This window comes from Amphiprion ocellaris, chromosome 2 (assembly GCF_022539595.1).
Source record: "Amphiprion ocellaris isolate individual 3 ecotype Okinawa chromosome 2, ASM2253959v1, whole genome shotgun sequence".
NCBI classification, from domain to species: Eukaryota; Metazoa; Chordata; class Actinopteri; family Pomacentridae; genus Amphiprion; species Amphiprion ocellaris.
Window position 1 is genome coordinate 13,268,949 of NC_072767.1, and position 72,089 is coordinate 13,341,037.

The 72,089-nt window shown below is 39.4% G+C and overlaps 3 protein-coding genes and 1 non-coding gene across 6 annotated transcripts in view; all 4 read left to right on the forward strand.

Annotated features, from left to right (window-relative positions):
* Nucleotides 1–30,307: 30,307 nt before the first annotated feature.
* Nucleotides 30,308–37,777, forward strand: LOC111581178 (antihemorrhagic factor cHLP-B-like). The gene is made up of 7 exons (XM_023289225.3): nt 30,308–30,581; nt 31,774–31,887; nt 32,235–32,322; nt 32,949–33,115; nt 33,380–33,487; nt 35,424–35,510; nt 36,691–37,777. The coding sequence occupies exons 1-7, from the start codon at nt 30,372–30,374 to the stop codon at nt 37,435–37,437; spliced, it is 1,521 nt and encodes a 506-aa protein (XP_023144993.2). The 5' UTR covers nt 30,308–30,371; the 3' UTR covers nt 37,438–37,777.
* Nucleotides 37,778–40,522: 2,745 nt separating this feature from the next.
* On the forward strand, nt 40,523–48,057 carry LOC111581182 (fetuin-B-like). Its single transcript, XM_023289232.3, has 8 exons — nt 40,523–40,659; nt 40,846–41,046; nt 41,296–41,409; nt 42,772–42,850; nt 43,951–44,117; nt 46,293–46,406; nt 46,833–46,967; nt 47,613–48,057. Exons 2-8 carry the CDS (start codon nt 40,849–40,851, stop codon nt 47,868–47,870), a joined length of 1,065 nt encoding a protein of 354 aa, XP_023145000.2. The 5' UTR covers nt 40,523–40,659; nt 40,846–40,848; the 3' UTR covers nt 47,871–48,057.
* Nucleotides 48,058–51,471: 3,414 nt separating this feature from the next.
* trnah-gug (transfer RNA histidin (anticodon GUG)) lies at nt 51,472–51,543 on the forward strand. Its single transcript has one exon. It is a non-coding gene; the product is annotated as a tRNA-His (tRNA).
* Nucleotides 51,544–59,268: 7,725 nt separating this feature from the next.
* Nucleotides 59,269–72,089, forward strand: part of nos1apa (nitric oxide synthase 1 (neuronal) adaptor protein a) — a 216,954-nt gene continuing 204,133 nt past the window's right edge. Inside the window, exons 1-2 of one of the 3 annotated variants that reach the window (XM_023289231.3) lie at nt 59,269–59,775; nt 60,144–60,215. In XM_023289231.3, the coding sequence (XP_023144999.2) occupies nt 59,671–59,775; nt 60,144–60,215 (177 nt within the window). In that variant the 5' untranslated portion in view covers nt 59,269–59,670. The remainder of the gene's footprint in view (nt 59,776–60,143; nt 60,216–72,089) is intronic. The other 2 variants (XM_055016632.1, XM_055016633.1) reach the window with 2 other exon arrangements.

The following is a 72,089-nucleotide window of genomic DNA, read 5'->3' on the forward strand; positions in this document are numbered from 1 at the left end:
TATTTTTCTCTATTTTTATTCTTATTTGCACTGCTGCTAATTGTCGTTCTTTCAGGCAAATTTCGTTGTACTTCAGCACAATGACAATAAAGTCTCTTTATCTTTATTATCACTAGAAACCTTTGGATAGCTCACATATAGCGGACTTAAAGCATAATAATATGCTTGAGATTGTATGTCATTAAAACTGAAAACGTTCTGGTCTGTCAGCAGCAGTTTCTGTTCTAGTGTTGTAAAACTCAAGATCAATCTTGGTCTCTAGATTGGTTGACTCAGTCTCAGAGTACTCATGAATCTATTTCAAGATCTGTTAAGACTGCAGAAATATTACTATATTGCCTGCACATTTCTTCATTTACTTTTAAACATCAATATTGCCCTTAGATTTAAAACTTTGCGGCACAGTGGTGCTCCGACTTCCTCCCACAGTCCAAAGACACACTGAGGTTAAAACGTGATTCTTGGCTTTCTGTCCTTATGTAGCCATGTGATAGGGAGGTGATCTGTCCATGCCTTCACCTTAAATCAGCTGGAACAGACTCACCCTGCGACCCCACAGAAGATAAAGCAGTGTACAGATAATGGAAGGATGGATTGATTTAAAACTTATCTCAAATAGTACAACGTTCAGCGCTCATCTGTCACGCAATGTTTCAAGAATCAATTCAAGGAAACACAGCAGTATGTGAACTCTGCAATGCAATGCTGTTTGAGGTGGTTGGCATCACATGAAACTTTTAGCTGCTTATGAACTGCATGTTTCAAGGTGCTAATTTACTGGTGCAATGCAGTGACTTGCATGTTCCACATTGTATCGTACGTGCATCATGGGTGAGATTCACACTGGGCTGGTCTTGGTCATGTGTCAGTCTCAACCTGTCAAAGTTTAGGTCTTTTCTTGGTACACAATTGTCTTGGTCCTGACTTGGTCTTGGTTTCGGTGGTATTGCTTATAACTTTACTGTTCCTATCCCTATCTTGATAGTGCTGTGTCAGTGCTGGAGAATGGTCTGATTGCACCTCATAATCATTTTCCTGTAGGGGGTGAATACACTTGACTTGACATCTTGTTTGTCTGTCTTTAAACCCATCACAGGAATCTTTGGGCCAGTTTATACGACAACTGTTTTAGGATGAAACGCAAAGGTATCGTTGCGTTGCGGCCTCCCGTTCACACAGAAACTGCATTTTAGACGACCTAAAGCAGAAACTTTTGAATATGGCCTCCAGAGGGGAATTTTTCTCAATGCAACAGTCGCCATGTGAACGAGTTTTCATGGAGAACGCTGACGCCACACTCTGCTTTGTGCATGCACATTACACGTTCATTCTGGTTACTATGCGTGAACCGGACGACAACAGTAACAATGATGGACTACCATGTTGAGCTTGTGCTGATGAATCGACTGAATTTATTGAGTCTCCTTTAGCAAAATGTGCATTTGTCACAGCATTACTGCAATCAGTGAAGACACAGTCAATATATACATAAGATAATCAGCCCACCTCTACACCAGCAGTAGTGGTCATGTGGGGTGTGCCTCTACAAAGTTACATCATCCACTACCAGCCTGGCATGTATACTATAGCATTTTCAATCCTTCCAGCATTCCAGTGTAAACGCAGATCTTTTTTTCATTCCATTTTCGTGTAAACCCAACAAGGCAAACAAAATACGTTTGTGTTTTCAAGTGAAACAATGTCGTGTAAACAGAGCCTTAGGAATGCTAAACCTAGAATGCAGCCGTGATGCCTCCGCAAAAGAGCAACAAAGGAAACTGTCTTGGTGGAACATTTGCATGCAGGGAGTCTGGCAAATTCATTGAAAATAAGATAAGCAGGCATACTTTATTGCCTAAACTCAGCCCTCAGCAAAACTTGATATGTTTACCATGTAGATTGCTGCTCAGTTGTTGTTTCCTGTAGCAATCGAGATTTTGTCACAATGATGTCAGTAGAGAAGGAGGAAGATTGAGCGGAAATGGCTGGATTTTACCTGAAGTTTCAATTTGGTGGGTCAGACTATGTAGACAGCTCATGAAATACTCATAGATCATTTTTTAACAAACCCCAACAAACAATTTTGTCCCAACACGGGGGACAGAAATGCTCATTTGGGCCTTAGCTCCTGTATGACGCAAGTGCTGTAAAACAGTATCACCACAAATCACATTGCCGCCATAGTTTATGATTTATTTGTATTGCTGCACACTTAACTGCAATGTTTTCACTTTCCACTTTTCACAGTTTGCACCTGGTGCAGCTTTATGAATAGCAACACTGTTGGGAGAATAAATAACCAGCAGGGAAGCAGATGTCAGACCATGATTTTAAAGGCTCTTTCTCTTTGCCTGTTTTTCCTTTCATTATGGATTTATTACTAAATAAATAATTAAAAATTAAACTTCAGATAAAGTATGAATCCTTTTAAATAAATGGGAACTTGAGATGTATGATGCCTTTGTAATTTAACATATTACTCTTTGTCCCCTCTTTGTAAAGTGTTGAGGGACGATGAAGCCTCTGAGGAACAATGTGCTGGAAAGATTGCTTTGATCAGCTCATTTATCTCGACCTGAAAGGTAAAACTGATTCAGCATCTGCAGCTTCTCTCCCAGATAATAAATAAATGAGATTTAGCGATAAGCGAGCAGATGTAGGTTCAAAGTCTGTAGAATAACCATCACAATAAACATCATCTCCTTTCTCTCCCTCTGTCTCCTGGCACCCATTTTACACATGACCTCACATCTTAATCTTCAGCCCTGCACTATTTTCCCTTTTATCTGATGCTTAAAAGCAGCTTGGATTCTTGTCGGTAAATGATCTAAGAGCAGCTCAAGCAGAAATGCACCTTTTTGATTTGTAGCCAACATTTGTAGGCATTTAAAACATGGAGAACTGCCAATGGTTCCTTTTAAAGAAGAGATGATTTCAAACAGTGCAGTGGCCTTTCCTTCCTTTTTTTCTTTTTTGCTATAGAGAAAAGGAGTAATGGTTGTTTGTGCATTTGACAAGCATTTTTCCACAGTTTGTGCTTCCATCTTATAAACACATCTTATACAGTATAACAACTCTATCTACTACAGATTAAAGTCGCAGGAAAGTGTTGGGAAACACGGTGCTTCTTCGGATAACATTTGCTTTTTATTGTTCAGATCAGAAAAACGGTTCATACATATCATATCTGGAAATTCATTTCACTGTTCTAGCACAATTCAAATTATGTAGCTGTGGTTGAAAAAATGGTAAATAGGCATAACATCAACACTACCTGCTGTCTGAGAGACTAAAACCTAAAGCAAATCCAGTTTAAAAATTCCAACTATGGTCTTTTGCACTTTTTGGACATTTCTTCCATGATGTCACTAAATGATTTTATTTTTTTTGGAATATTAGTTAACCTTATGAACACCAAGCAGTTTTGGGGATTTCTCTTTTTTCTCTTGACACATTTAATTGTACTGTAGACTCATTTTTCACTGTAATGTAATGTCTTACAACCACAGCTAGTGATTTTGATGGAATATCATATTTTTAAGCTCAGATTTGGATAATTACAATGTTGCATCACAGATGATTAATTCATGGACCATCTGAAAGTTCAACATTCAAAAATGCTTTCTATATTTTTCAGTTTCTAGCTTTTACAAATGTCATTTTAGCACTTTTTTTGTCTGGGTTTGGTCTTCAGAGAGTTGATACACAAGTGGACAAAATTGTTGGTGCCCCTCGGTTAATGAAAGAAAAATCCACAATGGTCACAGAAATAATTTGAATCTGACAAAAACAATAATAAATAAAAATTCTATGAAACTTAACCAATGAAAATCAGACATTGCTTTTGAAACAGGCCTGGACAAAAATGATGGTACCCCTAGAAAAGACTGAAGATAATGTGACCATAGGGACATGTTCAATCAATGTGTGTCCTCTAATTAGCATCACAGGTGTCTACAAACTTGTAATCAGTCAGTCGGCCTATTTATAGGGTTACATGTAGTCACTGTGCTGTTTGGTGACATGGTGTGTACCACATTAAACATGGACCAGAGGAAGCCAAGGAGAGAGTTGTCTCAGGAGATTAGAAAGAAAATTATAGACAAGCATGTTAAAGGTAAAGGCTATAAGACCATCTCCAAGCAGCTTGATGTTCCTGTGACTACAGTTGCACATATTATTCAGAAATTTAAGATCCATGGGACTGTAGCCAACCTCCCTGGATGTGGCTGCAGGAGGAAAATTGATGAAAAATCAAAGAGACGGCTAATACGAATGGTAACAAAAGAGGCCAAAACAACCTCTAAAGACATTAAAGGTGAGCCAAAGTGGACTTCATGGGAGAAAACCAAGGAGGACACCATTGTTGAAAAGAAATCATAAAAAAGCCAGACTGGAATTTGCCAAACTGCATGTTGACAAGCCACAAAGCTTCTGGGAGAATGTTCTATGGACAGATAAACAGACAAAACTGGAACTTTTTGGCAAGGCACATCAGCTCTATGTTCACAGATGCAAAAATGAAGCATATGAAGAAAAGAACACTGTCCCTACTGTGAAACATGGAGGAGGCTCTGTTATGTTCTGGGGCTGCTTTGCTGCATCTGGTACAGGGTGTCTTGTATCTGTGCAGGTACAATGAAATCTCATGACTATCAAGGTATTCTAGAGAGAAATGTGCTGCCCAGTGTCAGAAAGCTTGGTCTCAGTTGCAGGTCATGGGTCTTGCAACAGGATAATGACCCAAAACACAGCTAAAAATAGCCAAGAATGGCTAAGAGGAAAACACTGGACTATTCTGAAGTGACCTTCTATGAGCCCTGATCTAAATCCTATTGAACATCTGTGGAAGGAGCTGAAACATGTCGTCTGGAGAAGGAACCTTCAAACCTGAGACAACTGGAGCAGTCTGCTCATGAGGAGTGGACCAGAATACCTGCTGAGAGGTGCAGAAGTCTCACTGACAGTTACAGAAATGGTTTGATTGCAGTGATTGCCTCAAAAGGTTGTGCAACAAAATATTAAGTTAAGGGTACCATCATTTTTGTCCAGGCCTGTTTCATGAGTTTATTTTTTTAAATAATTCTGTTAAACCACGGTTCAAAAGCAATGTCTGATTTTCATTGGTTAATTTTCATAGAATTTTTATTTATTATTACTTTTGTCAGATTGAAATTATTTCTGTGACCATTGTGGGTTTTTCTTTCATTAACCGAGGAGTACCAACTATTTTGTCCATTTGTGTAGATCATCTCAGCATCCTTGTCACAACCAGCAGAGTAGAAGATATTTACAGTGTAATCAGTCTAATTATATCTCCATAATCTCGCGTACATCTAGCTGCTCGGTTGCAGAGACACAACTAGCAAAAGTGCTGAGTGATGAAGCATAAATTAGGTTTTACAAACTTATAGATTGCTAAAATCAGTGGATCTGGATTTCGTATTTTGTTTCTCTTCACAGTTTGATTTTCAACACCGTGACGGTCGGTGAGACACAATAGGTCTGTTTGGTTACCGTCAATGTGGAGCTGATTATGTATTTTGCAGTGTAATCTCCTTTTGTTAACCTGCACACATCCAGACAGCAGGATGTGATTAGAGCAGCGGAGGTCAGGCTTACACAGCAGCAAGGTGATGATGGCTCCGTGTGCTACTCCCACATAGGCAGCTAAACACTGACATGCAGCTGCTTGGGGATTATGGAGACAGTCAAAGTCAGTCCAACAATATTTTTAAATGTTGCTTTGGACCAAAGTGTTGATGTTTATTGTGATGAACAGTAACTGTGTATTAGGTTTCCTACAAAATATAATTACTCATGTAAAAAGAAAAAAGTTTGTCCTGCTCTAAGTTCACACCTGTCAAACCTGCACACAGGGTGACTGTTCTTGGCCAAATGGAATCAAACAACATGACACCTCTGTGGTGCACTGACACAGCGGCAGACTGGAAACAAAAGGCATGCTGGGAATTAGTCGATCAACACATCCTTAATTACAAAACCTGCAATCTGTTCATTTATGCTGTTTGTGTTCAGGCAAAATGTAAAATTATTAAAACAGTTTTTCCCAGAATTTCCTCCTAATGTTTGTGTGCACTGGAAGCAGAAAATCAAAGCTGAATTAATGTAATATTGATTAGAAACCTAGTTTGACTTAATCGTGGCTTTTGTTGGCTGAAATATTTAAAAATTGTGTGGCATACTTAACATTCATTCTGTTTATTATAACACAACAAAGATCAATGATGCATTATGCTCTAATGTCCTTCACAGTTGCCCAATAACATTCAACAGCACACCTCTAATTGGATCTATGCTGGTTCCTGCTTCTTCCTTATCTTTTCTCTTCCTTATTCAGAGTCATATTCACCTGTTTGTTTAGATGGTTGAATATTTTAAAAATATTTTTTACTGCTCGAATGGCCATCAAATATTAGATGCCTTATAGAATCAATGATTTTCCTGGAAGAAAATGATCAGATGTCCTTGTTCTTTTTAACCATTTGCAGTCGAAGACATTTTAAATGTTTGTGCACTAAGTTTGGCAGATAAACACTAGAAATGATCAAATCTGCAGCAGGACTCCAACGCTGAAAACTCAAAGTTAACACAAACATTTAGTTAGTTCATTTAGCTGGTTCAGAAAACCAAATAGTAAGCGTGATAAAACAGCTGCTGCCTGCTACTCTGATGTTTCTGCCTCTTCATCATCGTTCTCATTATACCTGTACACTACCTGAATAAATCGGTTATATCTTAGCTTTTTCTACACTGCCAGCTGCAGATTATCTGTCTCGATCCATGCCTCGGAAATGAGTGCTCAGTATAACTGTCTGTGTGAGTGCTATAGGTAAATTCAGTTGCAAAGGAAACTGCTACCTGCCAGTTTGTGTTTCACCAGATGTGTAGTGGCAGCTAAGAGGAGCAATGCAATGTAAGTATGGAGGAAGTATGGAAGTGTATTGGTGGCTGGTATAGAAAGATTAGGAAAATATCTGTCCTAACATAATGGGTCCACTGGGGAAATCCATCCATCCATCCATTATCTATACACCGCTTAATCCTCACTAGGGTCGCAGGGGGGGGGCTGGAGCCTATCCCAGCTGACTCGGGCGAAGGCAGGGGACACCCTAGACAGGTCGCCAGTCTGTCGCAGGGCCACATACAAAGACAAACAAGCACTCTCACATTCACACCTACGGGCAATTTAGAATGATCAATTAACCTCAGCATATTTTTGGACTGTGGGAGGAAGCCGGAGTACCCGGAGAGAACCCACGCATGCACAGGGAGAACATGCAAACTCCATGCAGAAGGATCCCGGGAAAGCCGGGACACGAACCAGGGACCTTCTAGCTGCAAGGCGAAAGTGCTAACCACTACACCACTGTGCAGCCCCACTGGGGAAATCACAAACTTCTAATCGTCTGTTTTATTCAATTTCAATTCAATTCAATTTTATTCATATAGTGCCAATTACAGGTCAAATTGTCTGAAGATGCTTTACAGAACCCATATGCCTGAACTCCCAGAGCAGCCCTAAGGTGACAGTGGCAAAAAAAAAAACCTCCCTCTTAACGGGAAGAAATCTTGAGCAGAACCCGACTCTGTATATGGGGGGACCCATCTGCTGCTGGCCGGCTGGGTTGAGAGGGACAGAAGAGGTAGAGAGTTAGAGGGATGGAGAGATGAAGGGGGAGCAGGAGGGACGGGAGAAGAGGAGGGTGGGGAACAAGGAACACATAACACACAATTGGATACATGCATGATAAGCTAGATGATACATATAAAGTACAAGCCAACAAAGAAACATGCATAAGTTTACTGCTATAGTGTACGGCTCTGACATTAAATATACTACATGTATAGCTGGTAGGAAGATTCAAACAGTGTGTAGATGAGCATATCAAGTATAGTGAGGGCGATGCAGAGTAGATTGGTGGAAATGGGCAGCTGGAAGCAGTGGGCTGGAGGAAGGTCAGCAGCAGCATCCCACAGATGGAGACTAGGCCAGTTGGTGGGAGAACAACCACAGATCTGAAGCGTCCAGCTCTGGGACCAGGGAAACTCGGAGAAACAGAGTGAATGTAATGCAATAACAGGATATATAGTAAATACATAGGTAGTTAGAGAAGGGCTCAGTGCATCAAGAGAGGTTCCCCAGCAGTCTAGGCCTATAGCAGCATAACTAGGGGCAAACTAAAGGGACGTCAAGAGGGGAAGTCAGTTGTGCAAATGAAAACACCAGCTCACCCCGTCAGGGTCACCCAGTCAGCCTTAACTGTAAGATTTATCAAAAAGGAAGGTTTTAAGTCTAGTCTTGACAATTGAGAGGGCGTCCACCTGTCAAACCCAAGATGGGAGCTGAGGTCTGAGCTTTATCTGAGGTTATATAAATACCGACTGATACAGGCACAGTCACTTAATGCGTTATCAATTATCTTTGTTTTTTTGCTTTAATTATTACATTTCACTCCCTTGTAATCTCTTTGAATGAAATTTAATACTCCCTCCTCCTGGCCTACTCCCGTATGTCCACATAGCGCTGGATTTACCTCGAGTGTGTTGAAAATATTAAACATTTGTGGTGTATTATGTAGAAACTGAACTGTGTACCATTGAAAATGGTGTAATTGTGTAATTACAATGAAACTCATGCTAGATTGCACACAGACCGTAATGGTTCACACATTATGTGACAAAACACGTCACAAAACAAGCTATACATGTGGCAGCATAACCTCTTCCCTTATTTTTCCTTTTTTATTGTATTTATACATTTATTTAATAGGGACAGAACAAGAAGCATTTGAGCTTATGTATTATTGGTCCTGTTGTATTAGCAGTAATGCTTCATGCACATATTCCATGAAACTGGAAACTTATCAGACTCTATTCCATGCTGCAGTGAAATTACAAATCCACAATTAAATGAATGAAATACATTGAACAACAGGGTGTACAATCTGTACAATACACAGTTTTACGTACAACAAGCACAACTATGTTCAAAGCAAGCATTGGCCATAACCTTATTGAACCATTTCCACAACCAAGCCGAAAGAAAGCTTCACTGTTCATATGCTGTTCATATGCAGTCCCATGAAATGGCATTAGTTGCTCCCAAAACAATCTGTACCTGCCCAGACTCACTTATGCAAAATGGATTTACATGGGAATTTGTGATTTATTATGATTAAATTTGAAAGCTAAACTTAGGAATGAACAGGTAAGAGAAAAAAAAACAGCAACATTGTGTAGAGCGAGAAAACCTGCCCACAGCTCTGAAGGTCCTGAGGCATCCTCTAGTCATCAAACATATAAAAGGAGTTGATGTCAGAGCTGGATGCATCAGCAAGACAAAAACAACATGACAAGAAAAAAATAATGAATGTTGGAACTTAAGACTCGTTTCTTGTGATTTTGAAACCAAGAAACATGTTTGTGTTGGCTTCTTTAAAAGCCAACATATCAACAGTTAAGCTTAAGCTACTGCCTACTTTACCTACTTTAAACTACCTACCAAACTAAACCATCTAAACAGACCAACACACAACTGCCTTACCTTCATTTGACATCACTGATCATCATTAACATGGATTCTGGACTGTATTAAACTGGAGTTAGTTTAATAAGCACATTTTATCTCACGTATGGAGCCCTTTGGGAAGCAGTGGCTCACGTAGAAGAACAGGTTGTTCACTTATGACTCCGCCAAGGAATGCAGCGGAGTTATGTGACCATCGGCGTCTGTCTGTCTGTCTGTCTGTCTGTCTGTCTGTCTGTCTGTCTGTCTGTCTGTCTGTCTGTCTGTCTGTCTGTCTGTCTGTCTGTCTGTCTGTCTGTCTGTCTGTCTGTCTGTCTGTCTGTCTGTCTGTCTGTCTGTTAGCAACATTACTCAAAAACAAATTTGGATCAAATTTTCAGGGAAGGTCAGAAATGACACAAGGACCATGTGATTAGTTTTTGGCAGTGATGCGGCTTATAGTCTGAATCCATGGATTTCCATATCATTGTGAGATAGCGTCACAGCGTCACTGTAACTATGACAACAAGTGAACACTATGTCAGCTGCCTGCTGACATGACTGCAATCCTACTACAAATTGACCGTTACAGACTTATCAGGACTTATCAATCGGAAATAACACAAGGAACAATTGATTGAATTGTGGTGGTGTTTGAGTCCCATCAATTTGCGCCACCTGCTACATATTTAGGTCACGTGATTCAGTATTCATACATAACATACACATGTATAACACACGCCTGTGTTGAGCACGAGGTCATTTTGTTTGTGGGTACATCTATATTAAACGGACACATTCTATGTTGCCGTGATTTCTGCCTCAAATTTTTTCAAGATTTCAGCCGTCAGAAATGATACAACAACTGAACAGCCTTGGCAGAGTACTGCGCTCTCTGAGTGCTTTTCTTGTTACAAGGTCGGTGGTTTGATCCAGGGCTCCTCCACATATGAAGGTGCTTATTATGTTTGTCTGTCTGTCGAGAGATTTTGTTTGCAGTCACAAACTGTATATCTGAGATCAAAATGAAGGTCAGGTTAAAAGACACTTGTGGCCATGAGTACTGAGAACTCACTTAATAATTTTGCTGCACACATTCTGTCAGAACACCAATATGTTCATAGACATCAATGCATCACAGGAGGTCTAGTTGAGTCAGAGCTCAGTTCCACATCATCTGAGGCAGTGTTTGCACAACAACTCCTGTGTAGCTTTAAATGTTCAAGGAGATTGAAATAGCTTGTTGGCAGAAGACAAGGTGTGGTGTGTTAAGTTGGTGCCCACAGAAGACTTATTATTGCCATGACCACAGAGGTCACCTGACAGAAAAATGTATACACTGTGTACAACAGATGGACATAGCAGCCATGACATTACCTATTAGTTTATGGACTGCTGTTTTGAAGCCTTGAGTTTGGCATTTGATCATCATCATCTGGCTCTTTTGAATACAGATGTAGCAGCCTGTCAATCACAGGTGGTCCCGCCCTAAGAAGTACCCTGCTTTATCATCCATTTAACTCATCTTAGTTAAATGTAATCATTTTAGCATTTGATGGCGCTACCTAAGTCTGAGAAAATAACTGAGTCAACATTAACAATTAACCATTCCAGCTACTCTCGCTATTTATATCACTTTCTATGTTTTACATGCATTTCACTTTTGTCAAACCATCCCTCAAAAAATATCCATATAGTGAAAATAAAACTTAAAACTAGTAAAGGTAAAGATTAAAAATAGTGTCATTGTTTGGTTTAAGACGCTCCTCTCAAATGAACATTGCTGTAATTTCATTTTAAGGAAAATCAACTGGAAATTTCCAGTTTTTCCAAATTAAATCATTGTTTAACCCTAAACCTAACATGATTTCCTCATTAGACTTATCATTCTTTTGTTATGTTTACTCCTCAGTTCTACTTAAAGGAGACAGCAGTTGAGTTGCAGGAAAAAACTGAAGAAACATGGAAGTCAAATACACAATGTTAAAGCAGAAATTCAAGCAGATGTACTCCTGCAACTTTCACACTTAGTTAAAATTTTAAATTTAAAGGCACAAAGTTCAATTCCAAGCTGATAGAATCCACAAAAGTCACAGAGGCAGAAAAATATGAGATTTATTTAAAACAGTACTTCAACCAACAGCTCAGATACACTTTTTACAATGTAATTTGTTGTACTAACTATAAATTTACTCAGATTACCCCTGTCTGTAGGTCATGTCAGGTTAATAAATTATGCATTTTACAGTGTTTGTATAGAGTCACAGTTCTGTTTTGCAGTGGCTGTTTTCAGCAGGTCGTGTTGCCAAAATAAAAAGGTCACAGCAGATGTACTCCTGCAGCTTTTGTTTTGACCCAAACATGTGAACTGACTGACATTCACAGCTCTACAAGTTATTTTAGGCAACAAGCTGATAGGATGACAGCCATTAGTGTTCAAAAGTTACATGTTTAATGTGTCAGGGTGTGGGACACCTCGTATTTATAATTCTATTAATGGATCCTAAGGTCAAGAACACTCAAGAGAGCATCACAGTGCTAAATATAGACTCTCATAAACCACATCAGGTGACAGAGAATAGCCTTGATAATGTGGCTAACCCTTAATAAATAATCCCACTCAGGCCAATCCTCAACACTCCTGATCTGACAACCCCTCAGAGGAGCCATGACTGAGCCCTTCATTACCTGTTAACTTCGATCCCATCAGTTTGGTAGAGGACAGTTACCGGAGGATAATTGCTTCTCTCGTGTTGTCAAGAGCTGCACCTGTCATCTGGGGAGATATTCAATGTGATGGGTGAATCTAATGTGGAAATGAAAGGAGCACAGCTGGCAGTACCAGTCTGACATCATTAGTCCATTTAGACTTGGGTTGTTTACTGTCCTCCATTTACAAAAAGCTATTAAGAAAACTGAAAGTAGTGACTGGAAATGTATTCCAGTTCACATTTGAGGGGACATTTAAAGATTCAAAACACGCTGAAATTAGAGCATGGTTATATGAACAGTATATGTAGAGGTTGATAACTTCAGCTGATACTGGTGATGGTGAGATCATTTTCAACTCAGCTGCCCCCCCATTATGACTCAGTATATATGTGACCAACCAAGATGTGTTTTTTGTCCCCTTCTGCCTCTGGATGACACCTCTACCATGACAGCATGGTCCATTCATCTTCCTAATATACACCTTCACCCTCTATCAGATGAGAATCAAAGGGTGTTTGATTGTAAGAAAAAATTGTGAGGAAGAAATTGGGTATAATGAACCAGAGAAGGATGGTAACTATTCACCTGGGTGGCGCTATAGCTATCGAAGATTTTGGCTTACACCTTTAGACAAAAAGCTCTGTCTTGGTGTGATACAAGCACCTAAAAAGCATACACCAGTTACATCAACTACACTGACCTAATGGTCAATTAAAAGTGCAATCTGCCAGAAGGGTGCACGGCTTTAAGAACACCACAGTGTAATTTATATAGGTCAATAAAGCCTTTCTTTTGCTGCATTATAAGCAAAAGGTGAGTATTACAAGCTTCACAGAGGTATGTATAATATGTAATAACAATAATAATAAATTCCATAACATACTACAGCAGCTATGTAAGGCTGTTATTCACGCTAGTATGCTCACAACTGACACACCAGTTTGCAGGTAATGATAATCTGGATTTGCACTGCACACTTGAGACTGATGTGGTGTTTTCATGATGGTACAAGACATCTTCTTAAGGAATCACCTAACTTAATATAATTCATTCTGTGCTAAACACAAAATCAAAACCAGTGGAATGGATCATTTCTGGTTCTTCAGCTGGTTGGCATATGGGTTCTGTAAAGCATCTTGAGACATTATGACTGTAATTGGTGCTATATAAATAAAATTGAACTGAATTGAATTGAACATCAATGCTTTTGCCAAATTCTACAGCAAAACATCAAATCTTTGTCTAGACATTTTTTGTGAAATTAGAAATGTCAACCTTACAATGGCACTAAAGAAAAAAATAAAGAGATCATTCCAGTCATCAGATACCATGTGGCAGCATGCAGGCTGAAATGAAGCCTGTGAGGAAGTGCCACAAACTGCAGCCCCTTGAGGCTGGTACAAAAAGAAATGCCCAACTTTACTACAGAAATAAACATGTTTACATCTGTTTACATCTGGCACAAAAAATGATTGTAGCCGCTCCAGTCACACTCTACTTATTTGCTAATTATTGGATTAAGCGGGACTTAGTGGACAGCCATAGTCACCACACTGAATTTCAAAAACGCTGTACAAGAAACCTGTTGGTGTGTTCGATGCATTGTCTAGCAGCTTTAAATATCTGTACACAGTGTTCTGTTCCTCTAGTAGATCTTGTGGTATGAAAATTTGGAACAGATCAACCAAATTAGTTCAAGTCATCCTCTGGTGACTTTGAGTATTCCTGTAAAATGTTGGACTAACCAACAGTTTTATCCCCAAAGTTGCACTCCTAGTAAAGCATAGATATCCAAAGTATAAGATTGTCCCACAAATGCTAAAATGAATCAGGAAACCAAACGCATTCCCTCTCCTAAGTGACAGATCATGTTGCTATAAGTTGTTAAGGCAAACTCTATGTGCTTATATATGTCAATGACATCATTGATATCATACTCTGGGGGCAACCTCCTAACAGTCAGAGGAGCTGCTTTGTTTGTTGGGTTTCACAGAACAACATGAAAAAGCTAAAAACAGAAAGCTGTGTGCAGCTGCTTACCATTAATAGGATGTGGATTACAGTACAAACTTAATGACATACAGACAAATCACAAAACAATCATCCAGTTTCATTTTCAAGTTCGATGTGCAGACGGTCTCTAATTTTAGGCTGCAGATGGACATCAGTAAGAACATGGAGACTCTCCCTTAAATTGTCACCGCTAATCATGGTGCTACACTTTGTTCCTATTGATTATTTGTCAGTCTTTGTCTTTGTCATTGTGGTGTTTTGATTCCGTCTGAGAGTCTTAAGTTTGGCCTGTTTCCGTCTTGCACTACATACTAACTACAAATTCTTTTTCTGTTCTCTGCAAGCGAAGATAGAATATTTAAAGTCAAACAACTTCACTCCAACACCATGCAGCCTTCTCCACCTGAGCCTCTCTACATAAGGGCTGAGACAGTACAAGAACAGTTGCTTTACAAAAACGTCACAGCTGGTCAAACTGAAGTATTTTTTCTGGCAAGTTGAAACACCGGCTTCTTCCAGGTACAAAGCCAGTTTTCATTATGCATGCTCAGCCGTGACAATTAGCATATCGAACCCAAACACCGAAGACATTTCCAGCTCTGGTTAAATGATCCGTAGCGCAGAACTCATGGTGTTTGTGTAAAGGGAGAGGGAAGGCTACTGTGGTGACTGTTTAGGCTTTGTCAGTGAGTCAGTCATGGCAGCCCATAATGAGCTGTGATGAGGCTACGTGTGGAACAGCATGTAGGTTCAGATATCAAAATCGCAGTTGCTGGGTGGCCTTATTCACAGCTTTGATCTCACGTGGTGACAGCACGATGATGGATGAGTCCCTCTGATGTGTGTGTTTGTGTGCATACTAGAATCACTGTCATGTTTAAGTGCTTGGCACTGTGTATATTTGTGGGTTTGTCATGAAATTGCTTGCATATATTAAATTTTTTTTTGCACTTGATGTCTGTGGAAGGAGATTAAGTGCTCTCAGAGTGTTTTGTCTCCTTGTCTAGAAGTCCTGAACACTTGGGTTAATGGGGTCCACTTTGAGAATATGCATAGCACATAGAGAACAGTAACACAGATGCACACAAGGACACACTTCTCCTTGAATGGCTTTGATAGAAAAATTCAACTCCAGAAAGGCCTGCGGATTCACAGCTGCATACATCTCTGTCAACTTTAAAAGCTACATTTACTATGCAGCCTCATGAATAACTGACAAAACATTTTTGTCTCCTTAAAAAAAGACATCAATCGAGTTCAACAAATGTTTCACTGTTTTCCCTACTTTGTGATGTTTCCTGTGTCCACGTTTCACAAACTAAAGAATTAAACTATGAATTCCAGCACCTCCTCTGCTTTTGACAAAATAGCTCATTTTAATAATGACAGCTTGTTGGCCTAACGCCTAAAATCTGTTGTCTGTGTTTAACAAATACCCACTTCAGCACAGAATTGGCTGCTCCAGACTGAACGCCTCTCATATTTGTTGTCGCTGGTAGTGCATTCAGTACAACCCTCTTCATCAGTAATTGAAATGTCAAAATGACCACTAGAAGAAAGCCATTTAAAACTAAAATAGCACTCTCAGACTAACTGTCTGCTTTGTTTGTATAGCATATCCATGTACACTTACAGAAAAAACTTTGTTGGTGATTTGAAACCATGATCCATCCATCCATTATCTATACACCTATTAATCCTCAATAGGGTTGCAGGGGATTGGAGTCTATCCCAGCTGACTGAAGGCAGGACACATCCTGGACAGGTCACCAGTCCATCACATGGCTACACACGGAGGCAAACAATTACACTTGCATTCACACCAATTTAGACAATTTAGAGACTCCAATTAATTGTTTAGAGAACCACTTGTGGATTTAGACTGAACCTTTGTGCATGTTCTGACTGCAAGAACCACCCTTATAGGACCTCTTTAAGGTCAGTTGCTGTGAACGAATAAAGTAACTCCTCACTGGACAGTATTCTTTGTATTCTGAGCAGCCCTGAGGGAACTGCTGTGCAGGTCTCAACACTGGTTGGTTCAACTTAGAGGACATGAAGGGCCATATTTCTGCTCTTTGGATGTCCTTGTCGAGTGCTAGTCTTCCTTCTAGCATCGCCATCAGCAATGGAAAATTGACCATATAGATCAACACAACAATCTCAATTGTTCTGTTTCCTACATAGTTGTAGACTTGGAGTTGCATCCAGTAATTATGAGTCGTTGTTGTCACAGCTGCAGCTTTTGGATCACACACTGCATCGGAAATAGAAAGGCCAAAAGAACCGATGAGTGGGCTTAAATTAAAGCCAATTTTTAAAAAATATGCTTGATATTTCAGAAATTGAATAGCATTCAGTCATTTTTGGAACACGAGTTGTGCATTTGCATTTAAATACAAAAAAGGGCTTTTGGATTGTATCGGACTGTCTATATAAGGAGTCAATCTGGTGTGGTGGAATGAACATGTTTTTGGAGTGTGGTAGGAAGCTGGAGTACCCGGAGAAAACCCACACATGCACAGGGAGAACATGCAAACTCCATGCAGAAAGATCCAAGAAAGGTGGGAAAGTGGGGACGCGAACCGGGGATCTTCTAGCTGCAAGGCAAAAGTGCTAAACACCAAGCCACTGTGCAGCCCTGAAGTCATAATTGTGTTAATAACAAAGTTTATTTATAAGATAGCACAAATGAAGCTCTATAAAATAGTAGATGTGAATATTACCACACACACACCATCTGTTGTTAGATAGCGTTACATCCATGGTTGTGTCATACAAACACTGGTTATTACAGTCAAAGACAGATTGAGAACAGGCCCCTCTAGAGACCAAACTCCAACACTGCCAGTCTTCAGACAGTCTGTGTTCTCAGATGACCATGTTGTCACCACGGGCCACAGCTGTTGTATTGTGCTCAGTGTAATAACAAAAGTCAAGTTCTCACATGACAGGTAGGAAAAGCGAACCTCTGCTTATTGTATCAGCTTATAATATCAGCCTGTCAGTCCTTATATTTCTGCTTTTCAGTGCAATATATCAGTGGGAAATATCACCAAAGTACCTGAAGTAAAGTAAACAGCTTGCAGTGTAATTTGTCTGTGTTGATGCTGTTCGTGTCACAGCCTGAGGCATGGCAATTATTTGGTCCCAACCCAGGTGGCCTGTGTTTTCCTTGTGTGTTTGGGTCCCATTATAGACCGTTTGCCAACTAAGGAGGTAGAAGCAGCCCAAGCTGACAAAATCCTGTGCACTGGTAGAGCTTGTTTGCAGGTAGAATAACAACAAAATAATGTCAAAAATGATGTGCCAGAGTGGAATGTTATTACATTTAATGTTGGCCAAATAAAATTTCAAAAATTCTCAGATTACTTCACCTCTGCAAATGAATGCACTCATCGTGGTCATTCCACTGAAAGCAATTATTTTCGGTGCAAAATTGCTGCTGTAACCAGGCTTTTGATTTGAAAAACAGCTCAAAGTTCAGCTTATTACAGGGTTGTATTTTCAGGGTTTCACAGTAGAATTTATCAGGGCTGCATTCACTGACACTGGAATTGTAGAACTATAGATTTTGCATAAAAACGCCAAGTGAAAGAGTTTTGGGTGAAATTTCAATCCATTAACAATCACTATGTGAGCAAAAATAAATAATAGGAAAGCATTACATAATGATGACTAAAAACTATAAATATTAATTTGTAGTGTATACTTGAGTTATAAGTGCAGAAGCTAAATATTTGGGAATCTTGTTCAGAAGTGAAAGGAAAATAGAGCCTGGGGAGACAGTGTTAGCACCAATGTGTGTGTTGCTCTTAATTGCCCAATCAATCTATGCTCTCATCATGTAGTGCTTTCCTATTATTTATTTTTGCTCACATAGTGATTGTTAATGGATTGAAATTTCACCCAAAACTCTTTCACTTGCCGTTTTTATGCAAAATCTATAGTTCTACAATTCCAGTTTTCCTTAGCAAGTACACGTACGCACGTCCATGTAAATTCTGTATGAGTCAGAGAGTGACTTTGTGTGTGTGCCGTCTGTCCATTCACTGCCAATAAAATGAACACAAAGTCCTCCATTAGCCGGTCATGAAGTGTGTAATTAAGCGGCAGTCAGTGATGTCACCTCTCTTTGTTTGGCATGGAAAAATGCTATTTCAGGCCATTTTCCTGTAAACTGCTGCTTAGCATCCCACTTAAGACCACAGTCTGGGACTGAATTTTGAGATGTGAAAAAAACATTCAACATCGGAAGAAAACAAAACAAAAATCTTCTTAATTCAGCCACAACTTATTTGGATAGTTATATGGGTTTATTCTCACTGAAAGCACATGAAATAAAGTTCAATTCAGTGTTAGGATTACTATACTCACTCCCTTCTGCATGGGACAACATGTGTGTTTTATTGTTATGAGCCCATGTCAGCATGATTTTAAAACATTACTCTTAACAAAAATGCCCTGTCAAAATTTATTTAAATTCATGCACACAGCTAATCCATGTGAACAGTTTAGTAAAGCAGTTCAGGAGTGGAAAAGCTGTTTTCTCTGTTTTGAGTCAGCAAGTAGATTTTTCTGCCCATATAAATTAGTTAGACACTCTTTGGCCACTCAGTAACAACATGTACTGTTCTCTTCCTGCAAATCTCATTAAAGTCAGGTAGTGCAGCATTTACCGCCTTTAAAGGCGGCGCCTTTAAAGGTAATTCAAGGCAGAATCACAGGGTACAAGCCTGCAGCTGCACTGATCTTTACAGGGTGGAAGTGCTTAAATTTCTTCCTTAATCTAAAATACAAAAAAGGGAAAGCAGTTCAGTGGATGTATTTAAAGTGTACTTCATTAAGAATAAGTAAGAAGCATTAATAGAATATATTCAAATGTAAAACATTTAATATAAGGATTATGACTCCTGTCAGAACTGAACTGTTCACAAGTGCTTTTTTACACATCCTTTAGACATGGGACAACATTAGCACTTAGTCATGTGGAGACAATAATTCCATCCATCCATCCATCCATCCCTCCATCCATCCATCCATCCATCCATCCATCCATCCATCCATCCATCCATCCATCCATCCATCCATCCATCCATCCATCCATTGTCTTCCGGTTATCCGGGGCCGGGTCGTGGAGGCAGCAGGCGAAACAGGTCATTCCAGACATCGCTTCCCCCAGCGATGCTTTCCAGCTCTTCCTGTGGGATCCCGAGGTGTTCCCAGGCCAGACGAGATATATAATCCCTCCAGCGAGTTCTGGGTCTGCCCCAGGGTCTCCTCCCAGGCGGACATGTTCAGAAAACCTCCAGAGGAAGTCTCCCCGGAAGCATCCGAATCAGATGTCCAAACCACCTCAACTGGCTCCTTTCCACGTGAAGGAGCAGCAGCTCTACTCTGGGCTCCCTCTGGATGTCTGAGCTTCTCACCCTATCTCTAAGGCTGAGCCTAGCCACCCTATGGAGGAAGCTCATTTCAGTCGCTTGTATCCGCAATCTTGTTCTTTCGGTCACTACCCAGAGCTCATGACCATAAATGAAGGTTGGGATGTGGATGGACTGGTAAACCTCTTCACCATGACGGTTCAGTACAATGCCCGCATTACTGCTGACACTGCACCAATCTGCCTGTCCATCTCACACTCCATTTTCCCATCACTCATGAACAAGATCCCCAGATACTTGAACTCCTTTGCTTGGCAGTAGACAATAATCCCCCATCTGACAAATGTACGGCCAGCATTTACTCTCCCCTGAGTTCAGATTTTTTATTCCCTGCAGTTCTAAAGATGAACGTCTGGTTGTTTAGCTGCCACATTTTTTTAGGTCTGTGAGTCAAGGGCAAATAATCTAGTGAAACCAAATGAAATAAACAGAGCACAGAGGTGAAGAGTGAGTGGCTCTGGGAAGGTTATGCAAACATCTCTGGGCCATGGACTGTCCTGCGATGGCACCCAACTGTCACTCAAAACAGCCATGTCCTTAGTTATACATAATATTAAGCCTTAATATAATTTAAACTGGGGCGGTATATTAAACTTTGTCCCAGCACTTGTTGTCATGAATAGTGAAATTAGCTACTGAAACCAGAAGTGTTTTTTGTACCCGGATGTAAACATGTTTATTTCTTCTGTAAAGCTGGGCATTTAAATATGGGCTCGATGGAGATGGACTCACTTTTGGAGTCAGCCTCAAGTGGCCATTTAAGGAACTGCAGCTTTTGGCATTTCCCAGGGTTGCTTCATTTTTCAGCCCCAGCGGTTGCCCCTGCAATGTAATCAAATCATAAATAAGTAATAATAATAAAAACTCAACATTTGTTTTTAAAATGCCAAAGCATTTTGATACAGAATTCTAGTATTAAATCGGTCTCCACCACACGCTTCTACTTCAACAAAGTCTATGATTAGTAAGGTTATTGTTATTAAAATCTAGTGGAATGTAACACTAAATTAACATTAGCAAACTCACTTTTTTACTCACACTCACTTTACACACACACAAAAAAAACAAACAACACAAAGAACTACATGTTACATAATATTCATAGGAGGATTGTGTGTATGTGTCAGCGACATGGTATCAATATACAGTACTGTATAGAGGAGTCACTGACCTGTGCTGCATCTCTCTGAGGGAGTGCTGGCCCACCAGCACACTGAACACTTGATCCCAGAGGGTCAGCACAGAACAGTGATGGGAAATATCAACAGCTGTCATGTAATGTGCACGTCAGTTTATTCAATAAACCCACTCAAATCTCATATTACTCTTGTATTTAAGTTTTAAAATAGAATTTCTCCACGTTTGTGTGACAGGTAGCATTATCTTTATCACACTAATGATGAAAAAATTTATATCAGTGCTCTTGGACTGTACAACATGTGTCAATTCACATCATTGACTCCTATTATAAATCACTGACAAGGTCTCAAATTGAACAATACAGATACTTTATGCTACTTCAGTCATCAATGAAATCAGAAATCCAACATATCTCAGTATTTATTTAGTGAAATAAATCATGTAAATGTTATAATGTATGCTTCAGTGTTCCAACATAATATGGACAAGGCTATCCATCATGTGCACTAGGTTTATTGTCATCTTTAAAACGACACCTCATCCTCCATAAAATGTATGTAAACAGAAAAATCTAAAATCAAATAAATATTTGGTCTGACCAGTTTTTCAAGGTACTTTAGCAGGGAGATTGTTTCGAGAACCACTTGTTGATTTAGACTATCTCGATTCGTCTGTCTGTAATCCCAGAGTGATTATATGGTTTTCCACTGCAAGAACTTGCGGGTCATTTTAGGGTCGACGGAACCTTTGTCCATATTCTGACTGCAAGAACCGCCCCAATAGGACTTTTTTTAGGGTCATTTGTTGTGGAAGAATAAAGTACCTCCTCCTTGGACGGTATTCTTGGTATTCTTAGCGGCCCTGAGAAAACTGCTGTGAGGGCCTCAACACTGATTGGTTAAACTCAGGGGGCACAAAGGGCCATTTTTATGCTCTCTGGATGTCCTCGTCGAGCGGTAGTCTTCTTCTGTCTGTCATCGCCATGAACGATGGAAAATTGACCATATAGATCAACACAACAATCTCAATTGTTCTATTTCCTACATAGTTGCAGACTTGGAGTTGCATCCAGTAATTATGAGTCGTTGTTGTCGCAGTCGGAGCTATTGGATCCCGCACTGCATCGGAAACAGAATGGCCAAAAGGACCGATGAGTGGTCATTCCACTGGAAGGTGGACAGTGGGCTTATATTAAAGCCATTTTTATTTTAAAAAAATATGCTTGATATTTCAGAAATTGAATAGCATTCAGTCATTTTTGGAACACGAGTTGTGCATTTGCATTTAAATACAAAAAAGGGCTTTTAGATCGTAATAGACTGTCTATATAAGGAGTCAAGCTGATGTGGTGGAATGTCTGAGTTTGGCATAGCATCAATCCTCAATCAGTAGCACTAAATATGGAGGGACTGTTCATTACAGAAAAGCACATCTCTAAACAGAAAAAAAGATTTATCTGAAAAGATGCAGCATGTTTAAAGAAGTCAAAAATATAAGCTTTCAGTACAAATACAAAAACTTACTGTATTTTAAGTCATTTCTTCTTCTACAGTGTATTCAGGTCTGTGTGCTGGATGTAATTTATGTTTGTTCGTCTGTGTGTTACATATTTGGACAGTCTAAGGACATTTTACAAGAATTTTGAAAGCATGTTGTAAACTGAGCCGAGGAGAAGAAAGTATAATTTTACCCAAATTGAGTTTATGTATTCTTCTTTGCTTTGTCTTATGGAGGACTTACTAATGCTCAGTAGAACTGAAATTCATTGTTTTTCCATGAATTACTTGGACTTCACTCTTTACTTGGTGAGTTTTATTTTTGCATCAAATGCAGATCAGTGAAATCCAAACACATTATGTCATGAAATATATCTAGTGAGACTGAAAACTCTCCAGGTCTGAGACACACTGAGGTGGTTTGGACGTGCTCCCCGTGTAAGCAGCGAGTCCTGAGAGTTAGATGAGATAAGCTGTTTCTCAATCATGACTCTGAGCCAAGAGCCACAGTTGTTCCTCATCTTCCCTCTGAATTCATTCTGTTCCTAATGCACTGCTTGCAGTCTTTTAATCAGAATCATTGTTTACAACCCACTTAGAGATCAGACTCTAATCTGGATGTGTTAGATGGTGACCTTTCAAACACTGTCATATGTTTGGTTTCTATAGTATTTATATACCGTGTTTGCCCAGAAATATTGACTTTCAATTTATACTGATCAACCACAGCATTAAAACCATGCACAGGTGATGTGAATTACATTGATCATCTGGTTACAATATAATGTTCTGCTGGGAAACTTTGGGTCTTGGCCTTAACTGTTTATTTACATCAACACATACACTACCGTTCAAAAGTTTGGGGTCACTTAGAGATTCCCTTATTTTTGAAAGAAAAGCATTTTTTTTTCAATCAAGATAACATTAAATTAATCAGAAATCCACATTGTTAATGTGGTAAATGACTATTCTAGCTGGAGACAGCTGATTTTTAATGGAATATCTCCATAGGGGTACAGAGGAACATTTCCAGCAACCATCACTCCTGTGTTCTAATGCTACATTGTGTTAGCTAATGGTGTTGAAAAGCTATATGATGATTGCCGTTCAAAAGTTTGGGGTCACCCAGACAATATCATGTTTTCCATGAATACTCACACATTTATTCATGTGCTAACATAATTGCACAAGGGTTTTCTAATCATCAATGAGCCTTTCAACACCATTAGCTAACACAATGTAGCATTAGAACACAGGAGTGATGGTTGCTGGAAATGTTCCTCTGTACCCCTATGGAGATATTCCATTAAATATCAGCCGTTTCCAGCTAGAATAGTCATTTACCACATTAACAATGTCTAGACTGTATTTCTGATTAATTTAATGTTATCTTTATTGAAAAAACTGCTTTTCTTTCAAAAATAAGGACCTTTCTAGGTGACGTCAAACTTTTGAATGGTAGTATACATGACTGTCTTATGAATAATTCATTATTTCAATAAACTCAACAAATAAAATCAACAAATTTGGGTTGTTTCACACCTTCATATAAGAGACGCAAGAAATGTAAACCTGTACTGCCTCCTCAGCTCTGACTCTAGTGTTGCTTTAAATGTGTTTTTGTTGGTCAAATATTGCATTATACTTTAGCACCACCTTCTGTTTGATACTAGACAGTGCACACTCAGAGTTGATCCTCTGAAGTGACAAGTAAGAACACCCATTTTCATTTTATCTTCATGCACTTGTCATGCTGTAGTTTGTAATTTATTTACATTAGTAGACAGGATGTACCTCCTGTACCTGACGATGCACTAGGCTGAGCCTAGCAGTGTGTCTTCTTGGTTTTAAAGGCAACTTCATTCTGACTTTGGAGCATAAAAATAGATCCAAAATAGCAACAGCCTCTGTCCTTTTCCTCTGAGTACCAAAGTGATCTTTGACCTTTAAGAGCTGTATTTGCCCAGAATACATTGTAAGGTCAATGTCACATCAGATGAACACTTCTATGGCACATGTTCTGGTGTTCTGTCATCAGTGTTGCCAAAGGAAATTTTGCTCCTTTATTGCCACCATATGTGTATTAGTTAATTAAAGGTGGCTACAAGCAATGTAGGATGAGCTTTGTCATTTTGTATGTGATGAAGCCTGAATAGATAAAACTATGAACTTATAATTGGTCCTTTTATCTAGGTCCATGAGACAAGAAATGTAATTGATTACCAAGTAATTGCGACTAACTACCAGCTGTGCATTAACTCTGCATTGTGTTTTTACTGAACTGAACATTTATTAGTTCAAACACTCTGATTAATTCTCTGTGCTTAAAAGCAGAAATCTGAGATGTGCTACAACTTAATTTTATTTTATTTTATTTCATTTTTTTGGCAATTACTGTCATCTATTTAAATATTGTATTACTATTGCGATGACAGCTTTGCATTCAAAACTTTACTTAAGAAAAAGAGGCAAAACCTAATAAAAACCAGTTGGAGGTCTAGGTCAGTTCAGAATGATACTCCAATGCAAACAAAGTCAGTCCAAAATGGTAATATAGACTGAAGAACAGAATAAGAGTGAGGCTTTTAGGAACGACACAAAGGTAAACAGGTATACAAACAAGCAGGTAAACATCCAAACTTGGAACTCATGGATGAAGATGCATCACTGAGTGCACACAGAAGACACAAGCCACAGGTGAAGAAACTAAGGTGGAGCAGGCAATCCAAAGAGACACGGTGTTACTTTAAATAAAAGTGAAGTATGCTGTTTGTACCACTTCACTGTTGTAGCCAGTAGAGATGGACTTTCTGTAGGTCACTGTTGGGTAATTTACCTTGTATGAAAATGTGTCTAAACTTTGAAAATCGATATTCACCACCACTATATCAGTCAATAAAGTAGCATGTGAGAAGTGTACCCAAGTGCAGTATACATGTAAATTTACTTAGTTTTCATTCGTGGTTAAGATATTTCACTGTGAGCTAAAAGGCCAACAGTCACCAGAGTGACTAAAACCAAACCTTACGCCTACACAGACCCCAGTGCAGGGTAGAGGGGCCCCTGGTCCATTTTCACCTTTGTCCCATACAGTGAACTGCACTAGTCCTACCTTTGTGTCCGCATTTGAATTATTTGAGGATAACTAACACCTTTCAAGCAAGTACAAGTGACAAATATGTTTGTTTTTTTCATGAGAGGGATGCAAAAGAACTGACATACACTACCAGTCAAAAGTTTGGACACACCTCCTCATTCAGTGGTTTTTATTTGATTATTTTCTGCACTGTAGATTAATACTGAAGACATCAAAACTATAAAAGAACACATGTGGAATCAGGTTGTAAACAGAAAGTGTTATACTTCAGTTATACAAATAAATAAAAAGCACTGAATTAGAAGGTGTGTCCAAACTTTTGACTGGTAGTGTATCTTTCTGGAAAATAAAAATGTGGAGATCTCGGTTTGGAGTGGCTGGTTCCAGTCTGCCAACCGTTACTTTCACCAACTCGGGTTCAGTTCTAAACTCAGGTTTTAAAGCTTTACAACTTTCATCGTCATAATAGTGCATACAGATATCTGCAGTTGAAACAGATTGCAAATTTCAAGTCAAACAGTCTTTTTTTGTAATGTGAATTTGTACATTTTAAAAAAGAGAATGTTTGGCATTTTCCTGCACAGTTGTAGTTTTTTTCTGTCTGTGGTGCAGCTTGAATTAAAAGTGACTTTTTTGTTTGTTTGTTTTTCTCTGAACTAAATCATGTGTTATTCTAACATGTTGATGTAGTTTCAGATTTTCAAATTAATGTCAGGCACAGCTTTCCTCACATTAGGGATGTTTTTCCTAACGTCAGCCAGTGTTATTCACAAAATGTAGTCACTAACTAACACGATTTAGTTTTCAATATTCTATGATGGAGAAACCCTGTTTTCACAATATATAATTTGTATTTTTTAAATTCACACTCAGAGATAAACAGAAGCTCCATCGTGATCCCTGTCAGTCCTGCTGGATTATCTGTGGTTCCCCATCAGTTTCAAGCACATTGTTCAGATTGGTGAAGTACATGACCTAACAATGCCCTATCTTATATAAGTGTTCCTGATAGGAGTTGCGACATGACAGCTGTACAAAAAAATATTGATTTTTAGCCAGGTGGTTCCATGGGTTGTTTATTTTGTTAAGACGAAGGTCAAATGTTCCGCTATCACTGAAGTGCTTAGACTCACAGCAGAAGTCACAACTCATTCCCTTCAGTGCAGATGTTGATCTGCGAGGACAACAACTTTAGACGTGATTTAAGGTCAAGGGTCAGAAATGTGCTGAGTTCAGATGTTCTGCTAAATTCTACCCCATGTTAACCCTACAGCATCCAAAAACAGTCGAAAGGATAGTATGAAGGAGGATAATGCCTTAAACAACTCACTTGCAAACAGATAGTTTGCATTCAGTGGTATCATTTCTAAATGTATCCTTGAAACAGCTGCACGTGCCTCCAAAAGCACGTGTGGTTAAAGTTAAGCCTTTGAAAGAGCCTGGTTCAGGAAGGGTAGGAACAGTCAAATATTTTAAAAAATCAAAGTTGAAATGACAATCGCCGAAGCTGAAGGCAAATGTTTTATACACCTACACGCCTCTGAGACCTTTGCAACCTCACACAGCTAACAGGCACCTGCATGACCAGGGAAAATTCTACTTTTGCACAGCGCTTTACAGGAGTAGGTGTTAATAAAAGAGCTGCTGTAGCTCCACGGTGCGCCTACTCAGAATCAGAGCTACACCTCAGTACTGCTGCAGACACCATGTGCTTGTGCTCCTCTCACAAGATTCCAGTCGCAGTGAAGATGTGAAATTTAATAGTTTGCTTTTTCTTTTAAAACTCCTAAAGAAATGCACCAGCAAACGGCAAGTTTCAGGTAACAATAGTTTCATTGCTCTACTGTGATCTAATCAAGGTGTGTTTGAACTGAAGGTGTCAGAGCATTTACTGATCAGCCATGAGTGGCAACCTGATAGTCTGTGGAACCTGTGGAATGACCAGCATGTTTGAATGGGCTTCTAAATACTCAGTTTGATCATTTTACATCATTCTTTAACCCTCTGGCTTTGTTCAAAATTGCTATCCACTCAGTATGTTTGTGCTCAAAAATGGCCACGAACATACTGCGTGTAATTTTAAAATTTTTAAATGCTTTTTGCTACTTTTATTGCATAAAGTTTTTAACTAACATCAGTTCTTATCATACATATAAAATATTTATTCCTTCTTAATTTTTTAACCCTTTAAATGCCTGTTTGTTTGCACAATGCACTTGTTGGAAAACAACCTCAAAAATGACCATTTTCTATATTCCCAGTGCTAATGTTTTTTCTTGTATTAATAACACAGTCTGAGATATGCAACTGATTAACAGCAGCAATGGTTATTATTAGTCGTGGGACGTGATTTAAAAAATTGTTTTAATTAATTACACCCAGACATCCAGGAGATTGTAGAAGAGAGCCAGTGGCCAGCGGCTGGTTTTCCTTCGACAGCTGTAGGTGCCAACAACCTTGTCTAGATTATCCAAACCGCCTTTGCACCTGTTGTAGTCCAGGATTACTGCAGGCTTCCTCTTTTTGCTGACTGATGGTTCCCTGTGCTTTGTGCTGAAAAGAAGCACATTCTTCCCTCAGTTGGGCATGTAGGATACCACAATGGTAGTTTTGATGAAGGCGAAGACAGACAACAGAATCTTCCTCTGCCGCAGCTGGAGGAACTGTGGAGGTAGCTCTGGTTTGTTTCTCCTGATTGTGCCAACTAGAGCCAGTTTTCTTCTGAGGAGTCCCCCTGCCAAGGCGAATGAAGTGAAGAAGTTGTCACAAGTGACAGTGTGTCCTTGGAGCCCCTCTGTCAGTTGGAGTGTGACCCTCATTCCCTGGTTAATTTCCCGGGAACTATTGTGGGGTTTTCCAATGTAAATCCTCCAGGCATATGAGGTCACCACATCACAGGTGATGCATATTTTAATGCAGACTTTGCAGGCTTGTTGAGCATTTATTGTCGAAATCCACAACAACCTTTGAATGCAACAAGTTGCTCGTCGACGCACACATCAGCCCCTGGAGTGAACAAGAGGGGGAGGCGAGCCGAGCCACCCACTTTTCCTGTATGGGTACACAGCAGCTGAATTATCTCCTCTGTTATAAACAGGTCAAAGTCAGACCTCAGGCTGCTGATGCGGGCAACTACATACAGGGTGGGCCCTGGGGTGCCACCAGTGGATACTGGATTGTAGTGCAGGGTCTCTTTAGCAGTAGGAAACCACATAATTGTCCCATTATGAGACAGCCACTCAGCCACCAGCTCCTCTGTCTCTGCCATTACCTGCTCGGCCTTCACCGCTGTGTCTGTATTGTCCTCACCCCCCGAGGAAGAAGAATTGGGCACTGGATGTTCTCATCATCATCAGTGGTGATGCTGTCATCCTCTGAGGAGGATGTGTCCTCATCTTCAGGAAAGGATGTGTCCTCATCTTCAGGAAAGGATGTGTCCTCATCTTCAGGAGAGGATGTGTCATCATCGTGGGTAGAAAGTGTTTCTTCAAATGCAGAGGATTTCTCCCCATCTTTGGTCTCTGATCGCATCACATAGTCACGTGCTTGAAGCACTTTCTTGCCATCTTGCCAGAGAAAAAATGATCTGGGAGCTGTTAGGCTATTAGTATTGATTGCCTCTGCATAAAGTCCAGGACAGATTTATAAACAGTGTCAGTTTGTTTTTGTTTCCCCTGCAGCTGCATCTTTGCCCTCTGCAAGATGTCCTGTGATTTGTTTTGGGAGAGTAGATATCTGAGTGTGTAAGGGCTATTGTGTAGTTGTGTGTGGCATTTTTTTATGAAAAGAACAAAACTACAGGTGCTTTCAACATGTGCATCAAAGTCAATTTTGCCTGGGACACTCAAAGCTCATAGCCTGCATCAGCAGAAATTCAATGCAACTTGGATGTAAGATGCCACAATTTATTTCTCTCTATCTTACAAACACATTTTTGTGCTGCAATTTCATGCACAGGCACAATTTTCATTATCTGACATTCTTAAGATCACAGCTATGTCAAAATTGGGCCATTGATTTGCTCCATTAGAGTGTAGTAAGCCATCATGCGCCCCCTGTTGGAAACTAAGAATATTACATGAAATTGCTCGCTTGGCCAAAAATGGACAAATGACACAATCTGGTAGAAAACATTAAAAACTACAATTTTAAAGTGTTGAGTTTAGAATGAAAGCAATTTTACCTAACTTTTATGATTTAGTACTGTGAATAATAAGGAATTTTAAAATGTAGTATTCTTGGGTTTCAGTTGGCCAGAAGTGGCCACGATGGAGCCAAGTGGTACAATTCTATGTATACAGTATATATTTAAAGAGCTGAAGTTGAAAAACATCTGAAAAAAATCCAGACCCTTGGGGAATTTCATTCTATGAGCATTCATACAGCTAAAATGGTCAAAAAAACAAAGTGAAGTGGACACATATGGCCAGCATAGAGCCCAGAAAGTTAACTTTTAGATTGTCTCCTGTGTTGCTGAAAATTGCAAATGCTAATTTTTTTTAACAGTGATGCAGCTTTGTCCTTGCTGAAACTAAACTCAATGCCAAGAGTGGATCGAGTGACTTCCATTCCACTGATTGTCCCTATTGATCCCAAAAAGGGTTGATTATCTCCCTGCTGATAAGCTCCATTGTGCAAGTCCGTACAGTAGCTGATTGGTTGGTGGGTTGATAGATGAGCTGCAGCATTCCTAGATAGGACCTTGTGTTTAGAGAGGGGATTGGGTGGGGGGGGGTCGGGGTCAATGGTCATATTTACTCAGGTTGACAGGAGGGGCAGTGATTTTGTGAGAGTGTATGAGTGTGTTTATGTGAGTGAGACAGAGTGAGTGTGCATACAGTAAACAGTATCAGGATATAAAAGGTCACCCTATCCTTCTGTGAGCATCTCCCTGTGCAGCCGGAGCGTGACAGTGTGTTTGAGAGAGACGGGCCTTTACCATGAAGTCCTGGGTGCTGTTGTCCCTGTTGCTGGCTGTGGGGTGCGTCCGTGGGGCACCGGTGGACCAGCATGGCGTGGAGCAGGGGTCATGTGAAGATGCATCGGCGAAGGGGGCTGCTGAGCTGGCTCTGACCAAGATCAACCAGGACCGCAGTGAGGGCTACATCTTCAGCCTGCACCGCCTGTCCAACGTCCACACGGCAAAACACGTAAGTCATTGATCCCCTGCCACGATGCCACAGTATGTTCTCCTCTAGAACTAAGGCTATTTAATGAGGAATTCCTATCTGGTATAACAACTCTGGATCACTGTCCACATCTAAGATTCATTCATTTATTCAAATATAATGAAAATGAGTGATTGAAGTGCCAAAGAAAGTACACAAGATCCAGAAATTTAAAGTGCATTGGCCAAAAGTGGCACAAAAGCACCTTTTTAAAAAAATGCATGATTAAATGCCGAATTTAAAATGTTTATGTCAATTATTCATGAGACATTGATATAGATATTGTAAATAATGTAACATGTCTTGAGTAATGCAGTTAGGATTATATTCAATTAGAAAATATTTAGAGCAAATGTTAAGACCCTGTTACATGTGATGTTTTCTGTGTGTGTACATTCACAATCAAGCTGAGAAATAAAAGATTACTCTAACAAATACATATGGGAGGGACAACTAACAAAAAATGTACATTTCAGAGGGATAGTGGGGGATTTTTAAGCATGTGCTAAGTGGCTAGTGCTCTTGCGCTAACCAAAGTTCCTCCTCTTTTTTGATAGTGTGAAGTCACCTAGAGCTTTTGAGATTAAATGGCCAAAATCTTTCAAATTATGTTGGAGTCATAAACATCTCGATTGAAACCAACACCAGTTCTTTATCTTGTGATCACCCAAAATTGTTTAATTCTAATGAATATATAATGCTTGCAGTCAGTAAACATTGCTATTGAATGTGTTCTAAAAAAAATGTGAAACTGCAACTCGACCAGATGTGTAGAACAAGAATTCTACATCCGTTTGCATCAGAGTAGGTGGCCTCTTCAGTGTGTGGGTTGTGTTTTATGAACAGACACAAATACATTCTGGGTGAAAAGGGTCTAGACTGTAAATCAGAATTTAGTCTGTTGGACAGATCAGTCCTAATTCAGATCACCGTTCATCAGTAAAAGACTCGGTCCATAAGAACCTGTACCTCAGCAAGTTGTGTAGTAGACGACAGACCTAATGTGACTTAGTGAAATATCAGGAGATAGCATGGATAATTGTTGTCATGGTAACATCAGTATCTGAAGGGAGAAACTTATTCAAGTTTCAGTTACCATCGCTCATACAATGTCACATTTTTGTGTGTACATTCTGTGTGTGTGTGTGTGTGTGTGTGTGTGTGTGTGTCACAGGGAGAGACTGGTGTGGTTTTCTACTTGACTCTGGACGTTGTGGAGACCAACTGCAGTGTTCTCAGCAGGAAGGACTCGAAGGACTGTGAAGCTCGTCCCACGGACAGCACACCGGTTAGAACACAAAAACACACACTCTTGGATGTCGACGACAACTTCAACAAAAGTTCACATTCATGCACACAGTGAATATGCTACTATTGCAGCCTTTTTCCACACAAAAGAAACAAGTTTTATTCTGTTTACAACCTTAAGACTTAAGGTTTCTTTATATTAAGTGACTGTTGTTAGTTCTGTTAGATTTTTTTTTTTTTTTTTACACACCTCACTCAAATCAACATGACTGTCTGTATTACAAACATTAAACCATAAAACACTGTCAAGGTTAATTATATTAATTCAAAATCCAAATATAAGTCTTTGTATGTGCAGCATACTGAATATCGTATTTGCCTTCGCAGGTATATGGACAGTGCAAAGCTGCCATCTACATCAATAAGGTTAACAGAGTGGTGCGTCTCTACAAGTACAACTGTGTGGTCAGACCAGGTATAAATAATACTGCTTTTTTTTTTTTTTTTTTTTAATCCACCTGAAATATCAAGAAGAACAATTTACAGTTAGTTGTACACTACCATTCAAAAGTTTGGGGTCACTTAGAAATGTCCTTATTTTTGAAAGAAAAGCAGTTTTTTTTTCAGTAAAGATAGCATTAAATGAATCAGAAATACAGTCTAGACATTGTTAATGTGGTAAATGACTATTCTAGCTGGAAACGGCAGATTTTTAATGGAATATCTACATAGTGGTACAGAGGAACATTTCCAACAACCATCACTCCTGTGTTCTAATGCTACATTGTGTTAGCTAATGGTGTTGAAAGGCTGATTGATGATTAGAAAACCCTTGTGCAATTATGTTAGCACATGAATAAAAATGTGAGTTTTTATGGAAAACATGAAATTTTCTGGGTGACCCCAAACTTTTGAAGTGTAGTGTATTTAAAACACCTCCACACATTTTCTCCTTGGTAGACTTGGAGTTTAAAACTAAATGAAATGCATCTTCTTCCAACTCTGTATTTTTCTGACACTGAAATTTGGTGGACTGAGACGTTTTGTGCAAACCAATCTTCACATGTATGCGCATCCAAAACTACTTTTCTTTCTTTTTAGTTCCTGCAGCAAGGGTGAATGAGATTTGTCCCGACTGTCCAACTCTTATTGCCGCTGACAACGAAGAGGTCCAAAAGGCTGTGGCTCTCTCGCTGGAAAAGTTCAACAAGGAGAGCAAGCTGGCCAATCGTTTCACTGTGCTCAAAGTCAGCCGTGCTTCCTCCGGGGTAAGTTTTTTACATGTCCAGTAAAAACACCAAGATATCACATGACGTAATGTGTTCACCCATTGTATACTGTAAGTATTCTGAAGACAGGGGCAATACAAAGAATATGGTGGTTGTATTCCATCAAATCACAGAGTGGCTGTCTGTTTATATGTCTCCTGCTTACTTACTAGCTACTTGACCAACGCCTGACCAAACAATTCATATTGTTATACCCATTCCTTTGTTGAAGTTTTCTATCTTTCTGTGTCTGTGTGTATCCAGATGGCCATGAATATGTATTACAATGCAGAGTATACCATCCAGGAGACCACCTGTGGACAGAACGCAGACCCGGCTGATAAGTGCCCCCCTATGGAGTGCGAGTTTGCTGTGAGTCATGACAAATTGCTATTTTCCAGTATTTTATCCCATTTTGTCTTGATCAAGCAGTCTATTTCAGCTAGAGAAGGGTTTGCTATGCATTGTGCAAAGAGATGTAGCAATCTTTAATGCCGATTAGTGATTTGGTTCATCACTTAAACTCTCCGTTACTTTTCAAGATTGTTTCTCTGTTATTATTTGATAGTACCAACTGTATTTAGCATACTTACACTACCGTTCAAAAGTTTGGGGTCACTTAGAAATGTCCTTATTTTTGAAAGAAAATCAGTTTATATCAATGAAGATGACATTAAATGAATTAGAAATACAGTCTAGATATTGTTAATGTGGTAAATGACTGTTCCAGCAGGAAACAGCTGATTTTTAATGGAATATCTCCATAGGGATACAGAGGAACATTTCCAGCAACCATCACTCCTGTGTTCTAATGCTACATTGTGTTAGTTAAACATGTTGAAAGGCTAATTTATGATTAGAACACCCTTGTGCAATTATGCGAGCACATGAATAAAAGTGTGAGTTTTCATGGACCCCCCAGGGGTCAGTTCTGGGCCCTCTACTATTCTCCCTTTATATGCTACCCCTGGGGTCGATACTTAGGAAGCATGATATTCCTTTTCACTACTTTGCTGATGATGTGCAGGTGTACTTGCCATTAAAGGTCCCTTCTAAGGAATCTCTTCATGCTGTGTTTAATTGTATGAGGGATATAAAAACATGGACAGACTTAAATTTCTTAAGATTAAATGAAAAGGAACTGAGACTGTCCTGTTGGGTCACCCTGACCTGGTCCATGTCCTTGCCATCTCCCTTGGTCCACTAGCACCTTATATATGATTGCAGGCTAGGAATCTTGGTGTTGTTATTGATGAGGCGTTTGAATTAGACAAACAGATCAGCTCAATGGTCAAGGCTAGCTTCTTTCAGCTTCGGCTTCTAGCCCAAGTCAAACCCTATCTAAGACAGGCTGATCTAGAAAAAGTTATCCACATTTTTACTACATCGAGCCGAGACTATTGGAACTCCCTGTATGTTGGCATCGGCCAGTCGAAACTTAACCATCTGCAGCTTGTTCAGAATGCAGCAGCTCATCTCCTAACCCGGAGAAAGAAACACGGGCACATAACGCCAGTGCTTTCCTCTCTTCACTGGCTTCCGGTTAGGTACAGGATTTTTTTAAAGATTCTTTTATGTGTTTTTAAGTCTTTTAATGGACTGGCCCCAGAATATTTATCTGACCTTGTTAAGATGCATCAACCCTTCAGAGCCCTTAGGTCAGCTGACCAGATGGTCCTGGACAACAGAGGAGATCGAGCCTTTGCAGTTGTGGCTCCTACACTGTGGAATGCTTTTCCCCTCTCTGTGTGGTCTGCAAATAGCCTCTCCATTTTTAAAACACATCTTCAGACCCACTTGTTCACTCTGGCCTTTGGCTGAGCAGTGTCACCTTTAATGGATCTTTTATCTGTTTTATTTTACTGTCTTATTGTTTTGCTTTTATTGTTTCCATATTGTTGATTATTTTACCATAAAGCACTTTGGTTGGCCATAGGCTTTTTAAAAATGCTATATAAATAAATCTGACATTGACATTGACAATAACATGGAAAACATGAAATTGTCTTGGTGACCCCAAAATTTTGAATGGTTTTGAACACTCTGACCTAACTTTTTGAGAGAAATGGCAAAATGAAAGTCTATTTGGCATTCAAAATTGCAATAAATCAGGCAATTACTTGAGATGTTAATGCTGAAAAAAGACCTCCTGAAGCATCCTTCCTTTTCTGCTCTCAGTGAACAACTTTATTATAGCAAAGGATTAGTTTAAAATTGAGTTTGTTTAACTATTAAACTAATGTCAAAGGCACAGCTCTTCCTCCACTCTCTCGTCTCTCAATAGTTTTTGTCATTCTTGTCTCCTCAGCACAAGGGCTTCTGTAAGGCATCTCTGTTCTACTCTCCCTCTGGTGATCCAGAAACCAGTGTAGATTGTGAGATCTATGAGCCTGAGGTAAGACTCAGTAAAACATGTCCATATTTTTTTGATGTCTTTCTGTAGTCCAGTTTTACCTGTAATTCTTTTAGCGTGTCTTACACATTTCTGTAAATTACAGATGATAACAAGTAAAATGACAGAAAAAAGTATTCATTTACATGTTAAACATAAAATATAAAAAAAATTTAAAACTAGCCAAACTGCAAAAAATGTACACTTCAAAAACCTGTGATAATGAATAAATAATAATTTGTTCTTCTACAACATTAAACTGTCAAATTATAACATTTTTACTTTGTTTGTATCAGCAAATACTGATACTTTTCAGATATTTGCCATTATTAAAGGGAAATTATGTACATTGAGGATTGAAAAATTTTATTTATACATCGACTGTATAGAAATCTGACCAAAACTCTACATAATGTTCACATTAAAAAATGTATACTTTTTAATGCAGTAGTTAATTCTTTTAGTATGTGACCATAAAATTACACTGTTTGCATTTAATTCAGCTAAATTATGGTTGTTTTTGTCACTATTTGAAAGAAAAATTGTTCTATATATATATAATAAGGATTGAAGAACACGTAATCAAGTTTTGTTGGATTTGAAATTTGTTGTTTTTACAGTGTACTCTTTGATTTAAATTTATAAGAAGTACATATGAATGTAGAGGTGTAGATTTTAGAGTTTGACTTTAGTCAGCAAAAGTAAGACTTAACCCTGTTTCTGTGGATTTTTGATTTTTGTTCATTTGCTCAAAGGGACACAATATGGGACTGGAAAATTCACAAATCATAGTTGAATACACTTTTTGTCAAATTCAATGAATATCTTCTCACTATATGCTAGCCGAACATTCTGTTTACATAGTTAGACAAAGTCCAGTGCCCTAGCTCTGTAAATGAAAACAAGTCTCATTCTGTTCCACACAGCCCTACCCCAGGCAGAAAGGGGACAGAAGCCACAATGATCTGGCAAATACTATCTAAATAAGCTAGCTAGCAAAATATCAACAATCTTTCCCTCGAATTACAGACTGCAGTTTTAAAGAGCTTTGCATTCTGTGTATGCAGTCAATCGTTATGATTCTAACTATGGAAATAGTAAAGGTTACACATGTCTTACTCCACCAATTCACCAAAACGTGAATGTGTCACCTCTTACTTTATTATATTTATGTGTTCTACAGGCTGCTGACAGAGAGAAGAAACTGCACCTGCTGGGCGGATCGACCGACCACAGCCACAATGACACACACCCACACAGCCAAGCGCATGACCAAGCCCACGCTGCAGACCAGACACACTCACACGACCACGTGCACGACCACACCAAGAGCCACTCTCATCACGACCAAACCCACAAGCACGCTGACGGCAGCGACCACCACCACACACACGACCATGCCGCAGGCAGCCCCCACAGGCACGCTCACGACCACTCCCACGACCACGGGCACGGCCACGACCACGTGCACACTCATCATGCCAAGGCGCACAACCACAGTGGCGATTTTCCTAACCATCACCACGACTACAAGCATGCCGATGGCGTGCACACCCACGAGCACGACCACGAGCTGGCTCTGGATCACGACCACAAGCACGCTCACCTGCACGAACACGAGCACCATCACCATCACCACGACCACACCCACGAGACCGCAGTTCACGACCACCCAGAGGGTACGGTGAGGACCCTGCCCTCCATGGACCAGCCCATGACCCTGCCTGCCTTCCCTGACGTTCCTGCCGGTGGTCCTGATGGTGGAGTCACCCTGCCCCTCAAGCCCGACCCCCAGATTCCCAACATGACAGAACCCACCATCCAGGCCTTCCCAACCGCAGTCTCAGCCCAGTGTGCCCCTCCCGCGAAAGGAGAGACGCTGGTGGAGAAACTCTTCGAAGAGGACCCCACGTTCAAGGCAGCTGCATAAGGTGGTCGATGGAACTCAACTGGGAACTGATGTGAAAAAAAAAGCGCAAAGAAACGACTCTGTGAAGTGAAGGAAACCCATTTGACATTTGATACATTTGTATTTAACACATCAATGTAACAAACCTCAACTGTTTCCTTGGGCTGAGCTGGTCGAAATCATGATCTGCTGTAAGCACATAGCATGTGATCTTTTTTGTCTCTCTTCAACCATCTAATAAAGAGCAAGTGCATAAAAAACAGTACATCAACACGAACATCAGCCTGTTTTTTTTTTATTTTTTAAATGTTTCTATTTGTATGTAATTCATCATATATAATAAAATAAGAGCTAAACTGGTCATTTTCTCATTAATAATCCCTCCAGCTGAACACAGCATGTTCACATTCACATGGACAAAGCATTTTTAACAATGTAGATGTAGATTTACATTTAAACTCCAGCCAGCAAACAACATGTTTTCTGTATTTGTATATTATCTGTTCTTGGCTGCACAAAAGAATAAATTACGACATAAATACCTGTGTGCTATTTTTGTGTTGATCAAGGCCAAAGTGATTCAGTGTTGATTCAGTGTACTTGTCCCCAACGTGAACAAACAGCTCCCACGGGGTTCCTGGCATTGATGTTACTGCTGTTACTGCTGCCAAACAAAAAGACCATGAAAATACTGTGTGAAAGGCTGCTGGTTACATGACAACCGTTAAATTATCCTAAGAAACTCACAGCATTCCCAGGAACCAAAGTACATCAAAATGTCTGTTTTACATATTTTTTATCTGATAATATCCATACATACGTCCACCTACAGGCTGGTAAATATTGCATAGAAACAGTTAATAGTAACCTAAGTCATGTTTGCACACTTCCCAGTCTGAGCTTTTTCGTTGCAGAGTTTTTCATTAAACCTTTCTGCTGCTGTGTAAAGGAAAGACGAGGGAGACGGTAGAAACATCTAGAGAAAGCACTTGGACTGAGCAGACCTCCACATGCTGCAAAATCCTTTAAGGTTGTTATTCAGCATCTTAATTCAGAGCTGCATCACAGAGCACAACACAAAACTGCTCATTTTAAGACTAAATTCTGGAAGATGTTATGTCTATAGGCTTATAGACTGATAAACTGAGCAAAAGAGCAGATCAATTTGTCTCACGACCGCTGTTATTGCCCTTTGAATTTGTCACGTTGATCCAGCACCGCCTAGTGGTATAATGTAGATATGACATGGGATTGAACTAAATTTGTTTGCAGTAGAATATGGAAGAGGTTAAACCCATGCATCCATCCATTATCACCAGTCTATCAGAAGGCTACACATAGAGACAAACAATCACACTCACAGACAAGTTAGAGTTACCAATTAACATCAGCATGTTTTTGAACTGCGGGAGGAAGCCGGAGTACCTGAAGGAAACCCATGCATACACATGGAGAACATGCAAACTCCATACATAAAGATCCCGGGAACGCCAGGACGTGAACCAGGGATCTTCTAGTTGCTAGGCGACAGCTCTAACCATCAATCCACTGTACAGCCCCTAAGAGGTCAAACCACTGCGTGAAAAATGTGAACAATATTCTGTAATAGGTCAAGGAGTCACTAAAATATGGTTCAGGTTAGTTGCCATCTAGGAGCGACTTGATAAAAGTAGTCCTGCTCGAACATAACCCCAGAGGCATTATCTTGAACACATATTAGTAACATGAGCTTTACACATTCAGCAAACAGCTGCTATCTGTGTTGTAGTCGGACTCACATTCCAGATGTCTATGAGTTGTTATGAGCTCCTCTAGATAATGGTTTTTCTCTCTGAACTACCCATATGATGATCAATAAATGCTCTCATGATAAAATATTTCACCAAAAATCAAAGAATCCAAAAGTCCAAAAGCTGAAAACAGATTTGTGTCTCAGAACTTTTCTTCTTGACTCTCCAGTAATCACGTTTTATCTACTGTACATCCCTGTATATGAAAATAGATGTAAATTAATTTAAACTAGCTCCACCTGCAGCAGCTACAACAGTATCAATAATCTGCATTTAGTAATAAGAATCTAATTATGTCATCAATAAGAGGGACCAAACCAGTACCTTTTCTTGAACACTTTAAGTCCTTTGTACCACTAATACTGCTAATATAGACATACTTTTACCTAAGTGGACTTTTTATCACAGGACTTTGACTTGTAATTGAAGATTTTAACACTGCTGTATTGGTATTTTTACTTTAATAAATGATCTAAATACTACTAATACTTCTACTACTGGATCAATCACAATAATCTGACAAAAGCCTAAAATTAAGCTGTTGGTCCACATTTTAATGAAACAGTCCAATGCAGACAGTTATGACTGAAGGACATCTCCCTAAAAATGCCTTTAACCACACATTTATCATACCTAAACTTTTTCAGTTCTGATCAAGCCACATCTTTTCAGACAAACAAAGCCAAAAAATGGCAAAAAGACACAGCCAGAGAGTGTCCAGTGGTGGCCATGACTGCTGCCCACAAGTAATGGGGAAATGCCTTACAAAGAATCCTATCTATTCAGCATAAAGGTTCATACTGAATGTGATTTCTAGAACTATATTTGTAATCTAAATGCTCACAGTGAGTTACCATAAGTGACCCAAAATACTATTTTCCCTACAATACTGTCACACCGACAAAAATAAACAAAAGCCCAAAATGAATACTGGTTTTAGCATGTTTTCCCCTATAAACTGTTTGACTACACTGAAACATTAGGTCGTTGTATTTGATACTAATAATTTGAATTTGTCATTTGCAAATATCATAAGGAGTTGGCCTGACAAAATAAACAGCTGATTTCAAGAAAACATACATTTTTGTATGATAATTGACATGCATATGGGCAGTGAAGAAGTGCTGCAGAAAGTACTTGCAAATTTATCTACACTTTCTTCTTGCTTCCTTCATGACTCAATTCTTAGTTTTCAGGATTTTTCAACATTGTTAGTGTCTCATTCAAGAAACAAGAAAGTAGGGGGCACTGTAGTTTAGGAGTTTTTCTCTGACTGAGATCATTTCCCCTGTTCCCCAGTGCACTATGACCCATCAGTCAGCCTGAGCCAGCCATTGGCCTACGGAGCAGCAGATAGCAGCTGTTTGCTCATCCTTTTGGGAAAGAGGGGAAAGTCCAGCATCAGTCTTACATGTGTCGGTCGAAACCCTGTCTGTAAAAACTAGGATTACAGGTATTGCAAAGGACGATTTCCAGAACCGTGCATGTGTTAGTCTAAATGTTGAATGATCTAACAGGATATGCTGTAGTTGTAGTATAGCTGGGTAAAATTAGGGTTCTTATGGTGCCCAATCTGTGTGTGCGTGTGTGTGTGTGTGTGTGTGTGTGTGTGTGCATGTTATGTGTATGTGTGTGTTAGAGGATGAGCGTGTACCTGCTGGTCCTGTGTCTGGCTTTATTGCAGCAGGAGGGAAGAGCCAGTCCAGACAAATCAGGCTGCAATAGCCCCGATGCAGTGAGAGTGGCAGAGGAGGCCCTGGAGCAGATAAACCAGGACAGGACAAATGGATACGTCTTGAGCCTCAACAGACTGTACGATCTGTCTCACACTCAGCAACAGGTTTGGATGAACACTCACACACACAATGCATGCACAAGGACATAAACAGGGCTCTACACCATCTTGCACTATGCAAAAATGCAGGATTTGCAAAATGTGTCTGGAAACAGCGGCTGGCCCAAGAGGCTCATTTGCAGAGCCTTAAAAAAAAAAAAAAAAGAAGCAATTAATCGTCATGCTTGCTTTATTAAATGTCAAATCACAATGTTGTGTTTGTTTGTGTGTGTCTGTGTGCGTGTGTGTCTCCAGGAGAAAGGTGGGTCACTCTACAAAATGACTATTGATGTCATGGAGACCAAATGCCACATTACCAGCAGGAAACCATGGAAACAATGTGAAGTCAGACAAATTGGAGATCTTCCAGTAAGTACAATACTTGTGCTACATATTCACTCAACAACATGAATGTTTTTGTTGTTGTTTTTAACAGAAGTAAGCCCAGTCAAAGGCTAAACAAGAACTCTACCTGCTATCTGAATATGGCTTTAGACTGTTGCCATGTTTATACTTTAATTATTGTATATTTTGTTTCTCCTTTCATCCTGCATTTAAAATGTTACTTGAGTACAATTTCACAAGTATTTTCAGAGAAAAATAGGTATCAAAAAACCACCCCTTTTAGAATGTTCTGTTACAAACACAGTAATTATTTATACTTGGATACTATTATTTAATGTTGTTGATGTTAGCAAATTGTAAATATTCTCTACAACATTTGGTGGTTTAACCTTAATCCTACCAACTGTGAGACCTTAGAGATGTATTTTCATGTCTTACAGGTTTATATCATTTCAATTATTCATGACCTTTTCAATCATTTTGTCCTAGATTGCTTTATTTCATTGTTTCAGTTTTTGTTTTAATCAATGCTTTTTGAAAAAATTCCAATGTTTTGAGGTCCTCGGGGACTCCATTCAAAAGTACCGAATTCCATCAATGCAATTAGAATATTATTTTGTGATATATAAATATTTAAGTTTACGTTTACAATGGCTGCTAATTTTTTGGCACTCATACTGATATTCTCATGTGCTCTGTCTGTAATATGAAGTTCTAAGAATTACAACAAATAATTCAATGCTACAAATGTTTTGTTCCTCTCAGATTAAATGCTTAGGTTCCATTAAACAGGATATGGCTGAAATAGTGTATCATGTACATGACTGATATGCAGCAGGGTTACCAGGACCATAGTAGCAGTTGATTTCATCATAAAATTATCACACAAATATCTGCTGAAATGGATTATACTTGGAATAATAGTGACAATTTGTTTAAAAGAAATGTTTTAGTTTTACACAAAATGCAAAATAACTGTAACCTTCCAAAAACAAAAATAATAAGTCTTTTCTATGGCATTAATTACATATTAGTAATGTTCTGAGGAGAAATAAGTGAATAGTTTGCCTTGACAGTTGTTCCTTATAGAAGTTTAAACTTGCGTTCTCCAAGGACTGCATTCAATGGTCCCTGAACGTAAATATGTTGGTAGGATGAGGGTTAATAAAGCTCTGTATCATATTGTATGATCTCATATGTATTGCAGGTATAATCTTAGCAGAAAAGAACTGTAAGTAACTGTGAATGTCATGTAAATATAGAGGAGTGAAAATGTGTAAAGACACTAAATGGAAATACTAATGTACTGTACATGATGTAGTAAGTTACTGTCCACGTGTTCATGTGTTCATATTTCCAGTATATAGGTGTGTGTGTGTCTTTCAGGTGTATGGAGAGTGTGAAGTGTCTGCTCACGCTGACGCTCAAGTCAAACTGCAAAGCTACTCCTGTACGCTTCGTGAAGGTAGTTTAAGCTCTAAAAGCCTTTAGCTGCTTTTTCTTCATTTCTACTTGAAAGACATCCTCTTATTCAATCAGTAGCATATGCCTCATCAAAACTGTATGTTAGAGAGAAAATAACAGCCTTGTAACAATGAGTCAGTGACACAGATTTTAACGAGCCTGTTAAGAGAATTCTCATCTGCATCTCAAGCAAATTTCATACAGCACAACAAAGCTGCTCATTTTAAATAAAGCAGCCTCTTCACTGAATGTACTACACTCAGTGATTTGTGGTGACACTGTTCTAGGGGTACAGGATGGGAAGGCTTCAATTCTAGCTTTAAGTCAGATAAGATTTTTTCTTTCATTTGACAAAACAAAAACACATTTGCAAAGTCTCAGTGGTAAATAGTATTTCAGGTCTATTTTATTCCTTCTTCACTGCTTTGATTTACATGAGGGTGTGAAGTTAAAGACATTTATATACACTGCCGTTCAAAAGTCTGGGGTCACCCAGGCAATTTCACATTTTCCATGAAAACTCACACTTTCATTCATGTGCTAACATAATTGCACAAGGGTTTTCTAATCATCAATTAGCCTTTCAACACCATTAACTAACACAATGTAACATTAGAACACAGGAGTGATGGTTGCTGGAAATGTTCCTCTGGACCCCTATGGAGATATTCCATTAAAAATCAGCTGTTTCCAGCTAGAATAGTCATTTACCACATTAACAATGTCTAGATTGGATTTTTGTTTCATTTAATGTTATCTTCATTGAAAAAAACTGTTTCTCTCTCAAAAATAAGGACATTTCTAAGTGACCCCAAACTTTTGAACGGTAGTGTATATTGAAATCTTTCTCTATATATGCTCTGCCACAAAATACCTTCCAGTTAGAAACTGAAGTGAGTGTTACTGTATGTTACTGAAATAATATTACATTTTATATACTGGCAAGTGAAGGATTACACATTTGGATAAAGTAAGCTCTCAGAGAGAAGAGAGTAATGCTGACAGGTGCATTCTGCAGAAGGGAATACCTGGCTCTGTGCTGTGAGTCTTTGCATCTGCTACTTTCCTTTGACCTTCCACCCTCTCCTTGCCTGTGTCTAGTTCCTGCTACTGCAGTGGTGGGAGTGTGTCCCGACTGTCCAACAGCTGACAACTTCAACGAGCCCGTCGTCAAGGAGACAGTCAATCTCTCACTGCAGCGGTTTAATGAAGAGAGTCACCTGGCCAACTACTTCACTCTGGAGAACATTACAAAAGCCAGTTCACAGGTTAAGGACAGGGGGGACTAATAATCAAGTAATTAAGTAATCAGTAACGGCCTGAGAGAGAAAATGAAGAAACAGGTTAATTACCAGCTAAGCCAAAATGATATAAGTAGACAGAGTTTGCCTCCAGAGACCAAGGATATATATTTGTTTAGATAAGAGTTGATGTGTTCACGAGTTAAAACGAACATTTCTGTCAACAGTATGTCTCCTGTTGCAAAGACAGTATTTGTTCTTTGGTTGCTCTGAAGTTCCTTATAATCTGAATTCATTTTAATCACTACTGAGATTCTCCTTTCATTTTCCTGTTCTCTTCAAAGAACCTGACATTTGATTATGCAATTTCTTTTATCTTTTTACTTTAGTCCAAATGATGTGTTCCTTATTTGAAGTGATATTTTTTATGACCATGAAACTTGGTACACCGGTACAGTTTTGGCCCCCGAATGCTTTGTGGTGGCTATTTGCTTTTGCCATCACCAGAATATGTTTTGCACCATATCATCTGAGCCAAACATGATGACACGGAAGCAGTGATGTCTGCCCATATCTTTTTTTCTAACCCTGCACAGTCAGTGTTAAGTGTGAAATAGTTTGGATGAGCTGTTTCCTGATAACATTTTAAAAGCTGCAAAGAGCAACACTGGACTGCCACATAATCGGTACCTTTTGTACGGGCACTGCACTGGTTCTTTCTCTTAAGCTAAGAAGGTCATGTTGATAAGTGCTCTACTCTTCACAGTCACTTTATTATCAGGGTTAAACACACATTCATTAGACACAATATGATGAATTTCAGGCTATAGGTACTGAAATACTGTGATTTTCCTCTAACTAAATCTTTGACTTCCCCTTAACAGTTTATGATACTGCACATGGTTTCACTGTAACCCCTGACCATCAAAACATATGGGCAGACATCTCCTTTTCGATGTTGTCATGTTTGATTTAGAAGTCAGGGTGTAAAATACATAATTACTCCGCCAAGGAATGCATCAGAGTTATGTGATGATCAGTGTTGGTTCCTCCCTAAAACGTCTGTAGAAGTGACACCAGAAAGAAGATTTACTTTCACAGATAGGTTATAAATCTCTTAATAGTAAGTGAAAATCTAAACAGCTACCTCCTTTATTATTACTCTGTCAAGGAACGCGGCAGAGTTATGTGATGATCGGTGTATGTTTTTCTGTCTGTCTGTTTATCTGGTAGCAACATTACTCAAGAACGGATTAATGGATTTGGATGGAATTTTCAGGGAAGGTCAGAAATGACACAAGGACCAAGTGATTAGATTTTGGCTGTGATGCAGCTTACAGTCTGGATCCATGGATTTGTCAAAGATTTCTGTTTCACTGCGAGATAGTGGCATGGCATCACTGTAACTATGACAACAAGTGAACACTACATCAGCTGCTTGCTGACGATCACATGATTGCGATCCTACTACAAATCCACTGCTGTGGATTTATCAGGACTTATTCTTCGGAAATGATACAAGGAACAACTGATTAAATTGTGGGGATGTTTCCAAGTCCCATCAATTCCCGCTGCCCGCTACATATTGAGGTCACATGATTCGGTATCTGTGCGTAATGTACTCATGCATAACACACACCTGTACTCAGAGCAAGGTCATTTTGTTTGTAGAATGGCCACATTCTATGTTGCCATAATTTCTGATCATCAATAACTAATAAACAAATGCTGCATTTATTTTTAAAAAATGCTGCATTTCTGACAATGCCATATGGGGAGAAAGAACAGCCTTGGTGGAGTACTGCGTTCTCTTAGTGCTTTTCTAGTTTGGTTACATTGAAAACTCTAACAGCTGCCATGAAGTGTTTTGCAATGTTCCAGGTCTTAAAGTTCAGATCACCAAGCTGTACAAGTGTACCAAGTTTCATGTTGTTACAAAAACATTATTTTGAAATATTACTTGGACTACTTTGAAAAGTGTCCGTGTTGACTTTTGATATCAAATATGCAGCATTTTATCTAACTGGTTGTCTTTGCTCATACTTGGTTGACAATATGTACGTTCAGAAAAACACGACTGCATTACATGTAAAATTGGACTTTTCCAAAAGCCAAAGCTTTGGTTAGTAGTTCACAAAGGGCTAGGAAGATTTACGTATGTGCCTGTGTAAGTGAATGCATTGTCTTTGTGTGCTTTGTCAGTGGGTTGTTGGTCCGGCTTACTTTGTGGAGTTCACCATAGTGGAGACGGTGTGTTCAAAGAAAACAGAGGCCAGTGAACTGAGCAGCTGCCCCCCTATGGACTGTCAGTTTGCTGTGAGTAGCACACAATGTAAATCTGAATGCATTAAGTGTGTTTACTAGATTAAACTGCACTTGCACAGCATTGCTTCTTTATTAAAATGCTTTCTACAGCATAAAGCTGAACAAGTGGCAATCATCTAATGGCTGCCTGTTAAATGTGCAGCTGTCCTGAGATGGTTGTTAACTGTACTGACAGAGGGTAGCTTTAAAAGCTGGAAATGGGAATACTAAATGTATATTATATGTATATTATATATTATTTGTACTGATAATGTAAAAGTTAAAGCTTATAATTTATCATATTTTACTTCTTTAAAGTTGTGGGGGTTGTTTTTGACTACCTCGTCCAAACTTCTTCTCATTGCTCTTAAGGCTCCAAACAAGTTGCTACAAAGTTGAAAATCCAGGCTCAGCTCTCTCTGATTTCTTGTCTCTCAGCATAGAGGCTTCTGTCAGGGCTCACACGTGGCTCATGAGGACCAGTTTGAAATCAGGAATCCTGTTGGGAAAAAGGACAACTCATTTCAGAATCGGAAGCCTGTAGAAGTGAAGTGTGAGATCTATGAACCTCAGGTAACTGCTGCAGCTGATGAACAGCACAATATCATGTAATACATCTGATGTTTAAAAATGTAGTGGGCCCAAAAGATTCATCCCATCTATTAATTTTACATCTCTGATGTCCTTACAGTGGATTGTTGGAGGCATTAATGCAAATTTCCAGTAACATACACTACTGTTCAAAAGTTTGGGGTCCTTATTGTTGAAAGAAAAGCAGTTTTTTTCAATCAAGATAATGTTAAACAATTAGAAATACAGTCTAGATATTGTTAATGTGGTAAATGACTATTCTAGCTGGAAATGGCTGATTTTTAATAGAGTATCTACACGGGGTACAGAGGCCTATTTCCAGCAACCATCACTCCTGTGTTCTAATGCTACATTGTGTGAGCTAATCACGTTGAAAGGCTAATTGATGATTAGAAAACCCTTGTGCAATTATGTTAGCATATACCCCAAACTTTTGAACGATAGTGTGTTTATGTTATTTTAACATGATTCAGACTTTGTATGAAGTGAAAGAGACACTTTTAGTGATGGAAAATACTCTGGAGCCCTACTTCGCATTTTAGTCTCTAGCTCATTTTTCTCAGTCATCAAACTACAGTTTCCTGAGACCAAAGAAGCTGTTTCTTAGTCTCTTCTCTTCCTCTGCAGGCTGCCACAGTGGAGGAACAAGGCCATGTAAATGCAGACAGCGGGCACACTGAGCCTCAGCATCACAACCACACACACCTGCACCCCCATGAGCACACACACTCAGGAGCAGCCAGCTCAGACATCACTGTCTCCAAGTCGCAAGGCTCCCTGGGGACTGTGGTGGATCAGCCTGCCTCTCCCAGATCTGCCCCCTCTGCCAGCTCCTGCCCCGGCCCTCGCAGACACAGCCTGGGTTTAGAGAGACTCAAGATCTGATTGGCTGCACTGATCTTTGTTCAGTTACTCAAACTGATTATTTTTTTTTCATGCATGTTATAATTAGTTGAAAAAGGGTGAGAAATTGCAACTCAAATATGGGAGGACAGTAACTTATACCAACAATAGTCCTTGTACAAAATCCGATTACACTGGATGTTTGATTAAAGTATTTACACAGCTGAAAGTTGTGTCATTTCTCAAGAATATCTTGGCAGACTGGAACTTAATTATTCAAATATATGCGTAGTGGAGTTCTGATTTGAAATGTAGTGATTTTTCTGCCTCAAACTGTAAGTTACTCGCCAAACTATGCAAGACATACAAAATATATCAACACCCATAAATCCACTTAAATCATAGATTAACATGCTCTTTACGACTCCCGAACCTGTCTGACAATGTTCACTTTTTGAAATTTTGCTTCAGCATTAAAGTAATCCAGGGGTCATTGTCTGTACAGCCATGAATAGTTTGGAAGTGCTAAAACTATTTTGGCATGTTTTAATGGAGACAGTTTGACAAAATGTAAACAAGGCTCTAGTTGTAGGTATAATTAATTGGCTGTTATTATTCCTGCCATCTCTCATTGTGTGCACATTATAAGTATTATAAAAGTTTACTTGACAGACTTAGAGCATGATGGTCCATCAAATTTTAAGACCAATTTTACCATTTATTTATTATTAAGCTGCTCTTAGACACAAAGATGTTTAAATGCTTGTTTCAGTTTACCTTCCTTCTTTACGTCACTGTCGTGAGATATCCAGATCTCTGAGGCCTAAGGCTGCAGGAGTTACTACACATTATTTTTTTTATCTACATGGTATATTGCACACACTGTATATTATATGCATAATTAATATCATATATGTTTGATGCCTCTGGAATTGAAGAGTCAAAATCTCTCCTCTCCTTTCTGAGTGTCTCACATTGAGTATGTGAGATCAGAGGGACAGAATATTACTGCCTCTACACTAAAATCTACACTTATCAATAACCAGCTGATCATAATGACAACCGTTGCCATTGTTTTTGAACACGGATGTATCTGAATGTGACTCACTGTAAGATTTAGAGCAAATCAACAACAGAAGAGTTCCAGACCAGCTGTGCTGGTTAAACAGCAAGTGAACAAGTAGCTGTAAGAGCCACCAATCCATCCACTGATCCATCCACTGATCCTGGATGTAGCGGTCTCCAATGGATGGCAGCTCCATCCTGGTGATGTACTGAGCACTTTCCATCTCCCTCTACAGCCTCAGGACCTGTCAGGATACTCTCAGTGGTTGACCTGCATTCTAAAACATAGTTTAAGGGACCTTTTTCCTACCATTCAATTAAATTCATGGCTGCACAATATTTAAAAAAAAAAAAAAAAAAAAAAAAAAAAATCTAATTTGCTGATTTAGATGCACATTTTAAGTTGCAAACATTATTTCGAGGGGTATTGACTTAATATTGTGTGTAATTTCAGCTTAAATTTGGGGTTGATTTAAAACTAAGTTCAGGTTGAGGTAGCTTCATCAAAATGGGTTGATGAATTTATTATTCTTTACCTTGAGGTCAGAAATTCAAGTCCTTTCTGCTACCTAATAACTGTTGAACAACTTAATGAACTTGTGTTCCTTGTTATTGTAATTAAGCACTTAACACTTACTATAAATAATTTGAAATAACCCACTGGAAAAATTACATTTTATGTGTAATCAGCTTAAAAGCTTTTGTTTATGCTACCAATTATTAAGTAAGTGGTACTTAACAATACCTTAGAGCAGCCCTATTCAATTAGCGGCCCGCGGGCCACATGCGGCCCGAAAGCAACCGTCGAGTGGCCCTAAAGCAACTGCCGAGTGATTGGGACTTGGGTCCGAGAAAAACAGAAAAACATCTTTCAGTAACACTGGCAAGTTCTTACAAAAATTCCAACATTATTGCAAACATTGAATGCAACACTTACCGTAACCTAGCAACTAACCCACAATGCATTGTGTTGAGGAGACGCGTTTGAAAAGTTAAGCAGTTCTATACAGGCGAAAATGGCAGCATGTCTTTTTCTATCCTGAAACGACAAATCGGCGAGGAAAACCGTCGGTTTAATCCTGCGTGGACTGACAAGTGTATATTTATTTACCACCAAGTCCGAACGCCAAACCAATGCGTTTACTCTGCAACGAGTGCGTTGCAGCGCTGAAAGATTATCATGTCCGAAGACACCACGTTGGAAAAACATGCCGCGTTTCGGACAAACTTTCCCGAGGGATGTCATGAGAGAGCGGCTATAATTCAGAGTTTGACTGCATCTTACAACCGGAGCTGTACTACAATGAAGCGGACCTGCACAGCTCAGGAAAGGGCCACGAAAAAGAGGCCGTTCACAGACTCAGAAACTGAAGGACTGCATGTTGGCTGTCGTGGATGAAGTTTTAACGGACGATAAAGTTAAGACGAGTGTGACATCTGCTATCAAACAGGTCTGACACGTCAAACATTCTCGCCACAGATGTCTTCGAGACATGGTAAGTGCAACAAAGCAGCGTGCTGTAGCAGACACTAAAGGTAGTTTTATGTATTTATGTGACTATTTTCTGTTCACCTATTATAAGTTTAATATTTAAGAAAGACATTTTGTTTTGACAGTTATTTCACTTAGTATCACTTTATTGTGCACTTTGATGTCAGCTTTATTTCGTTTCAAAGGGATAGTAACTATCACTGTGCCTACTGTTTATTTTTTTGATTATATGCACTGAAGATGTGACTGTCTCAGATGAGACCAAATATGGACAGGGACAGACTCTGTTTTTTGTTATTTCAAAAGAAAAAAAAATGTCTCAAGTTCTGAAAAGTTAATGTTAACCAAGTTACTTTTTAATGCACTTTGAGATGTGACCAAAACAAAAGACGGTGTTTCTAATCGGCACTTAGTTTTTATGTTCATATGCACCTTAACCTGTGCTTATATTTACCTATCAAAATGTGTTGAAGTTGTGTGTTTGAAATGTAAAATTTAAAGAAGCAGTATTTCAGCACAGGTTTAGTTTAAGTACTGCTCTTCTATTGTGTTTATGTCCTTTTGGATGTGGCAATACGTTAGTAAACATCCAGTGTTTTTGTTATCTTATCTGTTTGTGTTTATTTTAAATGGTTAACTTTGCTCACTGTCTGCTAAAAACGTCCGGCCCAGCTCATGTTCTTAGTCTGAAAATCCGGCCCGAGTCAATTTTTAATTGAATAGCCCTGCCTTAGAGTATGTAGAAGTTGCAGAGTCCCATTTACTATTTGTTAAACATTGTTGAACATGACAGTAAATTGTGGCCTCTGTCGAGATGCTCTTTGTGTGAATGGCTTCAATGACACTGAACAACCGAATTATAATACTTACTGAAGTTAGGGGGAAAAAAAGTCCAGTGTAGATTGGAGTCACATGACATGAAAGTTGAGACACACCTACCAAAATATTACGATTGGTCTGTTGAGCAAGCAGTCGCAGCTTAAAAAAAAAAAAAAAAAAAAAAAAAAAAAAAAAGATTTTCACCTTTTGCAAGATGGCGGTCCGGATCAGCTGTGCCGTCTCTCATGTCTACCCACCCAACAGCTCGCCGTGATCGTATAGTGGTTAGTACTCTGCGTTGTGGCCGCAGCAACCCCGGTTCGAATCCGGGTCACGGCAACTTTTTAAGGATTACTGCGACTCCTGTAGAGGGGCAGAGTGGACTGCAAAAAATAACGATTTGAAATGGGTTTCAGTAAACATGGCTTAGAATGATAAATAAAGTATTCTACTTGAGAGGAACACATTGACTGTGTAAAGAAATGTGTCCTGATAATACCAGCAAATGCAGATCTCGAAGTGATTTTAGTCTTTAAGTTAAAAAGAAAAGCTGTAAGGTGCCATTTCTTTAAATTAAAAAAAGTAATTTAAATGATACATATATGTGCTTTTTGGAGCCAAGGCCCCAGCAAATGGAAAGAAAATGTACTTTGAGTTCACAGAGTTGCAGTAAGCCTTTGCCATGAGCTACACAGTGTGTTGGTCTGACAGTGACTAGTGTGTTTGTTTGATTACTAGAAACAACAGCAACAAGTTTCAGCATTTGGTCAAACTATATAAACCCATCCTGAAGCTATTGCCTGTGTGTCACAGTTATTCTTTATTTGTGCGTGCAAACCTATCTCATTTGATGGCCCCTGTAAAGTGTTTTCATCTTGGCCGTTACATCACACTGAAAATTCATCACACCTCTTGCCCTTGATAGGTTTAGTGTAGAGTTTTAGTCACCGGCCTGAGCTAAGATGTCCACAACAAAGGAGCGCTGCAGTAATTTGTGGTGACAGTTTCATAGACCCGTTAAGGCCGACACACACAATATGCTTGGTAGACTGTGAGAGAATGTGAAACAGTTCTGGAAAGAAAGACACCCACTGGACCTCAATCTTGAGTGGAGACCGGCTGAATACAAATCCATGTACCCATTTATAGGAGTCCTGTGGGTGCCAAGCAACAAAGTCAGTCATTTTTACTGTCACGCAACACAGATACAAGAAAAAGACAACTATCTCATACAGTAGCCGCAGCACATACAGTGACTGTTTATTTGTGTTCTTGACATTGTTGTCTAAATGTGATTAATTACAGGTAGCACACTTTAATCTGTCTAAATATTTCCTTTCAAATGTTCAAACTAAATCATGGCAATGGCAAGTTATTAAAGAAATAAATCTGTGTCAAAACATACACCATTGCTACTTAAATTATGTTTTGTGAACAGAATAAAAATTATGAATAAATGCAATATTTACATTGTAAAACTAATAAGACATACTAGTCAAGAGTATTGTAAGTGTCGTGGTTACCCAAGGACACTTAACCGCTTCTTTACTCACTACTGTCAAAGGACACCATTAAGTCAGTTCATAGATGTCCTTTACATATGGTAAAATGCAACCAATAAAACTTATTATACAGAAGGATCAAATGGATTCAAAAGGGATTTTGCACACAAATAAATTGTCTGGTTTCTCATGTTCTGCACTTCATAATGTATCCACATGGTGTCACCCTTACATCTGTTTTGTCTTTAATGAAGCCACAACTGGCGTACATTCACATTCAGCAAGAACATCCATCCTAAAACTCACACATGCACAAGGAGAACATGCAAACTCCACGCAGAAATGGGAAGACCAGGATGTGAACCAGGGATCTTCTAGCTGCAAGACAAAAGTGCTAACTACTATGCCATGGTGCAGCCTTCAGCAAGAATGAGTTTCAGTTTTTGCCGTTTCATCTTTTCTCTGTGGTTGTAGCCGCTGCACTGACCTTTTGACCTGCTCAACATGGTGTTCCATATTGCTGGCCAACTAAAATTTTTAGCCATGCTGGCAGCTTGGCTCCAGGCATGGGAATGTCATCATATTAGTTCATCACTTTGGTCCAGGCTGAAATGTTTAGTGGAACTATTTGATGAATCACCATAAAATTGTTTGGAGATATTTATAGTGCCCAGAAGATCAGCGCTTCTGTCTTTGGTGATGCTCTGATTTTTAATGTAGTGCTACCACGAGGATCATGTTTGTATTTCTGAAATGTCTGACATCTGTAACTGTTTGATCGAACGCTATGAAATGTCCCCCTGAGCTTGAGTTATAATAACTCTTATCTGTCAAGTTTCAAAATATCCACTCAAGTTAGCTGTATTGATGACTTTTTGTAACTATAACAGGTCTGAAAATTTAAAATCCCACAGAAAATATTGTTGCTTACCTACCTGGAACACATCATTTGAATTCCAAGCTTTTCTGCTGTGACTTATTTATTTATATCTATATAATAAATTTGTATAACACTTGTCAGGCACCTAGTTTGGCATACCCCTAAAGAATGAGCTGCTATTATGTCTGTGATAGAGTCACTTCTGTTCTTCTGCTAGGGCTACATGCCTATACTCAGACATCTGTAGTTAGGGTATATAACTCATGATGCCTTGTTTTGGTTGGGCCAGCTGACCAGAGCATTAACAAATGGGGCTAAAGTGGAACGTTTCAGACAGAGGAATAGACTGTAAATTAAAGTTGAATGAATGGACTGTGATGTCAGGGTTAGGGTTTCTGGATTGCCATTTTGAAGCCTTACTTTTGCCATTTGGCTGTCATCATCTCAATCTTTTAAAATCCGGACATAATGAGTATGTATGATTGTACAATCCAGTCCATACAGTAGCAACCTGTCAATCCCGCCTTTAACCACCCTCCTTTACCATCTATTTTATTCTAAATGGGACCATAATTTTCAAAATGAACACCATGCTGTATTGAAGGACACTTAAAACTAGAGATTGAGACCATAAACTCATTTGGAAAATGTTTACTCAGGTAACAGATCATGTGAGAGGTCGGTTCATAGACTTCTAAACAGTCTTACTTCTTCTTGTAGCCAAAGGAGGCACCCCTGCTGGCTGTTAGCAAGACTGCAGGTTAAAGGCGCTTCTGCTCTGGCTTCACTCCTCAGAGGCTGGAGGCTATGTCCATCTTTTATACACAGTCTATTGACAGAAAGGGAAAAGAAATGGTACAGCAACGTACAATATTAGAAATATATTGTGTTTTTTGAACATTAAAACATGTAAACATATTCTATTAGACCCTAAAAAACACAACTTGTAAATGTGAAAATTTAGGCTCTTTAAATTGCTCTTTGAATCTCATCGTATGAGCTAGACACACTGACAGTGTTCCAAATGTTATAGCCTACAAGACAATCACAAAGGTTTATTACAACGCTTTAAATAAGCACTACACTGAGATAACTGTAGTAGCTCTTGGTTGCTCGGAGACTTCTCATTAGTTATTACTGAGCGATCTGGAGTCATTTTAAGCCCAAGTTATCTGTTTCCAAACATCTCTATTAAGGGATCTTCTTTTTGAAACATCAAAGCCACTTTTCTGTACATTCAGCTTTCCATCTGTTGTCTTAACAAACACAGCAGAGAGTCATTTAACTGCAGTCCAAGCACGTTACTTAATTAAGGCTGGGTTGTATAAGGCCTGTATGTGCATAGATAATGGATATTTATAGGCTCTGCAAATCTTTCTTTATGTGTCAGAGCAAGATCGTATCTGGACTAATCCACCCCTCAGTGTGAGCTGCTGACAGCTTTTCGGTTGCTTTAAAATTACATGACGCTTCACAGCTTCAGGCAAAATTATCGATGTATTGTTGTCATTATTTGTGCCACAGCTTCACTTTTTGTATGTCTTCTTTGCTGAAAGCTGAAGTAGATGTACTCCTCTTGTGTGGCCCACATTCTTTGAAAATCACCATTATTAATTTAGCTTAAAAGGCCCCCAAGATGTGTAAGTCTGTGTGTGTGGGTGTGAGCATAGGCGGTCTTTTACACCAAAGCCCTGTCTGTGTTCAGATGAGTCCACTCAAGAGAGCATCTTTGTAAAAATTCAGTTATTGGGTTAGAAAAATACTAGCATTGAGTGGATGGACAATGGAAAACAGTCTCAGACATTCTGTGGTATCTTAGTACAGTTATGCATAACCTAACATGAACCGAGTGGACCACTATGAAGACAAAGTCACTCCAGGCCCTTCTGGATTTTTTCTTTTTTTTTTTTTTGAGTAGATGGAACTCCTAGGAGAGTTTCCATGTCAGCCACCCGAAACAAATTGAAAATGTCACCTCTCTTTTTGCTGTGTTCATTTTTTTTCATCATAATTTAAAGGCCTCCTGTGCAATCTGGGGCAGAGTAGAAACCCAGCTGTGTGTATCCTCAAGGCCTAACAAACATTTCTTTCATCTTATATAATATCCAGAACTTACGTTTAGTGTTTCAATTGTTTAATACATGCTTAATTTAACTACAACTTCCCTTTTTGTCTGTGCTCACTAATTTACTCACTAGAGTTGCATCTAGTTACAACTACCAACTTCCAGTAAGTGGAACAGTGTGGTTCTAATGCATGATACATGTGTGTCCTTAATGAATGTGCATGAGAGTAAAACTAATATAAGGTACTTGTAAAAACCTTATTCCAAGGACTGTTAAAAAGCCCCACATGGTAACTTAAACTCCTATAAGCTACAATCCTCTATTTCTTTCTTACAATTCCCCTAAATCTAAGGTCTTTATGAGGTGTCAAACATTTTAGGAACATTAAACCTTTGGGACATTCTCTCATGTGCTGGGAGCATTTTCAAAGTCCCTTTAGCATTTATTAAAGTCAGGCTGACTTTCCTGTAAGTCTCCTTCATTTCAGTTAGAAGAATACATGGCACAGTATGAAGAGGTATGTGGCCTGTGTAGTGATATATTTTGGAAGTGATTTGGAATCACGAGGTCACGTGACATAAAAGCTGTTGAAAAAAACCACATGTATTCCCATAAAAATATTCTTAACATATAGAAGAGGCACTGAAATCTAATAAAAACAAGGTGTGGCTTATTAGTCCAGTGAAATAATAGCCTAACATCTGGTGTGAATATGAAGTCACTGGATCACAGAAAGCTGTTGAAAAAACATCCAAATTTTACATAAAAGTAAATATAAAATAAAGGAAACACCAAAATCGAATTTGATCATTCGTGTCTTAAATGTTAAATGTATTAATGTAATTTTGTATTGATTTGGAGTCTCTAGGACACATTAGAAGATATTAAAAACCCCACATATTAATTTGCTGTACAGGTTTAACTCAGTATAAACGAAAAAACTTTTTTCTGCCAAAATGGTTTTGATCAACTGTCTTGTCTGAAATGTGTCGCACTGACACTTTGCTGTGATCGTATAGTGGTTAGTACTCTGTGTTGTGGCCGCAGCAACCTCGGTTTGAATTTGGGTCACGGCAGTTTTTTGAGGAAAGTGTAAACTCTGAACAATGTGAATGGAGAAAAATGATTACATGAATTTCGGTGAACCTGGTGTTGGGTGTGTAGCAGTGTAGTCCACTGAGCTAGGATTCATGGACTGTAATGAATAAAAAACTTGACATATAGTTCAAAATTCGGTGGCTATGGCACTTCCTAGTGTGGTTGGTAAAATAGACACTGTTGTTCATGGCAACATATTTTTCCACCCCCGCCTTGCTTGACATCCCATGTATCCATGCCAGGGACGCTGTAACCTGTAAATGCACTGGTTGAATGGTTTTCACAGACATCATCTCATTGTTCTACAAAAACATATGCCATTGCGATACTTGGAAACATGCCATAATCACCTCAGAATTCTACTACAAATTTGAACAAATTCTGTATTTTGGGGCTGCTGTAACAAATTTGAGGGTGTGGGGACGCTTTAAAAAATTCAGGATTGTGCTCCTTGAAAACTCAGACACTTGTGAATAGAAGAACTGTAGGTATTCATTCATTTTCTAAAGCACTTGTTTTAGTTTCTCGGGGTGGTCGAGCCTTTCCCAGCATGATGTGGGAAAGATCCAATGGAGGCAGGTCACCAATGTTAGGATTAAAACACCTCACCTGAAATAGTAACAAATTTATATCCCGACCTGACGGCAGGCCTGAGGACATGCCCACATTCCCTAATACATAAAACATGCACCATGTCTTAAGTAGGATTACTGGAATTGTGCAGAAAGGCAGGTTGAGGTTTACCAGGATTCTAAAAAGCTTTTGTGTTTTTGTCAGTTCTCTGCAGAGAGGCCCAGCGGCTACAGTATTGTAACCATTTTTGCTATGCAGCCGTGAAAGCCTTACACATTGCTTTTTGGAAAAGTGGAACCACGCTGTTTCTGTGCACTGATCCCTCTTTCATGTACGGAGAATATGGGAGCCCTAATCAACAGATCAACATGAATTTGACGACCTGGCAAGGATTAAGTTGCTCTCTATCCTTTCAAAAGAGCCTTAGGAGCACATGGGGTCCTTAAGAGGGTGGTTGCATTCAGCAATAATTCCTCATGCAGAGACAGCAGCTGTTCTTGTCTGCCAGCGAGCTGTTTTGCTGTCATGAGGGCAAGGTGGCCATGACCGCAAGGACTAAACATGTAGTGTAATACATCAGATTTAATGGCCACGTCCTTCAAAAATACTGCATGTAGAATAGTAAAAAGCAAAATTATGAGTGCTCTGTGAGCCTCACTGTGAGCATTAATTTGAAAATTTGAGGTCGTTTAAAGCTTGAATGGAGTCTCATATAATCATTCTATTCAAAGCTGCACCACCTATACAACTCTGCTGCCAAATGAAGAAATTAATTTTGATGAATGATGATGATGTTTATGTTTTGATTTGACTGCATATAGTGAAATAATTAAGCAGCAGGGCTGAATATGTGATGAAATTTGGTCTCCAGATGCCAGCGTTGAACTGATAACATGCAGAGTAAATCAAATGCAACATCACCCTACTACAAGCCCTCAGGACACCATTACCAGCACTACTTTGTATATTCCCAGAGAGGTGGTGAGAATATGAATTTGTGCTGCCCCACTTCCCCTTCCCTACCCGCCTGGGATCACCTTGCGGGAAACGATGCATCTTTACTCCCAGGGTGACACAGATGGTGTGTGCATTATACAACATGACAAGTGTATTAAACATGAACACAGCTCAACTGTGTCTGCTCATCACATGGGTCGCTTGTACTGAAGATGCTTTAATTACAAATACTTTAACAGTGTGTGGAGGATGCAAAAATGTGAAGGATTTTCTTTCAATTACCAGCATATTATCACTGAGAATGTCCGAAGCTGAGAAAATGAAATGTTTTTCAACTGACTCCCTTTGGCTGATAAAGTTTTGGATATTTTGCACAAAAAGCCTCTCCTACATGTTCCTCATTCATATCACTTGATGGAGTTGCTAGCAGATATGTCCACTAGTTGGTAGCCTTGCCCTTTTTATTTTATGCAGAAGCAGCCTCACCTGTAAAGTCATATTGGTATTTCTTATTTTTACTAGAACAAAACAGTTTAAATGTAATTTCTGCGGTGCAAAGTTACATCTGATAGCATCTGATCCCCTGGCCTTTATCTGTGATCAACCACACATTTTCTGACATGTTTTTGTATCAGCCTATTAGAAGCCATTTGCTTTGCTTTAGCTAACCAGTAATTGATTTCTTAATTTGCCTATTGTATGACAAAGCTTCAAAAGTTAATGTGTCACCACTTGAAGAAAGGACTTTAAGAAATGGATGGGATAATACAATTGAAAGCACCCCTCCTGAGTGTGCATGGGTGCCAGTGGGGTTATTTCCATTATTGTGTATGAACGTGTACCTATGAACGTGTGTGTGCGTGCGTGCGTGCATGCGTGCGTGTGTGAAGGGAGGGTAGAAGTGCAGACAGGGGGCAGGTACTACACTTTGAGCCACTCCTCCGGCGGGCCACGGTGTGCCTCTGTTCCAATGGAAACAGGTGGGATCCCCGGACTCCTCCAATCACACCCTCCCTCCGTGCGGCGGGGGGGGGAGTCCAGGACCGGAGACAGGACCCGACCAACTTCCACACTCACCACAGGAAAAGTCAGGAAAACACTTCTACCCCCGCATGACGCCGTTCCCGTCGCCCTGCATGTGTTTTTGAAGCTGCTACGGTGAACGTTAGCAGGGCAGCGGTTCGCCGGAGCGCCGCTGAAGTTGTTGCCGCCACTTGGCCGCTGTTGTGGGCGGTGTAGCAGCGCTGCAACGCTGGGACGCTTCACTGCGATGGAGAACATTTACTGACCGGATTTGGGATTGTTTTTCTTGGATTTCTTTCCATTAAATCGACTCGGTTGGTATTTTCTTGCTTCCTCCGGCTGTGTGGAGTATTAATTTCTGGGGAAAATGCCTGGAAAAACCAAGTACAACCTCGTTGATGATGGGCATGATTTGAGGATCCCGTTGCACAACGAGGAAGCATTCCAGCATGGGATCAACTTCGAGGCAAAGGTGAATTTACAAACTTTAAAGTGTAAACAGCTAATAGGTGACACTCAACTCAACTCGACTTATATGTTTTTGAGTGTTCTTCATCAACCAAGTTGCGTCTAAAAACCCACACGGTCAACACAGACATACTGTATTGAAAGCTAACTGAGTTATCGATTAGCGACTTTTTGATACCGAAATCTGATTCGGACAGATTTCTGCTAGCTCGTGAACTAAGTTGTTAGCTAGCGGAGATACTGAAGTTGCATAGAGTTAATTATTACCTCAGGTGGAAACTGAAACGGTCGTAGTAAATTAAAATGAGGTGAACTTGAGCTATTGCTTCACTAATGTGTTGTACCTGTCATGTTTTGCTCTCCTGACAACAGTATATCGGCAGTCTGGATGTGGCGCGGCCGAGCAGCCGAGTGGAGATTGTGGCTGCGATGAGAAGAATACGGGTGAGTGGAAGCGTGACAAAACTCCATTTATAATCTAGCTTATTAAAAGATTTTGGCGTCTCAGCCAATAAGCCTATGTGCGACATCACGGCGTGAGTGGTTTTGGATAGTTAGTGATCCACTGCATAATTCGGCGTATGTGTGTCTGACTAATACACAGTTTACATCAGGAAAGCATCAACTTTTTGTAGTTGGTTGACTCTCCACACTTGTAAAGCTCATTGTGATTAGACACTGAGCAGCCCACTCAAGATTGTGAATCTAAAGACTGCTGTTTGGCTTATGGTTTGGTTATTATTTCTAACACTGAATTGAAGACCACACCATCATTCTAAGTGTAATGCTGTGGGAAATTTTGTCCGCCTGATTCTGAATGCACAAATCAATGACATTTCTCAGTGAGGGCCCAGAGAATTGCATGTCAGATCACCAAAATGAGGCTTTTAGTATTGTGAATATTGTGAAAGACAACTGGAAAGGCTAAAAGCAGTGTTTTGATTGAGATATAGATGGTGTGAATACTAGTTTTGAAAGTACCGTGGAGTCTAAATGTGTAGACTTTGTACTGGCTCGGACTTGGCTTGCCCAGCAGGAGGTTTGGTCTCCCATGTGCTCCATCACTGTTTTGAAGTTTCCTTTGAAGCAATGCAGTGGAGTGTGATCACCCCCCCCACTCCCTCTTTCTGTTGTGTAAACCCACGATTTACAGCTTTTTCATTTTCAGAAAGCAGACTTAATCTTAATCAGTGTGTCTGCCAATGTGACAGCACATGGTTTAGGAAGCTGATATAGGTTTTGCCAGTGGTGTAGACGTGTTTGAGGATTATGGTGGTGAAGTGGTAGGTGTGCTGTGATTACCTGCTGATTCCTTCCAAACAACATGCTCAAGGACACACACACGCAGTCAGCAACAACTCACATTTGTGTCTTTTTTTAATTACCTAATGAGTTAGAAGGAAACTGTTTGCAAAGTGTTAGGATAAACAACAACCTCTTCCCTGACAATTTATTTTAAATAACTCCTGTTTTTGTCTTTTTAATGAGTGCCTGTTGGATCTGTCTCTGGTTGGTGAGTTGCAGTCTGTGTCTTTGTGAAGCTATGTGCTGAAGCTTTTTCCAGAAAGACACCGACTTTCAGACAATTGTGTGTAGTCAGAGTGGAGCAAAATGTCCTTATTGCCCTTTTTAAAGAAGTGACCTGCTCCTATAAAATGGACCTCCCAGTGTGCTGCCAGAGCAGCTGCTGTTGTTGGCAGGAAAACGGGCTTTGGTTTGGCTCCTCCAGTGTGAAAATGGTTTGACACTGGCTTGAAAACACAATAGAGGGAAACCACAGGTATCTAACTTGGGAAGGAGGTAGCTCTGAAGGCATTTGTTTTACTTAGGTTACAAGTAAGCCAAAGCAATCTGTACTGAGTGAAGGTTCAAGGAAAAACAAGACTGTAAAACCAGAATGGAGTGTGATAATTGTTTTGGCAAGCGAACAGTGGGTGGATTATTTAACTATTATTTGCTGGTTTACTTGGGATTATTTTCATTTTGACTCAAACTCCCCACAAAATCCTGACTGTTGAGTATTATTGTTCAGCAAGAAAAGAAATCATAAAGCCCTATTATCTCTAGCGGGTATGTGCTGCCTCACATAACCATGTATCAATCTATAGTGTGTGATGAAGCCTTTTGTGGTTGGTACTTACTTGAGAGGGAAAATAATGGAAATGTTCTCACTTTTTCAATCCACAAGTTAAGTATACATTGGTGTATACTTGTATTAGATTGAGTTGGGCACAAAATTCACTCATTCTGTGGAATGAGTGAATTTGGGACTCACTGGGAACTTCAAACCGCATTCTTACATCACTCCGCCTGTGCCCCGATTCATGTAGTTTGGTCCCATTTGAGTTTGGTGAAAAGAGAGAGAGAGCGAAAAAAGAAGAAAGTATGAAACGGTATTGTGCTCTTGTTTCACACAGCAACAGTGCAGCCAAAAAGAGCTCTTGCTTAGAGAACTGATAATTTTACCCCAGTGAAGTGCTGGAGGCTTTTACTGTGAAGCAGCTACAGAACGTGCTGGGAAAGGGTTTGCTGACAAAGCACAGCAGACACACAGATTAGAGGCTTCTACTCTACGTGTTGAATGAACAACAATATAAAGGTAAATCAAAACAATGACAGCAAGGACTACATTACACAAAGGAAAACATGATGGTTTTCCATGGACGGGTTCTGTGGAAGTGAATTGAAATTAGCAAAACACAACATGAAAGCTGGGAAAGCCTTTCTACAGCTCTTGGGCTCAGTGTTTTGGACTTTTGGATTCAGAAAATATATTCAGGCATTTAGTCAAGCAATATTTTTTATCTGGCTGAGACTAAATATAGTCACAAAAAGTTAAAAGTTAACCTGGACACTGGTTGTGGTTAAAGCAAATGTAGCCTTTGCTTAGCATTTTCAAAGTACTTCACAAACACTATATTTACATACACTTACTACTGCAAAACACCTGGTAACAGCAGAAATCAGTAAAAATATTCATCTGCACTGCCATAACATGGTTCCTCAAAAAGCTGATTGCTTGAGATATTTTGTCAAATTAAAAATTGTTCAAACAAACTGTAGCCAAAAATTCTGGACTCTTTGTCACAAACATGAAGCCATGACTGACTCAAATGCGACCAACAGTCATGTGTCAAAAATTCAGGGACTTTTCAGCTGAATCACAGGCTGTGCTTACACAGAACAGATAGGAGATAAGGATGAGAATGTAAATAGCAAAGCATGTAGTATGTACAGCCCCCATGTTTTTTCTGGTATTGGTGACAGCTGTGCACGTTTGGAAAAATGTTGCACACATTGATTCCAAGTTTTAAACGTTTTAGAAAAAATGAATTATAGAAGAATTTGAGCTTTCATTTTTTCTGTTCAATTGATTTATGGAATTCTGCAGACAAATTCTTGCTCTCTGCATCTGTGTACACACACTGATAAGTGGTCTGTTTACATGCTACATCTAAATTATGCTGAAAGGAGGACTTTCTACTATGTTTGGGCTTTTCTGATAGAAAACATGTACAAACAAAGCTCTTTTAAAGGTGCTGATGGCTGAGATCCTCCTTGTACACTCTCTTTCCATAGCAAACATTTGTTTAAAATGCTACATTTTCCTGGCACATATGCTGACAGTCTGCGTGGCCACAAATTTTGGGCTGCATACAGACAATCTGTGCAGACCCTGGTGGACTTCGAGGGGAAATATTGAATTGACCTTAACTGTGTCATAATGCATAGGAGGCATTTCTGAGTTCTCTCAACTTGTAGCCTTGTGCTGTTTCCAGAGAGGTGCAGGCCTTTTTATTGCAGTTTGAAATGAGCCCGCAGTAAGGAAAATGTGATAGGAGCAAAAAATTCTCAATAACTGCTGAGAGTTCAGAGGGTTAATGTTGTACTTCATTGTGGCACCCTGCATAAATATTGTCTGTTTGTTGCAAAAATGCTGGCTTGAGGTTGTTGTTTTGCTGATTCTTGCCAAATATATAATCAAAATTATCTTATTTCCCTATGCTAGTTACAGGAACTAGGTTTCTCACATACATGGCAGTTAAGAAATAACTGAGCAGAGACAACTGTAACACGGTCAGTCGTCTTGTTTCCAGTTTAAACTTTTGATGTCTTGTGAAGATTCTGAAAGAAAGTTTTGTAAAATGATGCTCCCCATGGTGTCCGTTTCTTTTCTAAGATTTCTATCAGCCTCTGTTTCTGCACAGTCAGTCTGAGCTATGCAGGTTGCCTGGCAACCGGCTGATGCATGGTGTCATTGTTCATTGTGTGTATGAGTCACCTGTAAGCCAGTAGCTGATAACAAACTAATGACATGGCAAAGCAGGAAATGGCGACGTACTGTGTAGCAATGCGTGAAACCCAGCAGGATCTGATGTAGTTTTGTTGTTTTCATACGTACACACAAAGACACGCACACACACACACACACACACACACACACACACACACACACACACACACACACACACTCTAATACATAAACACACAGACTGTGCTGAATGTTGTTCTTGAATGATTAACTACAGTTTCCAGAAATGAAAAGGGAAGCACAATTCACAGATGGAAAAACAATCTGAGCTTCACTTGTTGAAATATAAATATATTGCTTAGAAAGTTTACAACTTCATCAACTATATCTTAATTTTTCTTCAGTTGCCCAAGGTTAAAATTCCCAGTTATTTACGTATTTTAACTCCATGTTTTTAACTCTGAAACATTTGCAGATAAGTGATGTATAACTGTCTTGACTGAGCATTAGAGAGAGAATGATCACCATAATGCTGTCTTAACATTCTTATTTCTCGCTGTCAGCTGAAGTCCACTCTGAGATGAAAATCCTATATTACATAAAGGTCTTCATAAATTACATTAATGTTATCATCATCTGGCAAAGTCCAGTTGCAGCTTATCTGGTTAAAAGAACAAGAGACCTTTACAGTGAATTAAAGAGATTAATTTCTCATTAGTCTGCCTTTGCTGGGTTAACTGGAAGATTGAGCAGCATGGGATGAGAAGATTAGATGCGTCTGAGGAGATGTTCCATGGTTGAAAGAGCACAGCGGTGAAGCTTGAGTGGGATGAAGAGCAAAATAGAAATGCTTCGTCCATCCCCTCTAGCTGTCACACTGAACCAGGTCCTTGAGTACACAGGATACACCAACACAGTTAAAGCTCAGAAGTCTGGGTTTCAGTGCACACTTTGTTGTCCCATCTTAAATCTTTGTGAGCTGTACAGTGTAGTTAGAGCTGCAGTGCAGAAATGGATCAGGCAGTTTCAGCAAAACTCAGATTTTTAGCAGATATTTTGGGAAACTTAAAGGACTGAGTATGAGTTAACGGTGACAAGCTGTAAACATTGTGGTGAGGCAGCACTATTACCTGTGACATCGAAGCTAAGTTGCTCAAAAAAAGTAATTATATGGTTGTTAATACCTTTGCAAAGTGAGGTTTTATGTCTACATGTACACAGGAAAATTCACACATACATATTTCCCATGAGGCCGTTGCTATGATGCTGTCCTGAATTTATAACATGGATAGACAAAGACAAACAACAGAAGAAAAGAGTAGCATTAAGTGAAGTAATAAGTTAATAATCATGATTATGTTAATATGACTGCATTAGCTAAAGTGACACCTGCAGTATTGTTTCTTATGGTCCTTGTCTTGCATACAGCCTTCATATTAGTGGCAGCCGGAGTTAACCTGTCTCAGTTTGACTGCCTTTAACAAGACGTAGAAGCTCTGCCTCTGTCAAATTAATGTACCTGGAATAATAAATGGACTTTCAGTAGAGATGTCTTGCATGACGAAAGAAAGTCCTCCAAACATTCGCGTTCATCAGTTATCCACACTGTGCTGCTGTTGAATGCAGTTCTCGCTGTTTTACTTCATGATGAAAGCATTCCATCAGCACAGAGCTCTGCCATAGTCTGCAGCCTCTTCATAATGATATATCACAGCAAGGACACCCGTGAAAACTCTGAGCTCTGGCTATTTTTTGCAGTGTGATCCTTCTTACAAAAGCAGACAGCATGCAGAAAGTTGCCCAGTATAGCTAATTTACTCTAAAACTCACTGAAACATGTTTTAATCTATTAGAAAAAGTTACATTTGGAGAAATGTCATAGGAAACAGCTTTATTGAAATATTCTGAAATATATCCAAAGCAACAATTTAAGTGGCCAAAAACCAAATAGGAACTCAGCCAAGCTCAGTTTATTAGAAAACTTGGCAAATGTGGCTGCCGTTCTCCATACATGCCTGTGTATAGTCCAAGCTTATGACAGCAACAGAGGAGGCTCTGAGGAGTCAGGCTGCAGAAGCCACACTGACATCTCAGGTCATCTCAGCTCATGAGCCTCTTGTGCTGCTTCTGTTAACACCTGTCATCTGTTGCACATACTTTTGATCTACCTAATCACATTATAAAACTAGACAAGCACTCAGTGAGTGCAGTACTCCGCCAAGGCTGTTCGTTACCCCATATGACATTGTCAAAAATGCAGCATTATTTTTTATAAGCGCAGCATTTGTTTGTTATTGATAATCACAAATAACGGCAACATAGAATGTGGCCATTTTGACCTTGCGCTGAGCACAGGCGTGTGTTATACATGTGTATGTTATGTACGGATACCGAATCGTGTGCTTTAAATATGTAGCGGGCGGTGGGAATTGATGGGACTCGGAAACACCCCCACAATTTTATCAATTGCTCCTTGTATCATTTCCAACAGATAAGTCCCGTTAAGTTTGCAGCAGTGGATTTGTACTAGGATTGCAATCATGTGATCGTCAGCAGGCAGCTGACGTAGTGTTCATTTGTTGTCATAGTTACAGTGATGCCATGCCACTATCTCGGAATGATACAGAAATCTTTAACAAATCCATGGATCCAGACTGACCTTCCCTTAAATTTTCATCCAAATCCTTTAGTCCGTTTTTGAGAAATGTTGTAAACAGACAGATAGACAGACATACCAGTGCCAATCATCACATGACTCCGCTGTATTCCTTGGTGGAGTAACAAGGTGTCTGCAAGTAAATGTATAAAGCTCACTAAACTGGAGGTTGTACAAATGCACACTTTGTATCAGTTTTTCCACTTGCCTTGTCCTTGTTTAAATGGATGGTATTTTGAATCAAGGTGCTCTTCACTGGAGAATGTGAGGTTATTGGTTCCTGAATTAAATCCTGGTCACTGGCTCAATCCAACCACAGCCTGTCTGCCATTTGTCATTTGATGCCCAAATTGCTGTGGACTGTGTATGATTTTGACCTGAAAGTGATTACAGTACCATACAGGTGATAATTGTCATCCACTGAACGGAGAGAGATTCTTGTGGCTTGTCAGCCAAAGTTGTTTGACTGGTTCATAAAAAGTTGTTTGCTGTCATGAATGCCTGAATGTGTTGCGCGATATGCTGATACAAGAACATAAACAGTATCCTGGAGTTAAAAATGAGACCATTCCCCATTTTATTAGTATTGGTTTTTAAAGAAAGTGTTTTAATAGGAGCTGTATTTCTTGTGAGTTGCCTCGATGTGTGAAGGCGGCCAGTGTCGGCTTCCACTCCCTTCAGGCATAGTGGGCATGTTTTTCTTGTGCACGCAGCAGCTTTCATGGTGACAAAACAAGAGACAAGCTGCAAAAACAAGTTTTCTTTCCAACTATTCACAGATTGTCCACAATTTAAATGTATGAAGCAAAGTATGGCTTTATTTTGCTTACAGCCAACAGTCAGAGCGACCTCACAAACACCACAAAACCCGTATGTGTGGGCTGTTTTTGAAACTAGAGCTAGAGATACACTACCAGTCAAAAGTTTGGACACACCTTCTCATTCAGTGGGTTTTATTTAGTTATTTTATACATTGTGGATTAATATTAAAGACATCAAAATATGACTTCTTTAAAGGATTCAAAGAGCATGGTAGTGGTTGTGATTGATAAAATAATTACATCATATATAAGTCAAATAGGTGTCATTAATTTATCACAAGAACATTTTTCGGAGTTTGACCAGGCAATTCAGGGTAAACAGTCTAATTTTGTTTGTAAGTCAACAGTTAAACGTCACAAAGAATACATGCATTCAAACACAGAATACTCCTGATTGTGTTGTCTCAATACCACAAAGGGTAATTGCCACAGTGAAATAAATCATTTTTTAAAAAATAAATCCAACATGTAATCAATTTCCAAAAGTTATATTACAAAAATATAAGAAAAAACCCCAAAAGCTTAGTGATCCGAGGAACTCCTAATGCTCTAAAACAAAGTAGTGGTGGCTGGGCTTCCTGAGAGCAGGTAATCAGTCATGTTACTAGCTGGCAGGACTGGTGGGATGTGGATGTGACTAAACAGAACATATTATAATGCTTTCTCTTATTATTTAGAATTATAAAATATAATAATATAATTAGTTAAACCGTATACAATTGTATTATAATTATTATGATTTTAATCTTTTCTTTGCTGTTAAGCTAAGCTCTCAACAACATAACAACAGGCTAAAAAGCATTTTAGAGCTAGTTGTGCTCTCTGTATTACTGCGATAGAAGCTATAAGCAAAATATTGTTGATGGAGAAACAACCAGTGGAAAAAAAGGGAAGAACAGGTCGCCTTGCTTAGAGCATATGTTTTTGTGGCTCAAGGGACATTCAGGAGATTGAGGTCGAAAGAAAATAAATAGAAATACCTATGACATTTTTTTTTATTTTTATAGAGATTAATTTATTAATGAAATAAAGTTGTCTAATTTTTGGGCTCTTGCTGTGTGGTTTTCCTGTCTCTCCTAAATGTTTTTTTTAATGTGCCTGTGGTTTAATGACAGGTATTATGTTTATACTCTGCTCCAACTTGTGAATGTTTGATGCCTCATTCAAAATTTCCGCTTCTAGAGAATTTTTTTAACAGTGCTACAGTGCACCTCAGAGTAGAACCCAGGCAGCAGGATTATCTGCTGGTGTATAAAGGTTATTGCCACATTTTTTAGACACAGACGATCACCGGGGGCCGATTGAAAATCCTGCAGTCTTCTTGAAGGGGCCTGCTTGTCAAGCAACTGTACACAAAATGAAAATGTGTTCTTTTTGGTAGCTATGTTGAAGCATAAGACAGGTTTGAAGGATTTTTTTTTTTAAATCTAAAGAATACCTCACTGCTGTTTGAAATGAGTAAAGATTCTCACAATACGTACGCATGTCATTGAAGAGCAATTTAAAGCATCTCTTTGTTTTATTCAAGCCCTTTCTCTTTTCTACCCTGAGCTGAGACAATTTGTTCAGAGGCCCCTTTCTAACTTAAGGTCACAATTTAAAGGTCAAAAAGTCAGCTAACAATGACCCATGCATGGTTCATTACCTTCCTTCCCTTTACTCCTGCTACTCCTCAGGTTCTTATTTGTGCTCTGGAGGTGACTGCTTTGCTAGACCAACTGAGCACGATGGGTATTTATGTACATCACATCTACACAGTTGCCACTTTCTCTGTGGTGGCTGTCAGTGAAGTGCTGGTAGGCAGGCACTTCAGTCGATGTAAGTATATCTAAAAAGTGGCTAATACTTAACTGGCTTTATTGTTGATCAGATAGTAAAGGGTCTGGTGAGCTGCTGTCTTGATGGCATACATACAGCCTGCGGGGCATGAGTTTTCATTGTTTGACTCACACTCTGTCGCTTACCTTTGAATCTGCTGCATGCGGCAATGCAGTATAGAAACCTCTTCTAGCTAAAGGCTCAAATATGCAAGCCCTGATTAAAAATGCTAAGTAACTCAATTGTAAACTGAATAATGATTTATTCAACTCCGTGCTGCAGGAAGCTTCTTTTTATGTCAGTGCATCCAGAAAGCAGTATAGGGTAAATTGGAGAACTGGCTGAACTGCAAAGCAACTATGGCATTAAGCAAAACTAGATGTCACACATCCGGGGTTGCTTTCACAAACTTGCTCTAGATAAGTCTCAGTTTAATGTCTTGTGACTTAACATGTTCAATGCACGTTGGACAGTGTCACAAAAATAAAGACTGACCTTTATTAAATCTAATGTGTAATACACCCTACGTGCAGGTTAACAATCAGTAACACCTGGCCAGTAATTTTCTTACATTAGCATACAAGATCAGCCGCCATATAGCCTAATTTTTTCCAACGACAAACTTAATGTTACCACAAACAGCCACTGCCCCACGTTGCCTCTGTCCACCTGTTGGCTGTCGTTTGTGTCTCCCTACCAGCTCAGTGGCTGCTGTGTTGTAGAATTTGGCCTTGTGTGTTGGACTGCAACTGACACAGTAGTTTTATAATTGATTAATATTTTGACTATTGAAATAAATAATAGGATTATGAATTGCACAGTCACCCAATATTTAAAAAAAAAAATGTAGCTATTAGCTTTGACATTTAACTTGAGGTTATTTTGTGCACCTGCAAACGGACAATAAATAAAGACAATAAAAAAGCTGTGTGCTTTAGGTGTGTATAAGTGTATGTATAATACCCAGCTTTATTATTTTTTCTGAAATGTTGTTAAACCTGGCAGCTACATTGCCTCAAGGTGTCAAGGTGACCCCCAAATGAAGGGACACAGAGAGACGCAGTAAAGAGACAGACAGGTGCTGGTAAAGTCTTTATGGATCTGTTAATGGTGTGATGGGTGGTGAACTACTGCAGCTAAGTGTCTTTTCTGACAGGGGGCCGGTCCAGGCCAGCAACAGATGGATGGCAGCACTAGGGTCCTATTGTTTTTGTGATAACTTGCTAAGGAGAATGAGCTCACCAGCTGCGCTCCGTCGATTGGACATAGACTCAGTGGAGCAGCTTGTGTTAGATATTGCTGGTGAGCTTTCCAATCATTGCACCCTATCTGTTTCCCCCCCACTGCTGCTGTAGCTTAACAAACCTCTTCTCTGATGCACAGGCTTTGTAGGCCACCGGGCTTTTTTGGTTCATCCAGTGTTCCTCTAGTTCTCCTCTGCTCAGCAGCAAACTCAGTCCATGCACAGCAGACTGTGAGAAAGTGGTGCAAACTTTCATATAATCACATTAGGCAGCAAGTAGTGACACCCTTCTCTCCAGAAAGCAGCAATGCCTTATGCCAGAACTTTCTGAGTTAGTCGAGAAACACACACAATGACATAATTGCACCCTGAATGTGTGGAGGAATGCTGTTAGAAGCATTCCACACACTGCTGTCCTGTCAACTGCTTACCTACTACATGTCTTCAGTACCATTTGTGCAGTGTCTGTATGCTTTTCTTGTGGTCCTCCTCAAGCTATTTTTATCCTTTCTTAAAAGTGTGTGCGTCTAGACAACTCAGTGTCTTGTTGTTCTTTTGTTAGACACACACATCCTGCCTGGTTTCCCCAGTGCAGCTCAGGACTGTACATTAAGCGTCATTAAATTTCTGTCCTGACTGTGCTGTCTCTCTCTCTTTGCCACAGCTTTTATCTTTTTCTCTTCTCTTTCTCTCTCTTCTGCAATCCCACCTTTTTGCACCCTTTCCCCAGCCTTTTCATTTTATCCCCCTTCTTGGTCTTGTTCATTGCGGGCGGCTCCCTTTTCCTTGAACAATCTGTTAGGCCTGTCACATTGCCCTGCCTTTCATCAGCGGCCGAGTGAAACTTTGGCTGATTAACGGGTTCTTTTCTCAGAAATGCGAGGGCTTTTGTCAGGCCCTGTTGTAAGTAATGGAGACACAGACTTAATTTGATCCCTCCCTTCTTATAATTAACGTCTGCCATGCTGCCGAAATATATCTCGTCCCACAGAATTTTTATTAACTTTTTAATCCTGGGAACATTAAATAACCCACAGATAAATATCCAAGAACCAAATCCTCCCATTTGCTCCTGGTTGTCAGAGGAGTGGTTGTGGTGCTGATAATTTTGCTGTAGATGGTAAATCTTTTCATAAAACAAGAAAAGCACAGAAAGACCAGTACTCCACCAAGGCTGCTCAGTCGTTCTATCGTTTCTGACGGATAAGTCCTAATAAGTCTGCAGCGGTCGATTTTTAGTAAGATCGCAATCATGTAGCGTAGCATTCACTTGTTGTCATAGTTACAGTGACGTCGTGCCACTGTCTCGCAATGATACAGAAATATTTAACAAATCCAGACTATAAGCCACATCACTGCCAAAATCTAATCAGTTGGTCCTTGTGACATTTCTGACCTTCCCTGAAAATGTAATCCAAATCTGTTAGTCCGTTTTTGAGGAATGTTGTGCACAGATAAACAAACAGAAAAACGTACGCAGATCATCACATAACTCTGCCGTGTTCCTTGACGGAGTAATAATAAAGGA

What these genes read in the sequence shown, in the direction of transcription:
- LOC111581182 (XM_023289232.3), top strand. Translation starts at nt 40,849, where the DNA reads ATGAGCGTGTACCTGCTGGTCCTGTGTCTGGCTTTATTGCAGCAGGAG. An exon ending in TGTCTCACACTCAGCAACAG is followed by an intron (nt 41,047 to 41,295) that starts GTTTGGATGAAC and finishes GTGTGTCTCCAG; the next exon opens with GAGAAAGGTGGGTCACTCTA. An exon ending in GTGAGATCTATGAACCTCAG is followed by an intron (nt 46,968 to 47,612) that starts GTAACTGCTGCA and finishes CTTCCTCTGCAG; the next exon opens with GCTGCCACAGTGGAGGAACA.
- LOC111581178 (XM_023289225.3), top strand. Translation starts at nt 30,372, where the DNA reads ATGAAGTCCTGGGTGCTGTTGTCCCTGTTGCTGGCTGTGGGGTGCGTC. An exon ending in GTCCCACGGACAGCACACCG is followed by an intron (nt 31,888 to 32,234) that starts GTTAGAACACAA and finishes TTGCCTTCGCAG; the next exon opens with GTATATGGACAGTGCAAAGC. An exon ending in CAACTGTGTGGTCAGACCAG is followed by an intron (nt 32,323 to 32,948) that starts GTATAAATAATA and finishes CTTTCTTTTTAG; the next exon opens with TTCCTGCAGCAAGGGTGAAT.